Here is a 72,089-nt window from a genome sequence, read left to right as displayed (position 1 = left end):
AAAAGAGTGTCTTAGAGTTGACAAAATACACAGTTCTTGAGGGTTCAGTCCCTAGATCTGGAAGATCCCCTGGAGGAGGGCATGGCAACCACTCCAGTATTCTTGCCTGGAGAATCCCATGGACAGAGGAGCCTGGTGGGCTATGGTCCATGAGGTTTCAGAGTCAGACATGATTAAGCATCACACACACACACACACACACACACACACACACACACTGGTGAGGATTAAAAGGAAAGCACCTAGGAACTCAGAGAGATGAGCTTCAGCTGCTCACACACAGGCACAGAATCCACTAGAATCATCCCATGTCCCAGTTCCCACTGAAGCCTTGGCACAACATTTTGAGATGGAGCATCAACCACAAGTGAGAAGCAGAGCACCGCAAATTGACCTTGCAGAATGGCAACCCATGACTTTGCTCCCATCAGATTTGCTCTTTGGCTGAGCTCAGAGGTCACCTCTCCACTTCGGAAGGTGTCACACAGTCAGATATTGCTTTGTGATGAGCTCTTCTGGGAAAGTGAGCTTCAGGGCTCTCTCAGCCCCAGCAGGTAGGTACTCAGTACCCTCCGGCCTGCTGTGCAACAGATGGAGGGGCACGAGGTTAAAACCAGGCTTTCGCCCCTTTGTGGCAGAGAGGCTGTGGACCCAGGTTGAAGTCTGTGCACAGACGTGCTCTAGAAATGTCAGTTTCCTCCCTTGTCGCTGTTTAGTCTCTCAGTTGTCTCCTACTCTTTTGCAGCTCCATGGACAGCAGCCCTCCAGGCTCCTCTGTCCATGGGATCTCCCAGCCAGGAATACTGCAGTGGGTTGCCATTTCCTTCTCCAGGGGGTCTTCCTGACCCAGGGATCGCACCCACATCTCTGCATCTCCAGCATTGGCAGGTGGATTCTTTACCACCGAGCCCCCTGAGAAGTCCAGGTTCCTCCCTTGCTCTGTCCCAAATAGACCATGCCTCTAACAGCTCTGTGACCGCTGAGCAGGGACAGGGAAGGAGAACTGAGCACATGGGGGAGTTAGGAGTGTGAAATTGTCAAGCCAGGTGATCAGGAAGAACATTACCCCTCAGTTGCAAAACCTTGAGTATTTTTATATCCCTGAAAAAGATATTTTCCAATGTAAGAGGAAACTAAACTTCCTGGGACTACTTTGAGTTACTGACTTTATTTTTAGGACCGCGTGGAAAGGAGCTATGTGACCACTACAATCAGCCTCCATACAGATGTCATAGCGCTTCTGTCTCCTTAAACTTGTGTCTAGGCCAAAAGGTTAGCGCAGCATAGTGAGGGGGCGGGGAGGGGGGAAGAATTCCTTTATCCGGAGTCAACAGGAAGTGCAAGGCGGGAGGGAACTGGGAAGAACAGTCACCCAGATTGATTTGTCACTGCCAGACAGCTCTAATGGCGCAGCTAAAGAGAGAGGCTCAAAATAGCATAGAGATCTGTAAAATAAGGCATGGAGTTCTTACACCGTTATAGTGTGTGCATGAGTGCTCAGTCATGTCCAACTCAACTGAGTTGACAAATACAATCCTGTGGACTGTAGCCCACCAGGCTCTTCTGTCCATAGGATTCTCCAGGCAAGAATCTTGGAGTGGGTTGCCGTGCCCTCCTCCAGGGGATCTTCCCAACCCAGGGGCCGAACTCAGGTCTCCTGCATTGCAGGTGGATTCTTTACCACTGAGCAACCTTTGGAGTCCCCATTCTTATAGAATGAATGCTGAAAAGAACTGTCAATACCACCTGTTGCAGTATTGCTATTTTACATTTACGAGTCGAGGCCTAGAAAGATAAAATGGCCGGTCACATTCACTTGCCTTCGTTGTTGGCAGAGCTGAGCCTAGAACCCACATCCCTGATACTTAGTCAGTCCTGGATTCTTTCTGACATAGCCAGACCTAGGTTCTTTCCACTGTGTCAGGACCTTAGAGTATTCACTGCTTAGTTTCTCTGTCATGTCCAACTCTTTGCATCCCCATGGACTGATCCTCTGTCCGTGGGGATTCTCCAGGCCAGAACACTGGAGTGGGTTGCCATGACCTCCTGCAGGAAATCTTCCAAACCCAGGGATCGACCAGGTCTCCTGCTTTGCAGGCAGATTCTTTACCATCTGAGCTATCAGGGAAACCCTTAGAGTTTTTAATGTTCACTTAAATACCAGAATCGTAGCACATAAACACTCCTGTGAGTTCAGGAGCAGCATTTTGTATGTCAGATTCCTGCCTCTGTTCTTTTCCACACCCTCCCCCAGCTTGTGAAGTTGATTTGGAACACAGTAGATTCTAGATTTCCCAAGTCCTGAGCATTCTGTTCCTAGTCTTTGAGAGCCCCATGGACTTGAAAGGTGACCATGAATTTAAGGAAAGGATTGAAGCAGATGGTCTTCCCCTCTGTCAGATACCCGAGGGAGCAGTGGCCTGTCTAACTTTTGAGTGAATGAGGAGAATTAATTTAACCCAGTGATTTGGGGAGGCATATCATAACATAACATCACCACTTAAGGAGTTACATTGCTGCTGCTGCTAAGTCGCTTCAGTTGTGTGCAACTCTGTGCGACCCCATAGATGGCAGCCCACCAGGCTCCTCCGTCCCTGGGATTCTCCAGGCAAAAATACTGGAGTGGGTTGCCATTTCCTTCTCCAAGTTACACTGATAACTCTTCAATAAAGAAAGTTCTTGTTGCCCATCAGTTTAGCCCTGTTAAAATAAAATCTGAAATGAGTCCAGCAGGCACTAACAAGGAGTTTGCACATCTGCAAAGAAAGGCAGCTAATCTCTTCTGAGTGAGTCAGTGGTCACGAGAGTTTGTTAAAGTTCAGACAGTTCCTTCACTAGCCAGACATTTTTCTAGTGGGTTGGGCCGAGGAGGAAATATTTGCTCTATCGCACCCTCTGTCGGACACAGAGTGCATTTATCAGTGTTACATAATAAGGTGGAGTCACTTAAAAGCATAAGACATTCCCTATGCCTAATTTTATTATTCTCCTTCGCCCTAAGCAGAACAAGATAATGAAGTATAATATGTGTCTCTTACTACGGTCATTCTTTCATTCACCTATTTTTAAAAATAAGCAGATCAAACATTTAAAGTGTGTCCAACTTTGTGCATTTGTGTACATTTGGGATACAAAGATGATAAACACACCAGGTATCTCATGACAAAACAGGGTAGACAGATAAACACTCTGTGACCCAGTTGCAATATAGTGTTCTTAGTACAATATTAAAAATCTGTCCCAGGTTCTATGGGACCATGGAGGAAGAAATCAAAATTTAAGTAAGAGCTCAATTCACAATAAAAACCAATCCAGGTCAATACGCCTCATATTGCGTCTTCTGTGTCTATGGGACACAAGCTCTTTTCTTCATCAGCTAGTTGCTTTGGTTGGTTCTTTTAGGAGCTGGGATTATCGCAAAGCATTACCCTCCTCAAGAGGGCAGAATTTCAGAACCCCCCTTTCTCTTCTTCCTAGATGTATGTTTCCATCAAATGTCATGCCTACTTGGGGTGCAGACTACCTTTTTTTCTCATTCAGGTTGCTGGACATTTAACTATGGGGGGCACTGAGAAAGTTGGAACAGATTTTGAATTATTTTACCCAGGTTTTTAGCATTGTGAGGCTTCACCACCTGTCCAGAATTCTAGCTGAGGTTACCAATCCACTAGAAACAGCGGCAGGTTAAGAATGAGGGCAGGAAGGAAAAAATTACCCTGAACTCTTATATGTCATGTGGGATCCTCAATAGCGATAAATGTTTGGATAAAATGTTTGTTCAGAGTTTGCATTGTACTTTGCACTCATTAGCTCGTTAAATGCCCCCACAGTAACCACCTGAGGAAGATACTTTTTTTCTCCCCACTCTGCAAATGAGGAAGCTGAAGCTTTCGATAGATATGTGACTTCGCCAAAACTATACATACAAATGGCACAGGCAGTCTGGTTTCTGGTCCCCTGGTCTCACTGTGCCCACTTCTTTTTCTACCACGTTCTTGGGGACTAAAGTTAAACTCATTTAATAGAACCTGTGCTTATGACCCTAGCTCAGTACCTGGGCAGCTCTATCTCAGCTTTCCTTTCTCCTCAAATATGAAGTTATAATTGAGAACTAGCAGAGAACTGCAATTTAAATGCCCTGCTCTAATGCTCTAAGAGAAACATCTGCCGAAGTTGGTAATCAGATAAGAGGATTGGGAGACTTAATCACTAAAGACCTTATTTTCAGGGTTATATTTAGCAGAGAGTAATGGATCTTGACCTTTCAAGTATAAAGAAACACTTTCATGAGAAAGTCTTATTATTTTTATACTCTAGCCCAAATCCTGTGTTGATTATATGTTACTTCTAATGTATCATAAGTCAGTCAAACGTTCATTTGTTATAGCTTTTTTTGTTTGTTTGTTTGTTTGCTATAGCTTTATGTGGAAAAGTTTGGTGTCTTAAGTCACAAAAGAGGGGCAGCCTGCCATTTGGGGGCAGAAGGAGACACGAGCTGCAGTTTGAAAGGAGCCTGCAATGTGGGAGACCTGGGTTCGATCCCTAGGTTGGGAAGATCCCCTGGAGAAGGAAACGCTACCCACTCCAGTATTCTGGCCTGGAGAGTTCCATGGACTGTGTAGTCCATGGAGCCAGAAAGAGTCAGATATGACTGAGTGACTTTCATTTCACATACATCTCCTAGCACTCACAGTTTTGTTTTGTTTTTTCCCTGTTATTGACTGTTAGTGAGAGGAAAACTGAGCTGAATGGAAATGTTTGTACTAGAAGAGAACAGCGTACTAGTCTGGACTAGATATACTGAGCCAGTCAGAGAAGGGTGAGTTGTTCCTACTGGTCAACGGACTTTCCTGTATTCTCTGTCTTCCTTTCTCTTACAATAGAGGACATGCCCTGGTCCAGAGATCAACCTCTTAGCTGCTTCTCTGGGTCCTTTCTTCTCTTGCCTTTTCAAGGACTTCACTCACCCCTCTGTGACATCAGCTCTGACCCCTTTCTCATCCTTCAGCACAGACACTCAGGTTGTAAGTTTCCATTTGGAGTGCTCTATCTCTGATGTTTTTCATCCCAAACTTACAGTTCATATTTGACTCTATGGCCCTTTCCTATTAGGACCCCACTTCACCACTCCCTTGCCCAGCAAAACTTCTCAGAAATGTTATCTTCACTATCTGCTTCCACTTCCTTATCTCCCTTTTTTTCCCACATCCATTCCATAAGCTTTCACACTGAGAAGAGGAAGAAAAAGTGCTCTTGTCAAGGGCAACCCATTGCCACATCCTACTCGACCTCCCAATACATATGACAAAGCAGCTGGCTCTAAGGTCACCGGAGACCACATTTTCCCAACTATATTTTGTCTAACTTTTCAGCAGTAGCTAACAATTTCAAATCCTTCATCATTCTCGAGATGCCTTTTTTTTTCGTCATCACCGTACTATATTCTTTTGGATTTTCCCTACTTAATTGATTTAGTAAGACCTGCAAAGTAGGATCTCATAAATATCTGGGGAAGAAACAATTTTTTATTATTATCACTTTCCTACATCTTTTCAAGTGTCTTAGATAGCCAACTTGCTCAGTAGAAACAGAGAACTAGAGTTGCCCTGGGGAAGAAAGTGAGTTGTCATAGAATCTGTTTGGATGTCTAGACTCGTGCTTAGCTACAGGTTGAAAGAGATTGGTATGCAATTCGTGTAATAAAAATAGCAACAAATACAAAAGCAACTGGCTTTGAAAAACCAAATATGATAAAATGTGTGATCAACTTGATTAGATGGAAGAAAAAACCCCAAACACAAACTACCTTTTATGTGATAGGGAAAAAACTCTCAACAGAAAAAGAATGATTTATGAAAGGATGTAGTATAAACACAGTAAGAGATAAGAAGGTTGATTCTGACCTAGCAATCAAGAGCACCTGGTCCCTGGTAGTTAATAAATATTTGCTGAATAAATAAATGCTTCTTAGTAGCCATCATTTTACTGGCCCATGTAGAAAGAGAAAGAAGAATAGATACACAAATATAAAGGGATACCAATGGGTGTTCAACACAGTGTCTGACACATGGTAAATGCTTAGAAGTTATTAACTAATTAATCCTCATCACAACAAGCTCATTTTCCTTTATTAATTTCATCTCATCTCCTCACTTTAGAGGGCTTGGTGTTAATCCTTCATTCTCTTCTCTTTTCTGTTTTTTCCTGGCTCTCTCCTAAGCTCTGGCCTTTCCCATAAACTCCAGACTGCCTATTCAAATAAATGTGTAGCAAGCATTTTAAACATGGGATTTCCCTTCTCAAGTCTTCTCCATCTCAGGAAATGTTAGGTTGCTGCAAAAGTGATTGCAGTTTTGCATTGTTGAACTTTGCCACTTGATACTGGAATGCATTCTTAAATAAATGTGGTCATGTTATATATCATTTTAATGCACATTTCTTTCTTTATGGTTTTTGCTAATGAATTATTGATGTTTATTTCATATGTATTTTAGACTATGGAAAAATGATGTTAGACAGAAAGCAAATTCGAATGATTTTCTTATTTGAGTTCAAAATGGGTCATAAAGCAGCGGAGACAACTCAAAATATCAACAATGCCTTTGGTCCAGGAACGGCTAATGAACGTACAGTGCAATGGTGATTCAAGATGTTTTGCAAAGGACACAAGCACATTGAAGATGAGAAGTGCAGTGACCAGCCATCGGAAGTTGACAATGACCAACTGAGAGCATGATCAGAGCTTAATCCTCTTAAAACTACATGAGAAATTGCCCAAGAACTCAGCATCGACCATTCTATGGTCATTTGGCATTTGAAGCAAATTGGAGAGGTGAAAAAGTTCGATAAGTGGGTGCCTCACGAATTGACTGCATTTCAAAAAAAACCATCATTTTAAAGTGTCGTCTTCTGTTATTATATGCAACAAAAACCATTTCCCAATCAGATTGTGACATGTGATAAAAATGGGATTTTATATGACAACCAGTGACAACCAGCTCAGTGGTTGGAGCGAGAAGTTCCAAAGCATTTTCCAAAACCAAACTTGCACCAAAAAAGGGTCATGGTTACTGGTGGTCTGCTGCTGGTCTGATCCACTACAGCTTTCTGAATCCCTGTGAAACCATTATTTTTGAGAAGTACACATAGCAAATTGATGGAATGCACCGAAAACTGCAATGCCTGCAGCCTTGCAGCTGGCATTGGTCAACAGAAAATGCCCAGTTCTTCTCCACAACATTACTCGACCACATGTCACACAACCAGTGCTTCAAAACTTGAAGGAATTGGGCTACGAAGTTTTGCCTCATCTGCCATATTCACGCGACCTCTTGCCAACCAACCGCTGCTTCAAGCATCTTGACAACTCTTTGCAGGGAAAATGCTTCCATGATCAGACCAGCAGGAGGCAGAAAATGCTTTCCAAGAGTTCGTCGAATCCTGAAGCGCGGATTATAATTTTTTTTTTTTGCTACAGGAATACACAAACTGATTTAATTGTTCCTACTCTGATTAATAAATATGTGTTTGAGCTTAGTTATAAAGATTTAAAATTCAGGGTCCGAAACCGCTATTACTTTTGCACCAACTTAATAGCAGATTCCTTTTTCATTTGTTCAAACTCAAATCATTGGAGTTACCTTGACTTTTTCTTTCTTTTTATTCCTATATCTGATCTCTCAGCATGTCTTATTATTTCTACTTTCAAAATATATTTAGAATCTCATCATGTGTCCCCACCTCCACACATATTACTCTGATTTTAGTCACCATCGTGTCTCACCTTAATTACCAAAATTGCCTAATCTCTGCCTCTCCCCTTGTCCTCTATGTTCTAACCTCAAAATAGCTGCCAGAATCATGATGCTAAAACATATGACAGATAATATCACTCTATTACTCAAAACCCTCCTGTGTTCCCTGTCACTCATAATGAAGCCAGAGTCTTTACAATGGCCTGAAAGGCCCATGCGATCTCTGATAGCACGTGCTATTCTTCTCCCACGTTCACTTGACTCATCACTTTCAGACTGGCTCACTGCTACCCTTGCACTTACTGATCCCTGGAACCACCTTCTCTTAGATACATGCAGTGTTCTCTCAGATACACCATCATTCCTTCGGGTCTTCATTCAAATAGCGCTGTCTCAGAGAAGCCTGCTCCGGCCACTCTCTCAATGACTGAAGTAACTTCTCTTGACATTTCCTTTCCTTCCATGTTATATTTTTCCCCTTAACACTTTTCACAATATATTGCTACATTTAATTTCTTAGATCTTGTTTATTGTTTGTCTCCCTCATGAGAATGTTAAGTGTTCTAATTTTTTTTTTTCTCTGCTCTACCTTCAAGAATCCAGAATACTATATGGCACATAATAGAACTCAGTAAATACTTATTGAACAAATGAATAAAAATGTGAGATATTATTCTTTAACAGTCCCAAGTATAATGTCAAGATGAAAAAGAAAAGTATGGGAAGAGAAAGTTTATACCCATGATTACGAGTTTATTGTATGTAGCAGAGTGGATTTGTGTCTGAAAAATGTGTCAAACTGAATGTTTATGAATCAAGATGTTTGAAGTGTCCTAACAGCATTTCTATTTTGAAGAATCTGTGATTGATCCTCTGTACAAAATAAAGGACTTTTAAAAATTAATTGTAGTAATTTTCTCTGATATAGTCCTTATAAATTAACTGTTTTATTAGTTGAGTTTTCTTCAAAATACTCTATAATGTTTAAAAGTAAACAGAAGACAAGTAGCCTTTTAACTTTACAGTGTCCTTGTTGTTGTTTAGTCAGTAGGTCATGTCAGACTTCTTTATGACCCCATGAACTGTAGCCCACCAGGTTCCTCTGTCCGTGAGATTCTCCAGCCAAGAATACTGGAGTGGGTTGCCATTTCCTATACCAAGGGATCTTCCTTTAATTCTGAATAAATTGTCAAGAAACCTATGGAAACTCTGAAAGATATTAGTGAGACCCTAAGCTACTCTATTGAAAACTGTGGAAAATTCTTCAAGAGAGATGGGAATACCAGACCACCTAACCTGTCTCTTGAGAAGTCTGTATGCAGGTCAGGAAGCAACAGTTAGAACTGGACCTGGAACAACAGACTGGTTCCAAATAGAAAAAGGAGTATGTCAAGGTTGTATGTTGTCACCCTGCTTATTTAACTTATATGCAGAGTACATCATGAGAAATGCTGGGCTGGATGAAGCACAAGCTGAAATCAAGATTGCTGGGAGAAATATCAATAACCTCAGATATGCCGATGACACCACCCTTATGGCAGAAAGTGAAGAAGAACTAAAGAGTCTCTTGATGAAAGTGAAAGAGGAGAGTGAAAAAGTTGGCTTAAAGCTCAATATTCAGAAAACGAAGATCATAGCATCCTGTTCCATCACTTCATGGCAAAAAGATGGGGAAACAGTGGAAACAGTGGCTGACTTTATTTTGGGGGTCTTCAAAATCACTGCAGATGATGCCTGCAACCATGAAATTAAAGGATGCTTGCTCCTTGGAAGGAAAGTTATGACCAAACTGGAGAGCATATCAAAAAGCAGAGACATCGCTTTGCCAATGAAGGTCCATCTAGTCAAAATTATGGTTTTTTTCCAGTAGTCATGTATGGATGTGAGAGTTGGACTATAAAGAAAGCTGAGTGCAGAAGAATTGATGCTTTCGAACTGTGGTATTGGAGAAGACTTTTGAGAGTCCCTTGGACAGCAAGGAGATCCAACCTGTCCATCCTAAAGGAAGTCAGTCCTGAATATTCATTGGAAGAACTGATGTTGAATCTGAAACTCCAATACTTTGGCCACCTCATGCGAAGAGTTGACTCATTGGAAAAGATCCTGATGCTGGGAAGGATTGGGGGCAGGAGAAGAAGGAGATGACAGAAGATGAGATGGCTGGATGGCATCACCGACTCTATGGACATGAGTTTGGGAAAACTCCGGGAACTGGTGATGGACAGGGAGGCCTGGTGTGTTGCAATTCATGGGGTTGCAAAGAGTCAGACATGACTGAGTGACTGAACTGAACTACACTGAACTGATGCAAAGAACTGACTCATTTGAAAAGACCCTGATGCTGGGAATGATTAAAGGTGGGAGGAGAAGGGGGCAACAGTGGATGAGATGGTTGGATGGCATCACTGACTTAATGGACATGAGTTTGAGTAAACTCTGGGAGTTGGTGATGGACAGGGAGGCCTGGCATGCTGCGATTCATGGGGTCGCAAAGAGTTGGACACGACTGAGCGACTGAACTGAACTGAACTGAACTGAAGCTACTCTAATTCTATTGGGAAGCCCAATGGCTTAGTGTCAAAAAAAAAAAAAAAAAAATCCCATCTGCCAATGCAGGAGATGCCAGTTTGATCCCTGGGTTGGGAAGAATTCCTGGAAGACGGCATGGAAACCCACTCCAGTATTCTTCCCTGGGAAATCCCACAGACAGAGGAGGCTGGTGGGCTACAGCCTACAGGGCCACAAAAGGGTCAGACTTGGCTTAGCGAGTAAAACAACAAGCTACTCTACACAGTTCTGTCCTCAACATCCTTCACCCTTAGCTACAAACCCGGTGAACACCATAAACCATCTGGCAGTTTCCAAAGGCCCCCTAGGAGGCACTGTTGCTCCCACTGAGAACCGGCGCTCTATCTCCCCCTCCTCTGCTCCTCTTGGCTTTTTTGGACCTTAACTCCTCTGATGGCAGTGCAGGGTGGAGGAAGAGGTAAAAGGTGATGTATCTTCTCCCTGGTGGGAGAATCGTTCTTCCCTGAGTTTGCTGTACCTGCTACCTGGGCCTGTTGTTCTAGGAGTCTTCAGCCCTCCCTTTATATTCTGGTGAAGGTTGGGGTGGGGATACTTGGTAGCAGGTCCAGCAGTCTGATCTAGCACCTCTTAGGACTTTCCATGGAGGGCGGCCCAAACCTCCAAGTAGGTAGTACCTCTGGCCTAGGTAATGGAAAAACTGGGGGTGCAGGTGGCTCGTGCCCTTGGTTGTCAGCTCTGTGGTTTCTTTCTCTAAGTAGTTCTGGAGTGATGGAGTACACAAAAGCTAGTTTGATGAGGGTAACTGGGAGTAGTTTGCTCGAATGGAAATCATCCCAGACCAGAAAACAAACCAGAAAACCTGTGTTATAAGCCCAGTGCTACCCTTACCAACAGTGTGACTTTGGGCACTTCAGTTCTCGGGATCCCCTCTGCCTCATCTGCAAATGGGATAAATAGTAATGAGATGATAAGCTGACCAAAAAGCACATGAGAAGATGCTCAACATCACGAGTTATTAGAGAAATAAAAATCAACACTACAATGAGGTATCATTTCACACTGCTCAGAATGGCCATCATCAAAAAAATCTATGAACAATAAATGCTGGAGAGGCTATGGAGAGAAGGGAACTCACTTCCACTGATGGTGGGAATGTAAATTGGTACAGCCTCTATGGAGAACAGGTTTCTAAAAAAACTAAAAATAGAACTACCATATGCTCCAGCAGTCCTATTCCCAGGCATATACCTGGAGGGAACCATAATTCCAAAAGATATATGCACCCCAGTGGTCATTGCAGCGCTATTTACAATAGCCAAGACATGAAGCAACCTAATTCCATCAAAACATGAATGGATAAAAAGATGTGGTACAGATATATAATGCATATTACTCAGTCATAAGACAGAACGAGATAATGCTCCTTTTTGAGCAACGTGGACGGACCTAGAGATTGTGGTACTGAGTGAGGTAACTCAGACGCGGAAAGACACATACCGTATGGCATTGCTTATTTATAGAGTCAAAAAACAGGCACAAATGAACTTCTTTGCAAAACGGAAGTAGACTTACAGATGTAGAAAACAAACGTGGTTAGCAGGGGATAAGGTGGGGGGATAAATTGGGAGATTGGTGTTGAAAATTACACACTGCTATAAAAAATAGATAATAGGAACCATGCTGTATAACACACAGAACTCTAATCAGTACTCTATAATGACCTATGTGGGGAAAGAATATCAAAAAAAGAGTGGGTATATATGTGTGTGTAACTGGTTCACTTTGCTATACACCTGAAACTAACATGACGTTGTAAATCAACTGCACTCCAGTAAAACTTTTCAAAAAGTAATTCTATGATATTATATCTAAATGCTTTAAGTCTTTGACTTCAATACAACTCTGAGCATGGAGATGTGTATGTGTCTGTATGTGTGTGTGTGTATAAAGAGAGAGATGTTGATATATATTATTTGTACATATATATATATATATATATATCCATGCAGATAATATAGGCTGTGCTTTGCTATGTATCTAAGTGTCCTTGAGGGTGGTCAGAGTTTTGATCTTCACTGTTTGACTTTTTCCATAGTGGTATCAAATTTGGCAAGCATTCTCAAATTGTCGAAGATTCACCTTCTAAGATTCACATCAAATGAAGTGTGTTTTGCTTAAATTGTTATTAAATATGGTGGATCAGAGCATTTTAGAGCTAAGAAATCATTAGTTAATAATGTGAAGTTAGGTACTGGAAGGGAGAAGAAGATGCCACCTCACAATACGTCTCTCTGGCATAAGGGGTATTTTGAGCTGATTATTTTTAAGAAACAGCAGACAGAGGAGAAGCCACGGGAACCAAGTAGAAGTTGTTCTTTTATAAGAGACATTTATATTTCTAAGGGAAATCTCCATTTGTAATGGTGTCTCCCTCTCTGTACCAGAAAGAGGAGGATGAGTCTAAATCTCTAAAAACTCTTATCAGTGGAGAAGACAGCAACTCATATCCCATTGTTTACTGTGCTTTGCCTGAATACCTCCCATAACTGACTCCTCCCCCTCCACAACATCTTCTTTTGTTTTTAGCAGGAAGCAGTGTTTAAGGTTGTGGCTTAGGCCATTTGGGGAGTTACTCAGTCTTCCTGGGTCTCTCCCATGTATACAGGAGGTGTATGTGTTACTAAACTTCTGTTCATTTTTCTTCTATTAATCTTTTATTACAGGATGGTCTCAGCCAAGAACCTAGAAGGGTAGAGAGAAAATTATTTTTCCTCTTCTACAACATCTTTCACTTTTCTCAATGTCGAGGTAAATATTTCTGACATAGGTTGTAAGTGGCTTTATCAGTACTTCATGATTCTTTCTGTATCTGAACAATATACAAAACAATACACAGTGGTAAAGACATAGTTATGAAAGGTATGGATGCTGTTGTAAAGGTTCTTCTAATCTAATGTGTTTCAGTATGTCTCAGAAGCAGAGCCTAAGACAGAGACCCTTTTCCAAGTGATTTATTGAGGGTGAGTGCTCAGGAGAGATCTCTGATGAGGAAAGCAGGATGAAGAAGGAGAAGGTATGAAAAGATGTAGTTTCAGAAGTCTAGCTTCATCCTGAACCCATGAGATGCTCAGGAAGGCTCTCAGCTCAGTTATTTCAAGGCTTTTCAGCCCAGAGGCAGTGGTCTGGACTATCAGAACCCCACTTGAGGCAGCCACTTGCTACAGGACACCCACAGGGGCCAGGTGTCATCATCTGCCAGATACCATCAGTTGAAGGTTTTCATCAGCCAAGGAAAAACATAAGCAAAGGTTTGTGTCAATACCCACAGCTTCTAGAGGGATAAATAACCCACCCCCGAAAGAGAAAGAGGAGTCTGGAAGGGGCACCGACAGCATCTACTACACGTGGCGTTAAAGGACCTCAATCATGTCCACGTGATAGCCTTTAAGAGCACTTTTAAAGCAAGGGGCACCAACAGCATCTACTACACGCGGCGTTAAAGGACCTCAATCATGTCCATGTGATAGCCTTTAAGAGCACTTTTAAAGCCACATATTAGCAAATGACGGGTATAGCAGCACAATCTGAACATCTAGAGGCACAGAGTGAGTGAGTAACATCAGCTAACACATAGTGAGTGCTTGCTCCATGCTCCAAGTGTTATGCATCTTTATTCTTCTCAAACAAAGAAATCTACAATGTAGATACTATTATTGCTCCTATTTCCTAGTAAAATGAGTCACAGAGAGGTTATAGAGCTTGATCAGGACCACACAGCTAGCAAGTGCCAGTGAATGATCATTGTATTGCCAGTATATGGGGTAAGGCTTCTCCGCAATAGAGAAAATGAAATTCTAAGCCCTACCCTAAATCAAAACCTCTTAAGTTGGGCATCTGTTTCAACAAGTTCCTAAAGTGATTCTTCAAAGCCGTTGCCAAGTGGAAAACATTTTCCAAGATGGGGAAAAGTTGTACAAAGGACAATGTCACCAAATAAAAATGATCAGGAGAAACAGACGTGCTGGTGAATTTTTGCAGATGGCCTAAAGGAGCTGAGAAGGAAGGTAAAAATAAAATTGAGAATGGGCTTTCAGATACCAAACAATTGCACAGGGGGATTCGCAGAATATAACAAAAGAAAAAATACAAAATGAAAGTTAAAAGAATAGGAAATAATGCCTTTGGTTATCCACGGGGTGGGCTTCTCTGGTGGCTCAGATCGTAAAGAATCTGCCTGCAGTGCAGGAGACTGGAGTAGGATCCTGGGTCAGGAAGATCCCCTGGAGAAGGAAATGGCTACCCACTCCATTAGTCTTGCCTGGAGAATCCCGTGAACTGAGGAGCCTAACAGACTACAGTATATGAGGTTGCAAAGAGTCAGACAACGGCTGAGTGGTTCACACACAGACACGCGCACCCACTGGGTTTTCTCTTCTACCTCTCTGTTGGCATCAGTAGGCATTTATCCCTAAAAATAGGCTAAGCTACTCTTTTTTATTCAGAGAAGAACAGAGTCTTATAAAACTAAGAAGGAAAATAATATTTCCTCAAATGTTTTGGAAATGAAAATACTATATAAATGCAAGGAAATAAATTAATTGCTAACATATGATTAGCAGCATATTTTTATGTTTATATATGACTTTAAGCTCTTTTCTAAAATAACATATGACCCAAGTGTATCTAACTTTCATAAAAATATGTCATCATAGAAGTTGGATTAGAGACACAAAAGGAAAGACAAGACCGAAAGAGGACAGATCACAAAGCTTGATGCCACTTGGATACAACGAAGTATTTTCCAGACAGTTTCACAAAGTAATCACCAAAATACTATGCCATCTTTCCCATCGCCCACTGATCTAATTAAGAAGAAGAAGAAGATATTGCTACTGCCCTAATTCTTTTATAGTATATATCAGGAGATCAGACTCACCACGTCCCCTTTAGCCTGCTGCATTTGCTCATCATAGCTATCCAATTCATTGTGATAGTAATATACAAAAAGGAAAAAAAAATCATCCAGGTATAATCTAAGTAAGATACTAGTTTGATTCTAATTAGCAAGGTTATTTGTTTGCTGTATTTTCATTCTATTTGTTCATATGTCAATCCATGATTTATAAGGGACTTATAATGATACTTTTTGTGTGTTTCTCTGTTAATACAAGATTAAATACTCTAGTGATTTAGAGAATTAATGGGCAGTCCTCAGTGACCTCAAACTAACATAAGTGGCATAAATCATATAATGGAGGGTTTTGGAGTTGGAGATGAGGGTTGGAACCTCAAGTTTATACATTGTGCCAAGAAACAGGGAAAAAGAGGAGCATTGGATATTTAAGATTATATACTGACTAAACTGACCTCTCTCCACAAACCTACTAGCAGGTGTTTAGAGTTAAATACTTAATCATATTAGTGAAGATTATAAGAAAGCTTTAAAATCTCAGGGCTAGTGCGTAGGCTAGTATTGTTTGGAGAGCATTCAAGAGAAATTGGTTATCAAAGGAAGTGAAAACACACAGTTCACTTAGTAAGTTCACAGCTGAAGGGAAGTTTAGCTTTCATTAACTTGAAGTAAGTCTAACAATTCAGGTGTATAAAACTTTCTACTTTTTCAGCAGGCAAAAGATGCCAGTGATCAATATTGAGGACCTGACAGAAAAGGACAAATTGAAGATGGAAGTCGACCAGCTCAAGAAAGAAGTGACACTGGAAAGAATGATGGTAAACTGCTGTTCTCTTTTGAATTTTATTTGTAAGGGAAATCTCCATTGGTAAGGGTGTCTTCTTCTCTGTGGGGCTTCCCAGGTGGTACTAGTGGTAAAGAATCTGCCTGCCAATGCAGGAGACATAAGAGATGTGAGTTTGATCCCTGGGTCAGGAAGATCCCCTGAAGAAGAAAATGGCAACCCACTCCAGTATTCTTGCCTGGAGAATCCCATGGACAGGGGAGCCTGGTGAGCTTTGGTCCATAGGGTTGCAAAGAGTTGGACATGACTGAAGCGATTTAGCATGCATACAAGCACTCAATCCTCTGTATCAGGAGGAGGAGAATGACTCTTAAGTCTCTAGAAACTCATCAGTGGGGAACACAAGGATTTAAATCTCCTTAGCCACCATCCCCTTGTTTACTGTTGTTAAAAAACAAAATGTGACTGAGTAAATTTGAAGATATAATTGGCCTTATTAAATAATTCATGAGTTGAGCAGCATCCCATCTAGCAAGCAGAAAGGCTCACCAAGGAGCTGTGCAAAATGGAAGGTTTTTATAGGCACAAAGGGGCGGGACAAGGAAGTTATAAACAAAAGAATTATTTCAGGCAGGAGCGACTTCCTTTGGGGGAAGAGCAGGAGGTCTGTCATGCAGATTAGTTCATGCAGACTGGGAAATTCTGGTGTGTTAGGTTTACTCTTGGGAAACGGTGAAACTGAAGTTAAATTCGATATTAAGTTTTGGTTTGTTGATGTGGGGTTTAGCACAAGTGACTTCATTTGGGCCTGTTGTTTGGTTTTTTTTCTTTTTTTTTTTTTGACACTGTGCTTTTCTTTTATCCTTTTTTTTTTTTAATGAAAAAAGTTTATTTGGGGCTCTTAAATATTACAGTTCAGGAGACAGATTTGGGTAAAACTTGGAGTGTTCCAGGGAAGAGAAAGTCAGGGGCTTATAAGGGCATAGCCAAGAGGTTGCATTCTGACATAAGAAAGGGAAATATTTGTCCTTAAGGATAGGTTGTCATGAGTTACTTTAAGGTAATGAAAAGTGTTAGTTGCTTAGTTGTGTCCGACTCTGAGACCCCATGGACTATATAGCCTGCCAGGTTCCTCCGTCCATGGGATTTTCCAGGCAAGAATACTGGAGGGGGTGGGTAGCCATTTCCTTCTCCAGGGGATCCTCCCAACCCAGGGATTGAATGCAAGTCTCCTCCATTGCAAGCAGATTCTTTACCATATGAGCCTCCAGGGACTTTTTAGGGTAAGGGTCTGATGATTATCTTAAGCTCATAACTGGCTGTCCACACCCCTGTCATCCACACCCACCATCTTCTTTTGTCTTTCATTGTAGCAGTATTTAAGGTGGTGACTTGGACTAATTCAGGAAGCTCCTCAGTTTTCCTGAGTTTCTCCCTTGTATACAGAGGGTATACATGTTTTTAAACTTGTTTTTCTCCTGTTAATCTGCCTTTCTTATTACAGAGTAATCTCAGTTAAGAACCTAGAAGTGTAGAGGGAAAGTTATTTTTCCTCTTTCACTTCACTCATTGGAGAAGCTCAGTATAGTTGAAAAGAAGTTGTCCAGATAAAATTCATCAGAAATTAAGAAAATTAATAATCATAATTATCTTTTGATTTAGAGTTAAAATTAACAGTCTGGAAAACTATGTTCCATAAGCCAAGTCCAGCCCTTAGCCTGTTTTTGTTTTTGTATGGCCACTAAACTAAAAATGTTTTTACATTTTTATAGATTATTTTTTTAAAAGGGGGTGGAGAGAGAAAAATAAAATGAAGAATATGAGACATCATATTTTTTAGCTAAGCAATAAAGTAAAGCAATGCATATAGGCATTTTGTTTTTACTTTGCTAAATTGATGTTTCTCTTTATTTGATATTGTTCAAATACTCTTGGCCAAGACGTCATCCCCTCCAGCATTGTCATGGCCAGTAATGAATGAGTACATTCTATTCCTTCTTTGAAAATAAAAATGAGGTCAGGCACAAGAACTCGCTGGTTTCTCCTACAAACATTTGTCAGATCTTAAAAACCGTTACCCGAAGTCCTCTGCCATTAGGAGCAGAAATGGCAAAGAAATAAAGCTTTCTACCAAACAAGCAGTGACTGACACTTGGAAAATGTAGATATGTATTTCAGATCTCTTTGTTTTAGGAACATCAGTAGAACAAAAACTCCTCCACAAGTCATAAGAGTATATTTCATGTTTCTTAAAAGAACTCGTTTTATCAGGCCAAAGTGAAAAAAGAAGTTTGTATTATCTTCAAACTTTGCTCAAAACTCTCACTCCCAATGAAAGTTGGAATTTTGGTTTCTTTTGTGTTTATAATTGTCTCAAACTTCCCTGTTGCCCTTTGCATACTGGCAAAACATACTTTGTTGTAAAGAGAAAAATTAAATCTTTAAACAGCACAAAAGCTTGGAACATACACCAAAAAAGTTAAAATCCTCCTTTTGAGATAAAGGAGTTAATGTTTTTTTCTTTTACACTTGAAACATCCAAAAAGCTGTTTTGTTATTTATATAGCCAGGATTGTTTTATATGCAGTTTGGTCATCTTCATGTTTACTGTTCACTTTGTGACAGGTTCACCTGGGAATTATTGTTTTGGATAAACATCACATACATCCCCATTTTGTCAGGCTTTGTGGTTCCTTTTCCTATTACTCAATGTGTCTTTGCTCTTGGAAGTCAATTTAATTTAGTATCAGACTGACAAAACTACAAACACACACACACTCAGAACTTTCCAGGCCTGAACCCAGAACTCTGACATAGGATGGCATGGTGTCCATCATAGTATGGTGAAGTGGGTCTCCTCCGGAACCATATCTGACTCAGATTCCGGCTCCACAACTTTCTTCTTATGTAACATTCACTTAAGTTAGCTAACACACCTATGCCAATTTCTTCTTCTATAAGATAGGAATAGTGACAATAGATAATTACTATTACTTTAAAAATTATTATTGATATCTATGAACCAGACTGATCCATAATATGCCTCAACCTTGCTATCTAGGTGGTAGCATTGTGAGACTCCCTGGAGGAGGAAATAGCAACCCACTCCAGTATTCCTGCCTAGACTATCCCATGGACAGGGGAGCCTGGCAGCTTAAAGTCCATGGGTCGCATGGAACCAGACATGACCTAGCGACTAAACAGCAACATTGTCAAACTAAGACAACTCTAACTCTTGGCATCCAATTTCTAAAAAGATTTGTGATGACGTTAAGTGAATGTAATAGGCAAAAACGAAAGGCAGTCTTTGTAGTTAATAGCTACCATTTGCTTCACTATCTGTCTATGCCAGGTATTTAATGCAACCTGTGTTCCTTCTATTTCTTAGATGAAGTAGCTAAACCTTAGATAAACTGTTTCAAATAAGGACACAGCTGATAAGTGAGCAGAGCCAAAATCAAACCTGGGATCCCCTGAATCCAGTGTCCATGTTCTTTCCATCATGCTGTGTAAACTTGTATTAAACTGTATATACTTAGAGTTTTGAACCACATACACTCACATAGGATTGTAGGTAATTATTGCTCCTCAATATCCTCAGATCCTAACCAGACAGTGTCAAAACTAACCCTCACTGATTCCTATTGCTGACATCTGGTTGGGGCCCAAAGAGCTGGTGTTTGGAAGAAGGGGAAAAAGTGAATCTAAATCTCAAGTTTGAATTTTGAGGAGGAAAAAAGGTGATTCTAAATCATTGCATATTTCAAATTGATATTGCTCAAATGTGTGCACAAACTCCAAGTATCGTCCTATGAAGGAACCATCTGACCAGTGCCCTGCCCCCAGTTAGAAATGATTTGTTCTAATATGCAGATAATGAGTTTGCAGAGTTATAAGTCATTGTAAGTCTTCTGTCTGATGTTGCTTAGAAGTTCCATGAAAAAATGGCATGAAGATTTTATTAAAACAAAACAATAAATTCCTTAGATAACTTGCAGAATGGTTACTTCATGGACTGCCAACAATAAAACAGCTTTGTGTTAATGTCATGATGATATATTAAGTGAAAACAAAACAAGTTGACAATTAAAAGGAATGAATAACGTGGTCCCTTGTTTGTATATGCATATGTATACATATACACAACACACACACTTATATTTACACATGTATAGAACTTTGCCTCTCTCTGAACAGTATGTTATATGGTACATTAACAGGCTTTGACTCAGCCCATTAATTAAAATACTAAAGCCTGATTTTTCACGAAGTCATTACCATAATTTTGCAGATGACTAAGGAGCAAGCTCATAAACAAAACAAATGATTTGGTTCAGCCATTATTTTTTTTTACTGAACATCAGTAAAATGTAGGGGTCTTCCCAGGTCACATAGTGAACCTCCTGACAGTGCAGGAGATGTGGGGGAGAAGTGGCACCCCACTCCAGTATTCTTGCCTGGAAAATTCTATGGTCAGAGGAGCCCAGCAGGCTATAGTCCATGGGGTTGCAAAGAGTCAGCCATGACTGAACACACACCTACACACACACAAATAAATAGGTTCTGTTCTAGATGCCTGTGATACGTGTGAACAAGTCAGCCAGAGGTCCCTTTGGAGCTTACCTTCAAGTTCACAATCATGATCAAGCATTAGACAAGCTTAAAATAAAATTACAAGTGTATACTTCTGAGAATCCAGGAGTGGTTATAAGCCTGGAATTTAACAATTATTCATTCCCTTCCACCTTCACAGGTCACATTTTTGGAATGAGGAAAAACATTTAATCAATGCTTACTCTGGTAACATTCTTGACTTATGTTGTCAGCTGTGTTCTGATCCCTGGATCCTGTCTCCCTTAAAGAGGCTGGAGGCAGTATCTGCTGAGAACCCTTAGCTGGAGTTTGGCCAGCTGATTAGCCTTAGCTGGAAGATATCCACAAGGACAGAGGAGGGAGCCGCTGTCAACATTTCTTCTTCTCTCGTACAAAGTATGAGTGCACTGGCAGAAAGCACAAGCACATTAAAAAGATAGAACACACACACACAAAATGATTATTATAAATGCATTCTTGGATTCTGCAATATTCTCTATTAAACCAAATGAATCATCTCTTTCTTTTTTCCTTTAAGGTGTCCAAATGTTGTGAAGAAGTCAGGGATTATGTTGAAGAAAGATCTGGGGAGGATCCATTAGTAAAGGGTATACCAGAGGACAAAAATCCCTTCAAGGAGCTCAAAGGAGGCTGTGTGATCTCATAAGAAAAAAAATTTTTTTAATCCCGTGGAATATCTTGAGCTTTAATGATGTACTAATGTTTGGTCATATGTAATAATATGGTTAAGCATATACATAAATTTTAAAATTATAAGTGGTTAATAAAATTTGGAATGTGATAATGTGCAAGTCTATGGTTTTCTTAAAGTACTTACCACAGGGTTTAACACATAATTGACAACAAATATTGATTGATCCCTTTCTTTAACAATGATCTATTTTATAATTAGTTTATATTATTCTGGATGCCAGCATATACTAAATGTTTTTATGTTTCTCCATTACCCTTTCAACCTCCTTAATATTCCACCTAGAAATTTCCTGGTTAGACCTATATTTTCCTCAACCTTTCTCTTCCTTAGGGGATTAGAAAGTCTATTCTTTTGAGTCATGGAAGACCTATATTGGCAGAATATATGCTATGAAGATGTTTGTTGTTGATGCTATGGTTTTTGTATCCCTTTCTGAACCCCTCGTCAGCAGCAGTGGTTTTAATATAACCTCTTTCTACGTTATTACCCATTGTACTTGTCAGCAATAGCATGACTTTTCCCCAGAATCCCAGTTGGATTAAGTGTTCAGTCTGTGGTCATAGAGCACGGTGGATTTAAGCAGCACATGTATAAGGGTTATGAGAAGCCAGAAAGGTCTGGCTCTGGCACTTTACTGCCTACTTGACTTTGGATAAATTACTTAATCTTTCTAAATCTCAGTTTTTTCTACTGTAGAATAGATAATGAATTCCCTTTATAGTCAATCCTAAAGCAAATCAACCCTGAATATTCACTGGAAGGACTGTTGCTGAAGCTGAAGTTTCAATACCTTGGTCATCTGATATGAAGAGCCAACTCATTGGAAAAGACCCGGATGCTGGGAAAGATTGAGGGGAAATGGAGAAGGGGCCAGCAGAGGATGAGATGGTTAGATAGCATCACCGACTCAATGGACAGGAATTTGAGCAAACTCCAGGAGATGGTGGAGAACAGAGGAGCTTGGCGTGCTGCAGTCCATGGGGACTGAACAACAAAAATATATACCAGTTTAACTACAGTATTTAACATAATGTCTGGCATGTAATAAGATCCAATGTGTTAACCAGTATTACTACTGGAAGCAGAACTAGACAAAATATTCAGAATTCTTTAAGATACATGCTATTCCCTGCCCTCCCCATGAAGACTCACCACTATAGTCCTTTTTTTCTATGGCAGTGTAAAGACAATAGAATAATAGCTATCACCTGCACTATCTTCCTAATCAGTTTCTTCCTGGCATCTCGCTGAGTTTTCATAAAACAGATTTCACCATCTTTGTGCTGATGACTAAGAGATAACTTGCCCATGCTTCTGTAACAAATGACAAATGTTAACCTGAAAACTATTTTTACTCCAACTCGGAAACTATTTTTGTTGTTAGTGTTTTTTTTTCTTATTGTTGTTGCTAGCGCACATGTACAGTGCTGTTTTTGAATACATCAACATCAGAATACTTAGACATGCTAATTGACTGTCATCCTTTTAAAAACAAGGTAAAAGACCTTTGGGTCTGCAAGGGAATCTACAGGTTGTTTCCAGGGCTTTCCCAGGTGGCTCAGTGGTAAAGAATTCACCTGCCAATGTAGGAGACAAAAGAGACGCAGGTCAAGAAGATCCCCTAGAGGAAGAAATGGCAACCCACTCCAGTATACTTGCCTGGAAAATCCCATAGCAGAGGAACCTGGAGGGCTATAGTTCATGGGGTCAGAAATAGTCAGACACGACTGAGCATGCACGCACACAAAAGTTGTTTCAGGTTTGGCTCCTAGCACAGTGACCTCCTACTCTGACCAGAGTAAATGCTCAACAAAGATCTATTGACTCTTGTCCAGCCCCCTTTTCTTAACACATATCAACGAGTCCAAGCTCATACTGCTCACCGCAGAGCAGACCAGTAATCTAGAAATGAGTTATTGGGGCAAGGAATAGCAACTTTATTCAAAAAGCCAGTATACCAAGAAGATGGTGGACTTGTACCCCAAAGAACCATCTTGCCTGAGTTAGAATTCAGGCTTCTTTGATACTAAAGGGGAGTGAGTAAAGTCAAACGTTTCCTGGTTCCCGTCAGCCTCTGAAGAGGCTGTTAATGTCTTCCTTCCTGCAGTCATCCGCAGGTGGGCCTGGTCAGGATCCGTCCTGTAAGCAAAACAAAAGTATTTTTCCTAAATGCTCATTACCTAGGAGGCAGGGTTCCCAGAGATTGGCCATTTTGTGTAATATCAGCTCACAGGTAACATCCCCTTAGAGATTAACTCTTTTGTATTGATAGAATACAAAAGGTTCTTCCCTGTTACATAACGTTGTTGTTTGGTTGCCAAGTCGTGTTCAGCTCTTTTGTGACCCCGTGGACTGTAGCCCACCAGGTTCCTCTGTCCATGGGATTTCTCAGTCAAGAATACTGAAGTGGGTTGCCATTTCCTGCTCCAGGGGATCTTCCTGATTCAGGGACTGAACTCTGGTCTCCTGCATTGGCAGGCAGATTCTTTACCACTGAGCCACCTGGGAAGCCCAGTTATATAATATGCTTTTTATATTAAGGGATTCCAAGATAGACTACAGTAGTCTCATCTTTTTTTCCTCTGCAGAGGCTTTTCTCCCCACTGTGGAAAATAATAAAAACCCTCTCCAACACCCTCCCCGCTAGTACTGCCCATCTCCCTTTCCTATTCTAATTTTCCTCCATAGCACCCATCATCTTCTAGCATCCTACATATTTTATCTATTTGTTTAATTGTGGTCTATCTCTAGGGTCTTTTTCCGTGAGCCACTTAATGTTCGTTAAGTGTTCCATATATCTTTTTTTTTCCTGATTAAAAAAAAGCAAAGTCTTGGCTTTGGCATTTACTGACATGTATAGTTTTAACAACATCCTTACCGTTCATCTCTCAACTGGAAATAGATTTGGAAGCCTGATGATTTTAAATTAAAACCCTGACTAATCCACTTTCTAGTTGAGAACTTCAGGTAAGTAATTTCAGCATCTGAACTTTGTAAAATGGATTAAGATGGATCCTTATGTGACTATTTCAAGTCACTTAGATAGGAGATAAACATATAGGTAAAAGGTAATAAATCCTACTCCTCTTTTAAGGTCACTAAAAACTCTCTTCGTCTCTCACTCCATCCCCAGAGTATATCTCCTAATTCATTTAACATAACCTTGCTTTCTTTTACTATAATGTATATGGTTGTCTTAGTATTAATGCTATACTGTAAATTTCTTAAGCCAGAAGCTCTGTTCTTATTTGAAACTACCATGCCAACTAATAAATTGTCTCTACAGTTTAATTAATGTAATAAGTGTTTGATTCAATTAAAAGCAGGAAAGGGTGGTGCTTTTTATATTGGATAATTTTTCCTGTTGGCTTATCTAATGGATGAAACCAACCAGAGACTAAAAATTCCTGTTGCTTTAAAATACAGATTGTCAGCAGAAATTTGAATAAGATAAAAATTATAGGAAGGAAATACAGAGAAAGATGGTCCAGGAAGAGGGAAATAAGATCATGACTGTTTCTCAGCCTATATAGCTACATCTGGTGGTGAGTGACTCTGGGTTTGTTTCAGAAATTACTTCAGGGTCAGGGATTACGAAAGGAATGAACAAAAAAATGCTCCAGAGTCTTAGTATTTGGCTCTTCAACAGAACTTCCTAGTATTAGTGGAAATGGGTTAAGTACACATTCTTACTATGTCATTTGAGATACTTGAATTTTGATGTTTTGTACACATAAGAGAGTTTAAACTTTAGCCAGAAAAAGAAAAAGAAAAATCCTCAGTGTTCTTTTAATTTGGATTGATTTGATTTTAGCCAGATTTCCAAACAAGGCTAATTTCAAACTTCTTAAATTCTTCAAAGACTATATTGCCACAAGGAAAACAGTAAACTGAGTAATGAAAATGACCAATTATATGCAGTAGAAATTAAAGTCTTCTATAGAAAAGATTGATAAATCATTCTGATACCATGAATCATAAGTAACTGTGAATGAAAATTGGAGCATCAGACCTTGTCATCTTGTGATTTCCTATTCTTTTTATTTAGAAGAGGAATCTTATGTTATAATAAATTGAACCAATATCAAATGAACCGAGTGCATCAAATGTGGGTTAAATATTTTCCTGAAAGAAACAATCACTTTAATGACCTAAAGAGTCACCATTTACTTCATAAATTTTAGAAGGGCAGAATTTGGGAGATAACCTAATTTTATCTATACCTAAAAAATAGATGCAGAGAGGATCCACGTCTTATAAAAATTACAAGGCAAAACAAGAACCCTGCTTTTTTTGAGCTCAAGTTAGTATTAAATCACTTCCCTGGTGGCTCAGATGGTGAAGAGTGTGCCTGCAATGCAGGAGACCTGGGTTCGATCCCTGGGTTGGGAAGATCCCCTGGAGAAGGAAATGGCAACCCACTCCAGTACTTTTAACTGGAAAATTCCGTGGATGGAGGAACCTGGTAGGCTACAGTCCATGGGGTCGCAAAGAGTCGGACAGGACTGAGCGACTTCATTTTCTTTAGTATTAAATCAACTCTAATAAAACTAACTTCAATATTTTCTTATAGACTTTTCTTTATATGGATTTTTAACAGCATACATTAGAAAAATAGTCAAAGAACTTTTTTCCTTTTCTTTGTATGTCAAGGTACATATGTCATAGTCTTTGCTCTTTTATTCTTTAAAAGTGAAAATAACGACATGGTTAATTTTTTTTTTTTTTTTGTCATTCTTTAAAACATTTGTCAGGAGACAGTGGGCTGATGATAGAGGTTTGTTTCTGATTATGTCTGTCATCTTCACTGAAGAATGATTTCTACACATACTATTTTGCAAAACAACTTCTATTAGATGTAACATATATAAGTAAAAATCAACACTACAGTTGGATACAATTAATAATGGACTTTAACATTTGTCTATTCAAAATCTTTGCTTGATAAAATATGTTTTTGAGAATTCATGAGAAATTGCTTACCATGGTTGCTCTCTGGGAGATGAATGCCATGCTTAGGAATAGGGAGCTACCTGCTCTTTTTTTTTTTAAGTACCCATCATTTTACCATTTAAAATCAAACTACAACAACAAAACATTTTTCAGAATGCTGTGTGATCATGAGATTTCAGCATTTCTCAACTCATTTTAGTGTAATCAATTTACTTAATATGATTTTTAGAATGTGAATTTTATTAAAACTATGAATTTTTAAGTATACTAATATGCACTTCATCTCTAATTTAAGTCTGATAATACTGTGGAAAAAGTTAAAGAACCATTATGGTTTTATAACTATCACTGCAGGCAACTAGATGATTTCACAGGGAAGAAATTTCCAGGCCAAAACAACCCTACTTTTATGATTTGGAACAGGCATACATTAATTTACTTAACCAACCTATTTAGTTTGGGTGCTGAGCTTATTTAATTCAGGCCACATTAACTTACTTTCACTAACTAATTTAAGCTATTTTTAACCAAGCTTTTAAATTTAAGCAATGGGGAAAATAAAAAGAAAAGAATCAGTTCTCAATACAGATTCGGTTTTTTTGTCTTGGCTCATTGCTTGCTAACAGGGAAAACTCCCGCAGTTCTTCTCATTTTGAGCCTGGGAGCTCCTAGAATGTGTGGTATTTCAAATACAGAAAATGAAGCTCCTAAATATTTTTCTCTGTGAAACTGGTTTATCAGATGTAGATACATAAAAATAGTTAGAAATGAAACGCACTTTAGCTAGTTCACCCCTCCCTTACTTCATCACATATCTCACAAATTGGAAAACCAAATTCCAGAAGAAAATAAATGACTTTTCCTAGTGATGGCCAGTGGCAAAGCAAGGACTGGAACTCATGCTGGTGCCCCTGCTGCTAAGTCGCTTCAGTCGTGTCCGACTCTGTGCGACCCCATAGACGGCAGCCCACCAGGCTCCCCCGTCCCTGGGATTCTCCAGGCAAGAACACTGGAGTGGGTTGCCATTTCCTTCTTCAATGCATGAAAGTGAAAAGTGAAAGTGAAGTCGCTCAGTTGTGTCCAACTCTTAGCGACCCCATGGGCTGCAGCCCACCAGGCTCCATCCATGGGATTTTCCAGACAAGAGTACTGGAGAGGGTTGCCATTGCCTTCTCCCCTGGAACTCGTGAGTACTCATCAAAGATTCTTTTCATTCTGATATATTCAATGAGGATAAATGGGTGGAGCCTAGTGAGGAATTATGAACAAAAAAACCTTTGCTTACAAAACAGAGAATGACTATGGGGTCTAAGGCCAAGTACCCTACGATACTCAGTTAATGCCTCCACTCAACTTTGAATTTTTTTAAATTTAATTTTTATTGAAGGATAATTGCTTTACAGAATTTTGCTGTTTTCCATTAAACCCCAACATGAATCAACCATAGGTATGCATATATCCTCCCTTTTGAAACTCCCTCCCATCTCCCTCCCCATCCCATGGCTCTCGATTGATACAGAGCCCCTGTTTGAGTTTCCTGAGTCATAAGGCAAATTCCCGTTAGCTATCTATTTTACATATGGTAATATAAATTTCCATGTTACTCTTTCCATACATCTCACCCTCTCCTCCCCTCTCCCCAATTCCATTCAACTTGAATTTGACTCCACAGGCAGGAGGTCGAGAAGGAAATATGCATCCCACCACTTGAGATACTTTATTTTCCTTTCTTCATGCTTCGTTTTTCTTCTAGTCTTTTGAGCATCATTAACAAGGTTTTAGATAGTTAAAGGGAAACTTTGTATGGCAGGCAAACATTTGACACATCATTCTTCCTGGCTTTACAAAGTAGCAGCTAGATGCATATGGCTTTCCAGAAGTGGAACAACCAAAACGAAGTGGATCCACTGCAAACATACAGGAATGTGCTTGAGCCAGAAATTCAAAACCCTTGGTGTCAAGTGTCATCCAAACCTTGACAGATAGGGAATGGAGAAATACTTTCTGGTAGGGCTTTATTTTCTAATTTTTTTAACTTTTGATTTTTTTCATTTATTTTTATTAGTTGGAGGCTAACTACTATACAATATTGTAGTGGTTTTTGCCATACATTGACATGAATCAGCCATGGATTTACATGTGTTCCCCATCCCGATCCCCACTTCTGCCTCCCTCTCCATCCCATCCCTCTGGGTCTTCCCAGTGCACCAGCCCTGAGCACTTGTCTCATGCATCCAACCTGGGCTGGTGATCTGTTTCACCCTTGATAGTATACTTGTTTCAATGCTGTTCTCTCAGAACATCCCACCCTCGCCTTCTCCCACAGAGTCCAAAAGTCTGTTCTGTACATCTGTGTCTTTCTGTTTTGCATATAGGGTTGTCGTTACCATCTTTTTAAATTCCATATATATGCGTTAGTATACTGTATTGGTCTTTATCTTTCTGGCTTACTTCACTCTGGTAGGGCTTTAAAATTTCTACTTTTGTCTTCTCCAGGACCATCCGCTTATACTTCAAACACTACAATTATTCCCCTGAAAAAAGAGTAAAATCCCTGCTGTTGAGGATGCCAATTTATTAACGTCAGAGCTATAAACAATATTGACATCCCCAAACCCCTTTTTATCCCAAATTTGTAAATGCATTTCAAGCATTTAGCAGACTGGTTGTGTTCACATCAACAGATGTGTTGCGCATTTCTGAGATGATAGCTCAGTTTCGTTTTCCTCTGGGGCCTTTTCTTAAGCGTCCGCATTTCCCCACAGTAAACATGTGTGTAGCTGGGGGGAAAGTTACATGCTGCGTATTTCTGAAACTCTTGGAGAAGTGAAGGGCCGTTATTTCCTGCCGGGTAGCGTCCTCCTTTTCTTGCTTCAAGAACAAAACCCGGATGTGACTTGGGAAAAGAGGGGGTGGGGAAGGAACAAAAAGTAAAACTTTTGTTGTTTCTCCAGGAAAGTGGACTAGCTCAACTACCGCGGGCGTGGCAGGGTCGGGAGCCCGGGCGGGTCGGGCCAGCATCCCCGCGGGAGCCCGCTCAGCGCGCAGCCTCTCTGCGACTTCGGGCCGCCTTTGCAAACTCAACCCTCCGCGGGCTCCCAGGGGCAGATCTCCTGGTGTTGTGGGGACCTGAGCAAAAGGGCAGGAGCTTTAAGATCCTGGGACGCTCGGGTGGGCTGGCGTGAGGGGATCTCGTCGGGGCGCTGGGGACCGCCGCTGGGAGAGGCGGTCACCTTCTGAGCGGGCGGGGCGCGCAGGCAGCACGGTTAGTTCGGGACGCGCCCTGGTTTGCCGCACTTGCAGCCGCTCCACTTCCAGAGCTGACCCTCAGTCCAGCCTCTGGCGAAGATGCCGGCCCTTCACATCGAAGATCTGCCAGAAAAGGAAAAGCTGAAGATGGAAGTTGAGCAACTTCGCAAAGAGGTTAAGTTGCAGAGACAGCAGGCAAGTTGGATGTCCCAGGATATTTCCTTCTGTGAAATGAACCAAGATCGGTGTTGTCTAGTTTGTTGCAGTAAAACAAATAGTTTCTTGGTTCTTGGGTGGGTGGGGGGAGTTGTTTGTTTCTTTTCTTGCTTTTTCTGCAGCTTCTTTTGAAGGGGGCTTTGGTGGTGCTTGAGAATTGCCTGTTGATGTGGGGAGATCATAGGAGGTTAAGGAGAGAGCAAGGATCTCATGAGTAATTTAAAGCCAAATGTTTGAGAATGAGGGGAACAAACGAGAAATTCTGCCAGCTATTAGACAGTTGATTTTAAAAACCCAAGCTGTAGGGAAAAGCAGATGGCTACTTAGTTCCTTGATCTTTTTCATAATGGGAAAGAATAGCTTTTAAAAGTTGGAGGAGTTTTTGTTTGTTTTGGTTTGGGCTTTCTTAATCATAATGTGTCTTGAGTTATCTAGTTTTGAATCTTTATCAGGGGTCTCCAAGAAGTGTGTGATGAGCAGTCTGCTGGGGCTTGGGTGCAAAATGTTACAGTATCCATCTTTGTTTATAAACTTCTTCCCTTTGTCGTTTCCACTTTATGCTTTGTAAATATGCACAGTGAACTAATACCTACACAGTACTATCTGTGTTTATTTAGAAATAAACAACATTAATAAATAATTAATACTGCATTCAAACATTCTTTTTTTGTGATTATAATTAGAAATTTTAGAGACCACTGAAGTGATCACAGATTTTGTGAGAATGTATGCACCAGTGTTCAGAAGTCTCCCCTGAAATTTGTTGGAGACTTTGTCATTTTTATTTCAAGTTTTTACTGGTTATACAGGCCTTCATTCCTTCCCTTTTTCCTCAATCAGGCAACCTGTAGTCCAGGAAAAGGTTTTTGGATAGATATTTTTTTAAGATAAATGATGTAGTTCTTTCTCCCCAGCAAGAAGAAGTTAAACTGACTTTATATCTCTGTGGTTTAATACTAGAAAAAGTCAAGAAAAACAGTGGAAAGGAAGTAGGTACGGTGAATATGTTCACTTATCTTCCTACTTTAGTTATGATAACTCTATTCGTGACAAGAGTCATTTTACTCAGAAGGCACATTTTGAGTGATATTTGGAAGATGCAGACTTTTGAGGGAGTTATTTTTTATACATTTCTTTTCTCAAATGTAATCTGTAACTTCCAAATCCCTAGTCTTCCAGAATTTTGAAGTTCAAAGTCCTTTCTGTACATGTTGAAAGTTTTTGTAGCTTTAAAAATACTGCTGTGTTTAAAGGAAAAAACAAAGTTATAGGACAAAGTGAATAGGCTTATTTCTTGAAACTTTTAAGAGACCCATTTTGTGTATGGCAAAGCCCATCTGTTAGCCACTTAGATCTTCTTGACACAACGAATCTTAGAGGTTACATATTAAACAGAGTTGCATGGATTGAAGTAAAGCGTTGTCTGTGCCTGGGTTGGAATATTTTAATATTTTGTATCACAATGCAGAACTTAATAGGGGGGAAAAAAGAGATGTGTCCTCCACTTACCTAAAGCTTCAAATTAGAAATTGGGCAAGGGTCTAGATACAGTTAGGGCTTCCCTGGTAGCTCAGCTGATAAAGAATCTGCCTGTAATGCGGGAGACCTGGGTCTGGCCACACTTCTAATAACAACTACCAGTTAAGAGGACAATGAATTATATAGTTATAAATCATTCCGATGTAGGACAGTCTCTTAAACCACTTAGGAAATAAAGTCTTGCTCAGTTCTGTGCCCCTTCACTGGCACCAGAAACGCAGGAAGTAATTTCCGCATCATTACTGCTACCCTAGTCGTCCGGGATTTCTCATCTCTCCTATCGTTGGACTTCCCGGGAGCACAGTGGTAAAGAACTTGCCTGCCAACACAGGAGATTCAAGAGATGCAGGTTCAGTCCCTGGGTGGGGAAGATCCCTTGGAGAAGGGAATGGCAACCCACTGTAATATTCTTGCCTGGAGAATCCCATGGACAGAGGAGTCCATGGGGGTTGCAAAGAGTTGGACACGACTGAGCGACTTAACACTTGCGCACTTCACTAGATGCAGCAGACTGTGTGGAAGTTAGAGGGATCATTCATTAGCAATCGCCCCCTTCCAGCTCTCCACCTCCACTCTGTAGGGACACATCCTGCTGGAGTGACTTTCTTGGGGAGAAGGAGCAGAGGGGAGAAAACTTTCAGGGAAACCTCAGAGGACAGAAGGAGAAAGATCTAAGACCTAATAGTAAGATTCCACCATTTTATTATGCACTTTGAATTATAACATGTTCATGCTAGAAAAGCATTATGGCTCTTAGAGATAATTCAACCCTCTCACTCTGAAGGATTAAAAAACCAACCTGAATTCCAAGGAGGCTAACTAGCCCCTTATTTAAGGCCCCAGAGATAATGGCAGAAATATTATTAAAACACCAAGACACACATCTTCTGATGCCCAGTCAATAAACTGTTAATATCTGAGCTGTGTGTTCTGCTCAGGCCAAAGATACAGAATTCACAGGCTGAGTTCTGGCTTGTAGCTAATTGTTGTTCAAAAATATTCTCTTGATCATGGAAGGAAATACATTAGAGAAGCCATTGTTCACTCTTGGAGATTACACAGCTTTTTGGACACTTAATGAAGAAGGCTCTGTAACAGATAGCATTTAGGGAAACATGAGTCTAATTTTTTTCTAACTATGTTTTAGCCTTTCTTTTTTCATGTGGGCCATTTTTTAAAGTCTTAATTAAATTTGTTACAGTATTGCTTCTGTTTTGTGTTTTGGTTTTTTGGCCAGGAGGCATGTGAGCTCTTGGCTCCCCAACCAGGGATCAAACCTGTACTCCCTGCGTTGGAAGGCAGTCTTTACCACTGCACTGCCAGGGAAGTCCCAACATGAGTCTTATCTGCAAATTTCTCTGTGGTCACAGAGCCCAGCTTATGGATACTTATGTCATCACCTCTGAGAATTCACTTAAAATGCCTGCGCAATGATTGTCCTCAAAGGTTACCCCAGAGAATGATACTTGTAAAGATTTTATTTTGCCACATTTTAACTGTGTTGCCTAGTTTTAAATTTTATTTTCAGAGGCCTCCACACTGATGTACCAAGAAATCTTTGAGGTGTGGGAGTAAAACATTTTTTTTTTTAATTTTAATGCATTGCAATAGACATGAAAAATTGTGTTAATAATTTTAGGCATATAACATAGTGATTTGATATGTGTGTATATTACAAAATGATGTATTTTTGGTTACCTTAAAGTCTGATCTTTTAATAATTTCTAGTTTATGTTTTATGGTTATACATGATATATTAACACAGTAACTTCACTTAAGTGTAATTGAATAATTATGTACATTCTAGGATGCATATGCAGACATTTTTTAGTGATCAATATTGAAACAGTTTGGAGGTTACTAATCTAGATAACAGAATCAGTGGAAACATTGCCTAGTTTTAAGAGGACTCTATTAGAATTTTCTGGAACTTCTATAATTTTTACTTCTTATTTCTTACTAGTTAATGCAGATCTTCATTAAGCAGTAATCTTTTTTTCCCCTCCTTTCCTTTTTTCTCCCCTCCTATTTTTTATATCACTCTTATAAATTGTCTCTTAAGGATAGACTTTTTGAAGAAACTGTTCAACCCTTTCTCCACTCAGAAAAAGTTTACACTACTTACATAAACACAAACCTCAGATAAGCCTTTTCTTATGATCAGTTCTGCACAGAAACACAGGTGGAGGGTTGGGGGGAGATGAAGGGGCATGGGGGTGTCACCAGTGGGGTGGGGAAACTTTGGGGCAACTTTCGCTTTTCCAGATCAGACTTTCTCCAATGCTTCTATCATTCTGTGAAATTGAAGAACCTGACACATACTCAGTAAAGTGAGAATTTTTGCAGGAAACACCCCAAAACTTTTGGGGAGTAGCTGCATTGCAACAATTCATTAGCATGGAACATTGAAAGCGGAGTGTGTTTCAGTTCCTCAAATATTATGGAGCTGTCATCATTGTATTTTAGCAGAGGAAGGAAATCATATGAGACATAGTGGATAGAAATGGCTGGGGATAATATTTTTAATACAGTGACTCTCAAACTTTCTTAATGCTACTATAGTAAGAAATCTATTTCACATAGACTGTATCATTCATATATATTATATAGGCTCTGTGCTACACTCTAATATTTTCATCAATTCTATTTGATTTTTAAAATGCTGGTTGTACCCAATTATGTTAATTTCACTAAAGCGTGGTGACAAAGTTTGAACAATGCCCTGATTCTTTCTTTCTTCTTTTCTTTCCTCCTTTCTCCTTAAGGTGTCTAAATGTTCAGAAGAAATAAAGAACTATATTGAAGAACGTTCTAGAGAGGATCCTCTGGTGAAAGGAATTCCAGAAGACAAGAATCCCTTTAAAGAAAAAGGCAGCTGCATTATTTCATGAATAACTGGGGAGACACTTGCCCCTCAGTGGAAGAGGTCCTTTGTTGTCGTTTTTCGAAATAAAACCAACAGCCTTTTAAGGGAGTAACAGTGAAATTTAAAGGAGACTTTCTTAAGCGCTCACCTAGATGCGGTCTTGTCTGCAAGCTGCATGCTTCGCATCCCTGTGCACCACACACCCCTTTTAAGAGGACAGAGAGCATCTGATGTGTGATTATGGGAGTAAGGACACCACTTATGCATGACTCAGCTCCTTCAGTATATTGCTTCATGCCTCAAATAAAGTTTTATCTCTGCAGATTGAGTGTTGGCAACTTCAGAAGGCTTTCTCTCTCTCTCTTTTTTTGCATTACCTTTGATACTTCTCCCCGTAATCTTTCAGCTGTTTGGGACCTGTCTCTAAAGATGAGGTGGTTTGACAGGCAAGGTCTCAGATCCAGCTCTCGCTGCTTCAAATCTCAGGAGGTTTACAGCACTGAGTTCTGACTCCTGGAATGTTTTTATCTAACATTAACTAGTAGGGAACTGAGTGAGTCTGGGGGCTCTAGTGGTAAAGAATCTCCTGCCAATGTAGGAGACGCAGGAGACGCGGGTTTGACTCCTGCGTCAGGAAGATGCCCTGGAGAAGGAAATAGCAACCCACTCCAGTATTCTTGACTGGAAAATTCCATGAACAGAGAAGCCTGGTGGGCTGCAGTCCATGGGGTCATAAAGAGACGTGACTGAGCGTGCACACTCACACACACAACTGAATGAGTAGCATTCCTAATGTTGACTGAGTCAAGTAACTGAATCCGGAACTAGACCAAGCCTCATCTAGTTCAACCACTTCCCAGCTTGTCGTTGGACAGATTTTGCTCAGAATGCTGCTATGATGATGGCGGCTGGAAATGCAGGGGCTGGGGGTCTGGAGGAGCCCTTTGGGGCCAGCCCTGCTCTGCCTCCCACGGGGCGGTACATCTCATGTGTGATCGCCAGGTCTTTCCGTGGCGGCCGTCCAGTTCTGTGGCATTGAGCACTGGCACAGATGCTTGGCTCTGTGCCCATGCCAACCAGCCTTTTCCAGCAGGCCTGTGCCAAGCTTACCTCTTTTCTTTCTCCAAAGGAACAAATCAATCTTTTGCCAACTTCTAAAATTAGCTTGCCTTGACTCTCATTTGCTTGGTTGGAATTCTTCCTTTATTCTGGCCACTCAATCCTTTGCTGGTGACAGGTGTTGTGAATATTTTCTCCCAGTCCACAGCTTAACTTTTCAGCATGGGATCCTGGCTCTCCTAGCGAGCCTAAGGGTGCAGCGCGCCAAAGAAGACCCCCTGGCCCCAAGGAGATCTCAGAAAAGCTGCGCTGTGCTCAGTCACTCAGTTCTGTCTGAGTCTTTATGACCCTGTGAACTGTAGCCTGTCAGGCTCCTCTGTCCATGGGATTCTCCAGGCAAGAATACTGGAGTGGGTTGCCATGCCCTCCTCCAGGGGATCTTCCCAACCCAGGGATCCAACCTGGTCTCCCACATTGCAGGCAGATTCTTTACCTTCTGAGCCACTGGGGAAGCCCATGAATACTGGAGTGGGTAGCCTAACCCTTCTCCAGGGAATCTTCCTGACCCAGGAATCGAACCAGGGTCTCCTGCATTGCAGGTGGGTTCTTTACCAGCTGAGCTACAATGGAAGCCATCTCGGAAAAGGGGCAGACCATGACTGTAAAACAATCAAAAACAAGAAAAACTCTAAAGCAATGTATGAATAGAGGTGAAAGGATATTATTAAAGCATCAAACAATAGGAAATATGAGGAAATAATGTCCACAAAAGGAGAAATACAATATTTTTCTAGATGAAGTAATACCATTAAAATGTTTGTTAAATTGCTGTTCACAGCAGGGTCCCAGTAGGATATGTTTGCTCTGACAGTTTTAGTGGAAAACACAGAAGGATGATTTGTCAAACATAGCAGGACATTTAAGACATGATTTGGTTTATAATCAGATTGGCCTCCCTGGGTGTAAACAATCCACCTGCCAATGCAGGAGATGCAGGTTCAAACCCTGAGTGGGAAAGATCCCCTGGAGAAGGAAATGGCAACCCACTCCAGTATCCTTGCCTGGAGAATCCCACGGACAGAGGAGCCTGGCTACTACAGTCCATGGGGTCCCAAAGAGTTAGATGCAACTTAGCGACTAAACAACAATCTATAATTAAGATTAGGTTTTCATCATTGGGGAGATGATGTTTTAACAATCAGCTATCCACTCTCCAAAACAACATACCTAGACCTTACAAAGAAATATGAGACAATTGTATTTAGCAGTTCTAATTATGACATAAATGGCAACCCACTCCAGTATTCTTGCCTGGAGAATCCCAGGGACAGAGGAGCCTGGCAGGCTACAGTCCACAGGGTCATAAAGAGTCGACATGGCTTAGCGACTAAACCACCATGATTGTAAGCGTCCTACAGAGTATATGGGGGTGGAGTGTAGGATCGGGCCACTCAGGATGGCAGTTCTCTTGCTCTCGGTACATCCGCTGCCCAACTGGTACTTGCTTCGCCTATACGCTACCCACCCCGCTGACCTTCCCACGACCTTGACCTGGGCCCCAGCTAGTGCTTGCTCTCAGCAAAGGGGGCTGTGAGAGGCACACCCCTCTACTGGTTTCCCTGGTAACTAATGGACCCACCTTATATCAATTCCCCTATAACTGGCAACCTCTTTCCTTCCCCCTCCTGCTTCAGCAAAGGCTGCTGCTGTGTGCTGCCCGCCCTTCCTTGCACACTATGGGTTGTTGCTTCAGGACCTTGTTTCAGACTTGTAAGTCCTTCCATTCTTTAAACCATCGATGTCTCTGATGTTGGAAACAAATGAACGAAAAACTCAACAGCAAAGTATACAGCTGCCTCCCATCTTTCATAAAGGCACGAAGAACACAGCCCCAAAGAAAGGAAACTTCCTTTCTTTGAGCATATTCTCCTTTCCCCCTGTTTTTGGATGCAAACTGCTCCAGGTTGAAGTCAAATGGAAGAGAAGCAAAACCCTGACAGGTTAGCTCCGACTCAAATGGGTTTAGTTACTAATTTGCAGTTTTAAATGTGGCATAGAAGCCCAGGCTTCTTCTCGGTGAGATCTTTCCTCCTGCTTAGATGCTTGCTCATCCTCAGTCATGTCTGACTCTTTTTCGATCCCATGGACTGTAGCCTGCCAGGTTCCTCTGTTCACAGAATTTTCAGGCAAGAATATTGGAGTGGGTTGCCATTTCCTTCTCCAGGGGATCTTCCTGACCCAGGAATTCAACCCACATCTCCTGTGTCTCCTCATTGTAGGCAAATTTGTTAGCACAGAGCCTTTGGGGAAGCTCCTACTTAGATGCCTGTTGTTGTTCAGTTGCTAAGTCATGTCCAACTCTTTGCGACCCCATGGACTGCAACACACCAAGGCTCCCTGTCCCTCACTATCTCCCAGAGTTTGCCCAACTTCATATTCATCGAATTGCTTAGATGCATGCTGCTGCTGCTGCTGCTAAGTCGCTTCAGTCGTGTCCGACTCTGAGCGACCCCATAGACGGCAGCCCACCAGGCTCCGCCGCCCCTGGGTTTCTCCAGGCAAGAACACTGGAGTGGGTTGCCATTTCCTTCTCCAATGCATGAAAGTGAAAAGTGAAAGTGAAGTTGCTCAGTGGTGTCAGACTCTTAGGGACCCATGGACTGCAGCCAACCAGGCTCCTCCATCCATGGGATTTTCCAGGCAAGAGTACTGGAGTGGGGTGCCGTTGCCTTCTCCGGCTTAGATGCATAGGTGTACCTAATTAAACCAGAGATGTGCCAGTGAACTCTACTAGCTTCCTGGAGTATGTCAGCATCCTCACTCCAAAATTACTTTCTTTCCTCTCTCAGAGAAGGAATAGGATACCCAGGCCTTTGAAAGAGTAGGTTACAGCAAACCAAGAGCAGGAAATATTTCCTTCAGTTTCCTGCCTTTCTCTGAGTTGACGTCAGTTGGAATTACTGAGACCCCTGGGATATTTTTATCCCAAAGCATGATCTACTCCACAGTGAAGTTAAAAAATGTAATGATATATTTTTTCCAACAACCATGGAACAACCAGTATTTGGGATGTATTGCTACTATTAACATTTAAGGTGGCATGGAATTAGTACACTTGGTGCTTGACAAGTTTTACTTTAATGAGCTGTTTCATTTCTTTCAAGTCATAAGGTTTTCTTCTGTTGTTGAGGGAAGCAAACATCTGTTCTGGTTATTGGGAAGGGGTATGTGTGTGTGATGTGTTAGTTGCTCAGTCCTGTCTTTCTGCATGTCTCTCTGCGTGACTCTCTGCGGCTCCATGGCCTGTACCCAGACAAGCTCCTCTGTTCATGGACTTCTCCAGGCAAGAATACTGGAGTGAGTAGCCATTCCCTTCTCCAGGGGATCCTTCTGACCCAGGGATAAAACCCAGGTCTCCAGCATTGCCGGCAGATTCTTTACCATCTGAGCCACTAGATCAAATCACTTGCTTCTTCCATGGAGTGCCAAGACGGCATCTGTATCCTCTAACTTCTTGAGAGTTGTGGATTACAAGGCTGACCCCGGATTTCTATGCAACATTCACCTATTCAGTCATGCATGCTTCTGAGTCCCAGCGCTTCTCTTCATCTACTTTCAGCCATATGACAAATTAGTCAGTCCACTTTTGTTTTTTTCCTTAATAAGAATCCAATATCACGGATGTTTCTCCTAAATATTAATTATGTTCTTTTTGTCCTCACTGTTTCATCTTAGTAACTCAGCAAACCTATAGAATTGCAATAAAATCCTCTTGATTTTAGAGTGTTAAGCTGCTAAAAATATATTAGCATGTATTAGGAAGAAAATAAAAAAATATGATAACCATATATTCAGATATATTATAAAAGTAACCTTCAGTAAGTAGGAATTTGTTAGGATTTAAATCATGTGTTCAATTTCTTCCAAGAATCTAGTTCTGTAATCATTTGGTATCTGATTAAATAGTTACTGGGCTTTGTGTTTTGAGAGTTAAGAGTCTATGAACTCATATTAGCAAAATTGACTTCTCTATTTCTAAGCACGATTAACATTGCAAAGCTCACCCAGTCTTGCTATGTCAAGTCAGTTTATTTTGTATGTTGGATGCAAACTGGTATTTCATTATTATCTAAATTTGAACTCCCCTGATTTCCAGTGAGTTTTACAGTCAGATTTCCATGTCCCTGTTGACCATCTTCCTCTATTTCACCTCCCTTGACCCTCCACCTCTGGCAATCGCAACTCAGTTTTCTGTATTTATGAGTTTGGTTTTCTTTTCTCTTTTTTTTTCTTTTTAGATTACACATATAAATAAGATCATATAATATTTGTCTTTGTCTGATATATCACTTAACACAATACACTCAAGGTCCATCCATATTGTTACATGGTAAGATTTCCTTTTTTTGTTATGGCTGAATAATAATTTCATTGTGTTTCTATAAAATAATTTCTTTATCCATTCACCCATCAATGGACACAGATTATTTCCATATCTTTCCTACTGTAAATAATAATGCAATGAATATGGTAATGCTTATATTTTTATAAGCTTGTATTTTCATTTTCTTTGGATAAACACCCAGAAGTGGAATTGCGAGATTGTATGGCAATTCTGTTTTTAATTACTGATGAAATGCTATACTGTCTCTGTACCAGTTTACTTTCCCATCAACTGTGCAGAAGAGTTCCTTTTCTCCACATCCTTACCAACACTGTTGTTGTTGGTCTTTTTGAGAATAGCCATTCTAACAGGTGTGAGATGATATCTGCTTGTGGTTTTGATTTGCAGTTTCCTAATGATTAGTCATGTTGAGCACATTTTATTATACTGTCTGTTTCTGTTTTGTTTAAATAAACTTTGGAAGGTTAAACTGGGAACTAATAAAAATTGCTACCTATTAGAGCCAATGTTGGGTGTGCCAGGTGGGAAAGCTTGAGGTTGAGTTTTCTCATTGTATATTTTTCTCTAAATTTTTGATTTGGGGACCTGGCAAACATATTATCTAGTTTAAGAGGCAAAAGTAATTTTAAAATTAAGCAAGATTCATATTTATATGTGTAGGCTTTTAAAAGTAAATGTTGTTGTTTAGTCACTCAATTTGTGCCTGACTCCTTGTGACCCCATGGACTGTAGCCCACCAGGCTCCTCGGTCCACAGGATTTCCCAGGCGAGAATATTGGAGTGGGTTGCCATTTCCTTCTCCAGGGGATCTTCCTGACACAAGGGTTGAACCCATGACTCCTTCATTGGCAGGTGGATTCTTTACCTCTGAGCCACAAGGGAAGCCCCGAAGTAAGTATATGTGGGTATTAATGCTGTTTGAATCAGGAATAAGTTTGTACAGTCAACATGATATGAATAACCATCATACATTTTGATCTATTAAGCTTATCCCACTAAGTAAGACAAAGATATTGAGTCAGTAACAGTTATACTTCACAGTTATCCCTTCTACTTTTAGTCTTAGAAGGATGATAACCAGTGAGAAGTGAGTCCCTATTTCTAGTAGAACAGTCTGGAAGAGCAGGGACCAATGAGAAGTTGTCTTTTATTTGATAGAAGTAGTGGGATGGTCACAGAAGGAAGGTGCTGGGGGCTATCTCCTGTTAGGACAAGATCTTATACCCTACTCTATGCATTGAGCTGTCCCATCTAAGGAAGACTCAGGGCATCATTTTCCACTCAAGCTACACTCTGTCTGAAACAACGAATCCACGGACTGTTAAAAACTATTCACTGAGAGACACTGGGAGAACCTCGAGACTCACTGATGCCATTGCTTTCTTTCCCTTTTGGTTCACACATTAAATGATGACTTCTTTTTCTTTAAAAAAAAATATAAAAATCTAACATTAAAGAGTGCATAATTTCACTGAACATGAAAATGAACCGGGAGGGATGAAACTAGGTGGATTATAAACTCCAGAAATTGGTTCCAAAGTTCTTGTGCAAAAGTTCCTCTTAAAATGAAGGAAATAGATCCTTGTATAATTCAACAGTCATGAAAAAGAATCCATATTGACATACATGTAAATGTATGTATGCATTTATTTATTCGACAACAAAAATTTGGAAGTCCCTTTATGTACTGGGCACTGGTTTAGGCCTAAAGAATGCAGCAGTGAATTAGATAAAGCCCTTAGGAACATGGAATTTACAGAAATTATACTTACATATAGTGGAAATTACAGAGTATATTATGATGTATGTATGTGTGTGTTAGTTGCTCAGTCGTGTCCTACTTTTTGTGATCCAGTGGACTGTAACCCACCAGGCTCCTCTGTCCTTGGAATTCTCCAGGCAAAAATACTGGAGCAGGTTGCCATTTCCTTCTCTAGGGGATCTCCCCGATCAACAGACTATAAAGAATCTGCCTGCAGTGTAGGAGGGTTCGATCCCCTGAAGAAGGGAATGGTAACTCCAGTATTCTTGCCTGGAGACTTCCATGGACAGAGGAGTCTGGCAGGCAACAGTCCATGGTGTCCCAAAGAGTCAGACATGACTGAGCAGCTAACACATATACACATACATCATGATGATGTGGTGATGACTGCTTATACGTATGAAGTGCTTAATATTTGTCTGGCACCGGAGGAAGCTTTTTACATAGATTATGCCTGCTAATTCTCACAAGTGCCTATGTATTGGGTAAATAATTCATACAACCATATAGCTAGTGTAACTAGCAAAACAGACTGTTCCTTAAGCATTGTGCAACAGTTATTTAGTGAACACTTACTATATTCCAAGTACTTTGTAGTTCATGGACAGAGAGCAATATATAAAATAATAAAATTCTTGCAATTAGTACCTCTCTTATAGAGTGAAAAGAACTATTAGCTCAGCAACTATCTGATGTAACTTTTGGCATAGGTGTGGCCAGCTACTATAGCCCCAGAAATTTTAGCCCTGGTGTCTGAAACAGAGTTCTAAGAATGGAAACAGTGTCAGAGTTTATTTTTGGGGGCTCCAAAATCACTGCAGATGGTGATTGCAGCCATGAAATCAAAAGATGCTTACTCCTTGGAAGGAAAGTTATCACCAACCTAGATAGACTATTAAAAAGAAGAGACATTACTTTGCCAACAAAAGTCTGTCTACTCAAGGCTATGGTTTTTCCAGTGGTCCTGTATGGATATGAGAGTTGGACTGTGAAGAAAGCTGAGCGTTGAAGAATTGATGCTTTTGAACAGTGGTGTTAGAGAAGACTCTTGAGAGTCCCTTGGACTGCAAGGAGATCCAACCAGTCCATCCTAAAGCAGATCAGTCCGGGGTGTTCATTGGAAGGACTGATGCTGAAGCTGAAACTCCAATACCTTTGTCACCTCATGCGAAGAGTTGACTCATTGGAAAAGACCCTGATGCTTGGGGATTGGGGGCAGGAGGAGAAGGGGATGACAGAGGATGAGATGGCTGGATGGCATCACCGACTCGATGGACATATGTTTGAGTGAACTCTGGGAGTTTGTGATGGACAGGGAGGCCTGGCATGCTGCGATTCATGGGGTCGCAAAGAGTCTGACACGACTCAGCGACTGAACTGAACTGAAGATAGAATAATTAATATTTATTAATATTTGGACTTTTCAATTTGAAGCAGGGAGTAATTCAAATATTTTAAAACCATTCATTTTAATTTAATTTGATGGATTAAGGGCCTGTAGGCATGACACTACATGGGAAAATTTGGCCAATATTTTCCTGCATTCTAGGAACTGGAAGTCAAGACAAAAGGTGGTGATACTTAACAATTTCAATTAATTAAATCAATTTTATGTGCAAAGTGTAAGTGGATTAACTGTCAGAGAAAAGGAGGGGGTAATAAGTGAATAATGAAAGTAAATCTAGGACATTTTCTACCTTTTCTTCTTGGAACACTTCATGGAAAGAGACATGGTAGCGTAAGTGAAGGAAAATAAACTAAGAGGAATTCCACTTATTGAGTTCAATTTGGCAGACCAAGAAAGCATTTATCAATATGATATATTGTTAATATATCACAAGAGCAGAAGGAACTTAATTAATTGGCTACACTGTCTTTAATAAAAAGTCTTTAAAATGCTTTTTCAGTTATTGTGGACCCGAGCAAATCCAATGACTTAAAACAATGCATTTATTAATGCTTCTGAGTTCACCAGTCAGTCTCTGTGGGCCTGGCTCTGCTGATCTTGGTGGGTATCACTGATTCATCTGTAGTCAGCTGATGGATCAACTCTGGACTGACTAGTTATTGGGTGTTGTCTAGGAGTTGGCTGGGGTAGTCAGTGACTAGGTTATAAGTCTTCCATCCTTTGACAGACTTGCCTGGGCTTGTTGACATAGTTGGGAGGGCTCTAAGAGTGTGGAAGTGAAAATGGAATCTTAAGGCCTAGGAGAAGAACAAACACACCACCACTTCCACTGTGTTCAATTGTGCAGAGCAAGACACCAGACCAATCCAGATTCAAAGGGAAGGACAATAAATGCCCCCTTCTGCATGCTGGAGCTGCAAAGTCACAGGGCAAAGAGCATAGAGAGAAAGAAGGGCGGAAAGCTGGGGATATTTTACCATCTACCTGTGTCGCTGGGTGAGGATCTTGGGCCTCAACCTTGGGCAGTAGAAGCCAGTAGGAACAACCTAGGGATATGGGGTGGAGAAGGAAATGGCAGCCCACTCCAGCATGCTTGCCTGGAGAATCTCAGGGACAGGGGAGCCTGGTGGGCTGCTGTCTATGGGGTCATACCGAGCCAGACACGACTGAAGTGACTTAGCAGCAGCAGCAGGGGTGTGAGGAAAAGAAGCTCCAATAGAATAAACCTGAAGGTTCTGGTGCTAAGAGCAAAACATGGGATGGTTAGTGCACAACTCAGGCAGTAATCTAACATGGTGGGACGTGTATATGTGTCGACGCCACTCCCGCTGTTGGAAAGCTGCTGTATATGGGCAGCATAGGGAGCTCAGCTTGGCGTTCTGTGATGACCCATGGAGTGGGGTGGTCGGGGTGGGAGGGAGGTTCCAGAGGGAGAGGACGTATGTATACATACAGGTGACTCACTTTGTTGTATAGCAGAAACTAGCAACATTGTAAAGCAATTATATTCCAGTTTTTTTTAAAAATGTATAAACTGAAAAAGATAAAAAGATAGGAGAGAGAGGATTAGAAATCTGTATCAAAATGAATTTGAGACTCTCAGTAACTTGACAAACCCTCACAGCTAGTGTGGCAAAGCTGGATTGCACCGAGAAGAAAATGAGCAGCCTCTTGAAAATTAGCTTTACTAAATCCGTTTATGGACATATCAATTTTTCAAAAGCAGAAGATTACAGGTTCTGATTATGTCCCTTTTCATGTCTTATGTTAGAGACAGAAAGGACCCCTGCAACTTGATCAGCTCTTTAAGCCGAGGGGCTCATTTTCAGCACTGTGGAAGCAAACCCCATGAAGTCATAAGCTTTTGTTTCTGTTCCCGACATCGGTCAGTCAGTCTGGTGAGGGTAAAAGCCAGTCCCACTATTATTTCGGAAAATGATAATATCGTACCACTCCTGGCTCACCCTCTAGAGAAGCTTGCATTTCTTTATATGCTGTATTCCCACTCAGTCATATCTGCCTCTCTGCTACCCTGCGGACTGCAGGCTGCCAGGCTCCTCTGTCCTCGGGATTCTTCAAGCGAGAATACTGGAGCCCGTTGCCATTTCCTACTCCAGGGGATCTTTCTGACCCAGGCGCTGGACTCGCATCTCTTGCGTCTCAGACATTGGCAGGTGGTTTCTTTACCACTGGCCACCTGGGCTTCCCTGTTTGTCAGACTTTTTCTGTAAAGGGCCAAATGGTAAATATTTTAGCCTCTGCATGCAGTACTTTCTCTGTGGCAACTAGTCCTACGTGAAAGTAGCTACTGACAATAAAATACACAAGCGAATGGGTGTGGCTGTGTTCCACTCAAATCATTTTTACAAAAGTAAGCAGCAGGCTGAATTTGACCAACGGGTCCCTGTTCTGGTTCAATGTCTTTCAAATTGCATGTGAGGACCCATTAGCAACCAATTTTGTGGAATGTTACCAATATTATTAATATATGTGTGTGTGTGCACACACGTGCTAAGTCGCTTCAATTGTGTGCGACTCTTTGTGACCCTATGGACCATAGCCCACCACGCTCCTCTGTCCCTGGGATTCTCCAGGCAAGAATACTGGAGTGGGCTGCCATTCCCTTCTCCAGGGGATCTTCCTGACCCAGTGGTTGAATCCGCATCTCTTCTGTCTCCTGCATACCACAAGCACTACTCCCTATCAGCACACATTCCGTATAGTAAAAAAGGGTATTTGTCTTATGAAACATGTGTAAGTTGAAATCAGCATGTAAAATTCATTTCTTTTTGTAGATTCAAGTCAAAAAAATTTTGAAGGTGGCTGGTCTAGAGTGTTGGAACTGGAAGCCCAGCTTTTGACAGTATAAAGAATTCAACCTCATCCAAAGAGAAAATGTTAGTCCCTCAGTCGTGTCTGATTCTTTGCAACTTCATGGACTATAACCCACCGGGCTCCTCTGTCCATGGGATTCTCCAGACAAGAATCCTGGAGTGGGTTATCCTGCCCTCCTCCAGGGGATCTTCCCAACCCTGGCATTGAACCTGGGTCTCTCTTTACTGTCTGAACCACCAGCGGCATCCAAATAGAGGTCTGGCCTATCTCTGGGAGGTGATCTCTAAGCCCTCTGAACATCCTGCCTGATGAGTATCTATTTTCTGTGGACTTTGGCTCATGCCAGAGAGTCTAACAGTGTGATTTCTGGTGAGTCTTTGTGTCATGTGGTATCAGCATGATCTCTGGAGAGGCTGGAGAGAGGCCAGCCCTGGGGACAGTTGACCATGACGCCCCAATGAAGATTCTGGATCCCAAGGCGTTGGTGCATCCTCCTGCCTGGCAGCAAGTCCCCCATGTATGCTCCACGCTGTTTCTGAGAGAGCCATGTTGGCCATGATTCCCCTGGGGGAAGATGATTGGAAGGGTGGAACTCTCCCGAACTCTGCCCCATGCATCACTTCCCTTGGCTGACTTTAATCTGTCTCTTCCAGTTGCAATAAACTGTCACTGTGAGTATAACAGCTTTCAGTGAATTTCGTGGGTCCTTCTAGCAAATTACTCACTCTAAGGGTGGTCTGAGGGACTCCTGAACTCGTAATTAGCGTCCGAAGGGAGGGAGATTTTGTGGACTGTTTCCTAATTTCTCCGATGAGGAAATCGTGAGCCAAGGACATGTGTAAAGACTCTGCAAGGCCGCCGTGAGAGGATCAGCTCTCACCCCTGTGTCATTCCTGCTGACAAATGCTAACATGTGCTGAGTTTTTCTGACTTTCTGCCAAGGGCTTGATACACATTAACTCATTGTATCCTCACCAAAACCCTACAACATTTGTAATATTAGAGTGAGCCCCATTTTAGGTGACAAAACTAAGGCTTGGAGTGTATAGGTAAATTCCTCGGGGTCACAGAGCTTTTAAATGGTGAAACCAGTACTCAAAGCCAGAGAGTCTGATTCCACCTGAATCTCCTTTGCTCACTGCTTAGTATTGTTTCCTCGGATGTTGTACATTCCATTCCCTAGAGCAGCGGTCCCCAATATTTTTGGCACCAGGGACCGGTTTTGTGGAAGACAATTTTTCCATGGACCAGGGTGGGAAGGAAGGATGGTTTTAGGATGACTCAAGCACATTCCATTTATTGTGCACTTTATTTCTATTATGGTTAGATCAACTTCACCTCAGATCATCAGGCATTAGATCCCAAGTGGTTGGGGATCCCTGCTCTAGAGATGCTGATTTTAATATATTTCACAAGAAACCACCTGGTTACCAGGTATAGATGTATATAACAAAGAACTGAATCATATACATCTTCAGGATTCTCTTTAGTATAGGGCGCAATCAACTCTTAATAAATAGAGGTTGATAATGAATGAGGATAAAAGATATGGGGTTTTGGGTTAAAAGTGCATATATTTTCTTGGTCCCCCATGTTATTGGGATGTTGGTTGTTGGCATATTGGTTTTCTTCCTCTCCATCTTTCCCTCCTTTTCTTCCTCTCTCTTTTCTTGCCTCTCTCTTCCTAGTAACTTGTGATATACATAAGCGTGATTGAATGAGTTTTAGGAGTCAGTCAACCCTCTGAAATTTAAAGTAAAATGTTGTTGTAAATGTTTCTCCCACCTCCTCCCCACTCTGGTGAGACAATCAGCTGTTTTCATCTCAAAAGTGTCAAGAAGCTCAAAACGATTAGGCTTCTTTACCTCGGGAGGGAGGTTGCATGTATAACCCCTTATGAAAGGGACTGACTTCAGTTTAGATCCTGTTACTGTTTCAGTGTATTGAAGGCTTGGAACTGAGTCCCGGGTCCCCTCTGCTGATTCCTGCCTGCCTTCCAGCCCAGAGTAATCAAACTGACCCATCTTCTGAATGGTTTCCTTCCCGTGGCATTTCCATGACCACAGTCAGTCGGAGAGACTGCTCCTCCTTCCACCAATTTTCCTTCCTAGGTGGAGGGATCCCCTCGGTCACTTCCTGACCACCACCCGACTGCCTTCACTTTGTCGCGTTTTGAGTTCACACTGCTCTTTTTCCCCAGCCTCCCTTCCTTGGACACACTCACCTGCCAGCCTTGCTTTTTCCTTGATGACATCGGAGACCTTGCCTCCACCCTTCCCGAGTTTCCTGCCAACCTCAGATGACTTTTAGATGCCCCCCACCTTAGAATTTCTCTGTCTCCTTAACCCTGGTGATTATAGCACTAGCCTTGCCTTTCACACCCTTTCTTTACCCTGGCCTTCTTTGTGACATGCCAATTAAAGTATCAAAGTACTAGCATTTTTGTTGACATATTACCACCTGGGAGTATGTCTATCTTGAACTATGCCTAGAGAGTATTAAAAATATGAGCCAAATGACTGGACTTTCTGATGCAGAATCGACCTGTGATGTTAAAAGTCAAGATTGTGATTGCTCTTGCAGGTCTGGCATGACTCAAAGGGGGACAGGAAGGAGAGGCTGCATCTGGGGCAGTGGGTGTAGAGTAAGGTCCCTACTGACACAATTGTGTTCACTTTGTGAAAGTTTTCTGTGCTGTATATTCTTAGGATAGGTACGCTTTTTCTCATCACTGAGCAGATATACTGACCTAGTTGCTCCCCTTTAGAGCTATCTAAAAGATACTGATAATGTCTTCATTCTAGTTTCTCAGGTTACTAGTGAGTTGAGAATCTGATGATTTAGTCATTTGTGGTGCCCCAAAAGACAGTTTGTCCCACCCACGCCTCCTGAAGCCTGGGAGAGGATCTTATGGCCGTGGAAGGAGGGATGCAAAAGAAGAGGAGTGTGGCGGAGGGACTGTGGGAGGTGAAGAAAGCAGAGAAGGGTGAGAGGGGATTACCACATCCAGCTCCCAGACCGCCTTTCAAGCTAATTACTGATGCACTTCACTCTCCTCCTCTTCTTATTCTAAGCCCGATGCATTGGAAGGGGCCTGACCCCTGTTGCTCTTAGATGGTTTATATAAACCAGGACTTTATTCCTCAGCTGCCTAAGCCACAAGGTCAAAGACACTTCAGGCCTGAACCCTGACCCTCTTTCAGGGACAGCGGCACCTCGGGCAGAATGTGCAATATATTGACAACCACATCCTGCTTTATGATGAATTACCAACTTAAGTATCAAAACTCCAGCATTGCTCTTTTTTTGCATCAGTGTTGCAACCATTACTTTGTTTTGTTCATCCTCCCCCCCACCCCACCCCGCCCCCCGCCCCACCCCGACTTTACTTCTGCTGGCACTGGCTCATCTTAAAATTCTTCTATTTTCAATCCTAAAGTTGTGAATTTTCTAGGCCTTCACCTTTTCCTCTCTCCCTTATATAGATGCTGGTATTCTTTCATATCCTCCTTTATAGTTCCTCTACGAGTGTGTGCTCAGTCGTGTCTGACTATTTTCTGACTCCTCTGTCCATGGGATTCTCCAGGCAAGAATCCTGGAGTGGGCTGTCATGCCCTCCTCCAGGGGATCTTCCTGACCCAGGGTTGGAAACCTCATCTCCTGTGTCTCCTGCATCGGTAGATGGATTCTTTACCACTGAGACACCTGGGAAGCCCCATGGCCCCTCTACCCTTCTCAATTATTTCCCCCATGTTCTGAGCTTCTTTGCCCTATCCAGCCTGGCCCCAGTGGCACTAATGATGAAGAACCTGCCTGCCAGTGCAGGAGACATAAGAGACGTGGTTCCATCCCTGGGTTGGAAAGATCTACTGGAGGAGGACATGGCAACCCACTCCAGTGTTCTTGCCTGGAGAATCCCATGGACAGAGGAGCCTGGCAGGCTACAGTCCATAGGGTCACAAAGAGTCGGACACAACTGAAGCAAAATATCCTTCTGGTCCAAGTAGTCCCCATTTTAGCACATACTTGTATCGTTTGATGTTAGATAATTTCACACGGTCCTTTAAGAGATGGACAAAAATCCTCATTTCTCCTGTTGTATGCCCAGAGAATCCCCTGGCCCCATTGATCCCCTGGAGGAGGGCATGGCAGCCCACTCCAGTATTCTTGTCTGCAGAATCCCCATGGACAGAGGAGCCTGGCGGGCTACAGTCCATGGGGTCAAGAAGAGTCTGACACGACTGAGTGACTAAGCACACATGCCCCGAGGAAAGTTGAGACCCACGTGCGTGAAATCCTGAGGCTTCATTTCTCAAGGTCACCTCTGGTTCTGTATTCTACCAAAGTATCCGTCCAGCCCCCTCACATTCCACCTCTGGCCACCATTCTCCTCGTTGTCTTTTCTCCACATCCCCAAAAGTGTTCTCCCAAGGCATCTCTGAACGTAGCAAGTATTAGCCGTGACTTGAGTGAAGAGGAGTTTCGATGATGAAAGAGGAAACAACCTCAAGTGGCACATCAGGCATCTCTGGTGCTGTCTTTCCATCATCTTCTGTATCCGGTTTCCAGGATGATAGGCGTGGAGAAATCCTGACCAATGATGGTGTAGCCCTTTGCTATGGTGAGGTTCTTTGACTTCTCTCTTGGATTCTCTACTACATCGGTTATCAGCTTTCTTTTTTAAGAGCCCAGCCTTGTTTCAACCAGCCGCCTTGCTGGCAAACATCCTACCCTTTCATTCAGTAGAAGAGTTTGAGAACAGTGGATGCAAACTCCCCTGTGTTTTCTCCTTTCTACATGAGAACGTGTCAAATCAATCTTTCTTGGTTCCTCTCTTTTCTGATGGAGAAGCAAGTATATTCCTTTTTTTTTTTTTTTAACTAAGCCTATATTGAACTCCTGTATCTCTGGATCGCCTATGACCAAAGTCTATAGAGAATGGCATATCTTGGATTTCTCTATCTCTCCCCTAATTGGCTTTCTCTTTTCTACCTAAAAGTGTGACTTGGATTCTCTACCCAAATTAATAGTAAAAATTATAGCAGTAAAACAAAAGGAGAAAATTTCCCTCGTTCCTGCCCCCATCAGAGCAATATTCTGCATGCCGCTTGTATTCAATTTCCCACTTTTTAGAGCACTGCCTGTATCACTTGCCTGACTCCGTTCCTTACTAATCAATCATCCTTTGAAATCTTGCAATTCCAACTCCATTGTTACTGACCCCTTTCTCCGCATGACTCTCCCATGACCAAAGCCAGGGCACTTACTTTCTCATCCCTTTTACACATCCCCGTGACACATCACAAGGTCACATCCCTTGTGACCTTCTCTATCATTGGAATCTGCTCTCCTCTCAAAGTCCTTTCCTCCTTTGGTCTTGAAATCTCACCCTCCATGCTCCTCCACCTGCCTCTGCCTCTTGGAGCTTTATCGGCTTTTTTATTAGCAACTCCCTCCAGGCTCTTAATCACAGACATGCCACGACCCCTGCCTCTTACACTTCTCTCTCTAGCCCTCTTCATGAGAAATCTCATTTGTGATCCAATAATACACTTCTCCTTTTCAGAAACCCTCAATGACCTTATCCTGTCTGCCGATAGACGTAGAAACTTCTCAGCTTGGCTTCATGGTTCCACCCAAAACCACCATGCTGGGTATTTCTCCCATTGTTTGCTGGCTGATAGCTAAGTAAGTCTTAAGCTTTTCTGTCTCCCAGTCAGTATATATACCATTTCCTCTGTCTGGAACTGTCTTCCCTTCCCATCTCAAGCCCTGCCCAGGTGGCCGCAAGACTAAAAGCAGGCTAAGCAACGGTTCAGTATGGGTTATTCAAAAAGGGAACTTGCTTAGCTAGCAATTGCCTTTTAAAATATTGATATATTCTTCTTAAAGAACAAGGTATCCTTTTTTTCCCTCTCTAATCTCTAAAAAAATTCTCCAATTTCAGAAAAAAAAATTCTATTTTTAGGAGATATCAGAAAAGAAGTCTATTTCTTACATGGATTAAAATTTGAATAGAAAAAACATTTTTTTTTTGTAAGAAAGGTAAAATAATATTAGAATGATGCTCTTCTCTTTTTTGTTTTATTTTGTTTTATAACTATTTAAATTACATGTTTTGCTGTGTGCTAAAGCATTGGACTCTGTTACGGGGAGGCTGTGGGTGGTATAGAGTTCATGACTATGTCAGTGAGAGCATGATCACTCTGCTGACGGGTTTGGCTTAGACAGTAGGAAACATCTGGTAGTTTCCTGATATTTATCAAGACAGAACTGGGTTTCCTTTAAAAACAGCTTCCCATGAACAATGCACTACATAATAGCAGAGGAATTTTACAACACAAGTATAGAAAACAAGAATGCAACTATTAAATATAGAACTTAGTTTCAACAATGCTCACCAAAAAGTTAATTATACTCAAGAAATATATCAGTGTTTATATTCTTAGTGTTATATCTTTAATAAAATGATGGTCTTTCTGATTTTCTTTCATCTAGCTAATTTCTCCCTCCAGTTAAATCTAGGCTTTGAAGCAAATGAAGAGGTCTATGCAGCACCAACCACACCCTGCCTTCTTCCCTGGGCTCTCACCAATGCTTGCATCCCCGGCAGGGGCTGGCAGTCTAGAAGGTGTTTTGCCATGTGATCCCAACCACCCTGTCTTGTCTGCAGACTTCTCTCCACATAGAGATGCTTCTGCTTTCTTCTCTCTCTGCCATTTTCTCTTTGTTTCACTAAAAACAGTGTATTTTGAAAACTTCCTGATCAAGGTTAGTTTTCTTTCTACTGAAAAGAACATCAGACAATCAATCTTGGATAGTGCTGCAAATTTTGGTTATATATATATATATTATATATATAATATATATATATATATTTTTTAATATAAAGTTCACATGGGTTACAAGTCAATCCCAGATGAACTTGGAAGGAAGAAACAGATATCTGGATATCTGAAAACAGAAAAATGAGTGAGGTCTGGTATTTCTGCTAGGTTTCAAAACCTGGGTTCCAAAGCTCAGATCTTTCAGCCAAGGAATCTTAAAGTGGGATAACTTTGCTGACATTTCTACTTTCATATAAACCTGTGATGAATATCTAAATGCTGTCTTGCTTCTGATCTGTACATCAGAAAATTGGACTAAATATCTAATAGTTACAGTTCCAGAATTAGCAAATATATCAACCCTCTATCTTGGCCCGAAGTAGACATTGCTAATCAATCACAGGGTACTCTCCTGCTGAGCTAGAACTGGCTTCATAATGCTTTCCAATAGCACTGCAGGTTTACTAATCAATTGGAATTGACATGACAGATTAAACCTATTTGCCTTCTCAGGTTGAGACTTTTCTAAATATAACAGATACAACAATCATTTGGGCACAGCTCATTCATCGCTTTTCAAAAGAAATGTTAAAAAAACTATATTGGCAGCCCCTCTTTTCTGTTTTGTTTGTGGCCATTTAAGGCGATGAATAACTACCAGTGATCTGATTTCTCCCTTATCTTAACAGTGCCCGAAAACTTTATCTCATCCATCTTGAATAGACTTCTGAGCACATCCTTCTTGGGTCCTGGCAACTGAGCTATTTTCAGCAATGGTTGGAAGGACAGGGTGTCCTTCTGTTTTTCTGTCCTTATTTTTCCCCTCCTCCTTAAATTCCTTTAGTTCCTTCCATCCTCCAAAATGTGTATCACTTAATCATTTCTTTACCAGATTGTGTCTGCTTTCTCCAATAACTGCCCTTCTACACTGTGTAGATATGCTTCATGTTTTCCTTAGCCTAAAGTAAGCAAGCAAAAACATCAACTTTTCACAAATTCTTCTCCCTCCTTAAACTAATATAACTCTTTTTCCTTTTTTTCCCTTTAACACAATATTTCTTCAAAGACCAAGGTGCTTTCATCAAACTCTTCCTAATCCCTTGCATGTGTGCACGCTTAGTTGCTCAGTCGTGTCTGACTCTTGGACCCTGTGGACTGTAGCCCACCAGGCTCCTCTGTCCATGGGATTCTCCAGGCAAGAATACTGGAGTGGGTTGCCATTTCCTCCAACATGGATCTTTCTGACCCATGAACTCGCATCTCCTGTATCTCTTGTGTTGGCAACCAGATTCTTTACCACTGAGCTACCTGGGAAGCCCTTCCTAATTCCTTTTAAGGGTTTAAAACACTCAGAATTTGCCATGTGCTTTCTCCGCCTTGGCTCCTCCAAAGCATTCCTTTTTAAAAAGTTATTTTAATTGGAGGAAAATTGCTTTACAGTGTTGCGTTGTTTTCTGCCATACAACAAAGCAAATCAGTCATAATTTAATCTCCTCCCTTTGGAGCCTCCCTCTCCTCCCTCCAGAGCATTCTGTTCCTTGGCTTCTCTGGCCCTCAAAAAATTACATTTCTCCTTCCTTGACATTTTATATACCTCCTACGATCTTAGCCTTGAGTTTCTTCTCTTCCCTTTTTCTACTTATCCTTCTCTTTGGAAAGCACAGCTTTGAAATTTTCAGCTCCCATCTCTTTGAGTATGACTTTTAATAACAAATTAATATGAACACCCCAGGCCTCTTCCCAAGAGGCTAGATTCATGCTTTTCAAATCGTTTAACATTAAATAATGACTCCCTTTTTGCAATTACTTTCAACTTCAAAAGACGTTTTATCCTGACTGTCACGTCCTGCATATCAAATTTAGTTGCTGTTTTTCAAGATGTTTTCTGGGTCTAGTCTTCCAGTGATCACTGTCATCTTCATTGAGGCCTTTATCAGTCACAAACAGAAAACCTGAAATAGTTATATCCAAACTTCATGTTCCAGGTTCTACAGTCTTCTTCCATAAAGCCACCCTGCGCAAGGCCCTGAAGGCTGTCATCTTAACCACTGTTTTGATACCATATGGCCCTCACTGAAAACCATCATGGTTTCACTCATTTTCTGAATGGGGACTGGGTTCCTTATCTGAAGAGTCAACCAATTTTTAAGGCTTGTGGTCAGATCAAGCAGGTTGCTTGCTGATTCCAAAATTCATCTTGATCTTATTTTCTTATGAATTTGTGCTTTGTTTTTGCTATTTTTTCAATATCTTGAATAATTTCTTCTACTTCTATATTCTACCTTGTAAAATACTAAAATTCTTCTCAACCTTTAATACCAAATTGAACAACCTCAGCATTCACCTTGAAGAGGAAATGTGGTGGGTCTAGGTGGAGTGATGACCAAGAAAAAACAAGGATACAATTGGGGGACATCTTACCGAGTGCCTAAGATCGATGTCTAGTCAAGACATGTGGACGGTGACTAAATCGTGGGATTGCTTAGGGAGAGACATGAAAAGCAGAAAAGACACTGACTGTGATCTGGAGGAAAGCCAAGAATCACTTCCAGGATAGAAGAGAAAGAGCATATAAAGAACAGCAAGAAGCCACAGTCAAATATATGGGGAAAGTCAGGAGAATGTGTTATAACACGTCAAAAGAAGAAAGTGTCTTAAGAAGATGATATATTTATCATCGCCTAATACTGCTGAGAAATGAAATCTGATGAAAACCTGCAAAGATAATTGCATTTAGTAGCATGGAAGTTGCTAGGTACTTTGATGAACGCTGTTTTGATGGAAGTGGTGGGGTTCAAGCTAGATAAGAGTGCTGACTAATGATGATGAAATGAGAATTGGAAACAGTGAAATATGCAATGTTGTTGACAAGTTTGTTGTAGCTGAAGGGAATGAAAAATGAAAGTGTTGGTCACTCGGTCATGTCCGACTCTGCAAACCCATGGACTGTAGCCTGCCAGGCTCCTCTGTCCATGGGATTCTCCAGGCAAGAATACTGGAGTGGGTTGCCATTTCTTTCTCCAGGGCATCTTCCTGCCGCAAGGATTGAATCCAGGTCTTTTGCATTGCTGGCAGATTCTTTACTATCTAAGCCAACAGGGAAGCCCATGAAGGGGAACAAGGGATCAGGTAAAGGTTTTAGTTTTTTCTCAAAGAGAGGCTTTAGAGAGCTGGAAAGTGAAAATACTCAGGCTTAAGAGAAAATTAGAAAATATTTCAAAGAAAAAAATTTTTGATTGTCTCAAAGTTCCTGAGAAGGTGGGAGAGGATAGCCCCCACTCACAACTGGGAGATTTTGAATTTTACGGTGGGGAGGACCACATTCTCTTTTGCTAAAAGGCAGTTGAATGAAGAGAGAAGGGATGTCTGGTGATTTAAAGGTGGAGGGAATGTCACCTCTTGGCACCTTCTTTCCCTCTAAGACACTAGCTAGTATGAACTGCTGACACCAAGGATGACGTGGAAAGCAGCAGGGATAAAATTTTAGAAAAAGGACTTCCCTGGCAGTCCAGTGGCTAAGACTCCACGCTCTCAATGTAGGGGACCTAGGTTTGATCCCTGGTCAGGGAACTAGATCCCACATGCCTAAACTAAGAGTCCCCATGCCCCCACTAAAAGACCCCACGAGCTGCATCTAAGAGTCTGCACAACCAAATAAATAAATGTGATTTTTTTTTTTTTTAGTTTTAGGAAAATGGAAAAGGTTTAAAATAGTCACTGCTGAATAATGTGACTGAAGAACTATATGGGAAAAAAAGAGGTTTTGGAATGCCAACCATGAATACAAGTAAGGAGAGAATCAGTAAGCAAGTTTACCCAGGACCAGTATTTTTCAAGACCAATCAGATCTAAATATAAGGACATATGTAGATTTGAAATGTGACCAAGAGTGATATTGAGATGTTGGCTAATGGAATCCCTCCATTTATAAAGAGACACAGAAGACTAGTGTATTTTTTAAAAGAGGAATTGTAAATGGATTGGTGGTCCTGAGGAAGGCAAGAAGGGTCTCAGACACCTTATCTGATGATCCAACCAGAAATTCTCTTCAAGCAGCCCCACTTATCACAGTTGTTAAGTTGAACATAAGTGGAAAGAATGTTGCACACTCTTTCTAACGTCATCCACTGTGCACCACCATATTTCAATATGGTGTCCTAGTTTTCTGATGTGTTACGGGAGCGAAGAAGACAGAGACACACAATTGGCCTTGCTCATGATAAGTCCTCAAAAAAAAGTTTTTTTGAGTTTTTTTCTTGATTGATTTTTAATATTTTGATTTATGTATTTGGCTGTGCCAGGTGGGATCTAGTTCCCCAAGCAGGGATTGAACCCAGGCCCCCTGCATTGGGAGGACAGAGTCTTAGCCACTGGACCACCAGGGAAGTCCCTCAAAAAACATTTGTTGAGTGAGTGGATAAAAGAAGCAAGACAACTTCCCTGGTGACACAGTGGTAAAGATTCCGCCTGTCAGTGCAGGAGACACAGGTTCAGTTCCTGGTCCGGGATGATCCCACATGCCACAGAGCCACTAAGCTGGTATGCCACAAGTATTGAGCCCACGCTCTGGAGCCCAGGAACTGCAACTACTGAGTCCATCTGCCCTAGCGCCTGCGCTCTCCAACAGGAGAAGCCCCCTCAATGAGAAGCCCCCATTCTGCAATGAAAAGTAGTCTGTGCTCACTGCAGCTAAAGAAAAAGCAGCGCAGCAACAAAGACCTAAAACAGCCAAAAATAAATACAAGAAGCTATATTTTTTAAAAAAGAAAGCAAGGAAGGAAGGAAGAGAAACTAAGGACCATGTACCTTAGTTTGGCCTTGAGTCACAGGTGGTTTTGTGAACACATATCTTACTGATGCCTCTTTCTTTTCTTGCCACTTTAAGAAGCTAATGGAAGGTATTTTAGTCTTTTATTGATCAAAAGATTGAAGCACTAGATTGAGTCACTCAAACTAGCGAAACAAATGTTTTATTTGTTCATTAAACATACATTTGTGCTTTCTTAGTATTCACAACAGGAGACAGAAAATTGTGAAATTTTCCAGTAATTATGATTCTATCTAGAGGGCAAGTCTGAGAATGAGTCACCAGCCTGTCTGGACAGCATCAGACCATTATTTACGTGCATAGACTTTGCGGCTATGCCTGCAGCTGACTCTGAATGGTAACTGCTTTTCCAATTCTTTTTTAGTTTCCTTCTTAAAGAAGAAAACAATTGAATGTAACATCACTGTTCAGAGAATGCCTTTCTGACTTTGTTGCTGATGACATGAATGCTCTTCTTATTAGATCAATGATTAGCCATCTGCTGAAATATAGATTTTTCCTTTTTTACATCTGATCTGTAAAGAATACAAGTAAATCTGATTTACTTCCTTTATATATTTTGATTGTAGTGATATCTTTCAGTCCAGCCTGTCTATCTTAAATTTATTTTACTTTTTAAGAATATTTCATATAGTGTCAAAGATACCATTAGTGAAAAGGTTGAAACTTTTAAAAAATAAACATCTGTAAACTAGATTGTGTAGTGCTATTTTAATGACAGGACAGAGTCAATATCTGATGTTTTATTACTGAATTGAATGAATTTTTCACTTGCCCAGATAATGTCTGACCATTAAAATAGCAAATATATTTTATGGAACGTATCAAAGTTTGTATACACGATGCATAATTGTCTAACTGAAGTTAAAATATTATGTCCTAGGGGCAGAACTTTGCTCTCTCCCCCCAACCCCATACTAAGACTGATTCCTCCTCCTCATCATGTACCTCAAGCCACTGCCATCACCAGTAGCTGATGTTGAGTGCCTTCTTTTATAAACCCTTCAAGACGAAAGGGATGTAATACACAACCCCTCAAAAGGACATATTCTTCCCAGGGCTTGTTTGCTGTCTACTAAGCTTCTGGAGGCTTCCAGAGTTCTAAAGAAGAGTTAGTGCTGTGTGCTATAAAGGGAATAAGAAAGAATTTGAAGTCAGAGTGTTCTAGGGACAGATCTTGGATGTCCTGTCTATCTGCTTGATTTTCAGTTTGGCTTCTTGGATCTCAGTTTCCTCATCTGTAAGTCAAGGATCAGAATAGCTGCATTATATTATTCATTCATTCATCTGTGTCTTAGATACCTACTCTGTGCCCTGGGAGCCAGGTAAATAGTTGGTAGCTTTGTGAAACCTACAATTTAATTAAGGCTTTAAGCAAATGATTTCAATTTGAGTGGCAATACACACATTGTTTAAGAGCTAGAAGTCTGGAGCCAGTCTATCTGGATTCAAAACTTTGTTACTTACTAGTGATGGTGCTTTAAATTGCCTAACCTCATTTTGACTCAGTCTGCTTATCTATAAAATGGGGGTAATATTCGTATCAAATCACAAAGCTATAGTGAGAATAGGAATTATGGATAAAGATGTTTCTTTTTCCTTCCGATGAGAGAACTAAAGTTCATAGAGTTTGAAATGAGTTAGGAGTAATTCTTGACCCTTTTGATGGTTTTATAAGAAAGAAAATCTCTTAACCATCAAACACCTAAAGAGAAGCAGAGAAACTTTTCACTTTTTAAATTGGTTTTTTATTTTTAAGGTCTGTATTTGGAAACATTACTAGGATGTTAAGGTCCAGTCGAAATAACTGAGCCATCACTAAATGCATGTCCTTTCGTGATGACTGTTGCCGTAGGTGAAGTTCCAGCTACATTCAGGCAGACACAAAAAGTAGGAGAAGATCAAGAGAGAGCCTGATGTGAGCAGATAAGATGCATACAGGCCCACACTCAGAGACACACAGTCACACCATCAGAAACTTGTATTTTCACTCTAAAGCTTTTCAGTCAATGAAAATAGGAAGGCATTATTCATTCTTTAGAAAGGAAAATAGTAAAAGTGTTTAAAAATTAATTTTATAACAGAATGTCTCTCTTTTCCTGTACTAAATTGTTTAGAACATGAATAAATGTCAAAACCACATATAACGAGAATTTAAAGGGAAAAAAGGGGGATCGAAGAATAGCAATAACAAAAGAGTATCTATTGAACATCTAATTTTTGCCAGGATGAAACTTAATATTATGTCATAAATTTTCACGACGTGTAGTTCCTTGTAGGAGAAGGAAATGGCAACCCACTCCAGTATTCTTGCCTAGAGAATCCCATGGACAGAGGAGCCTGGTGGGCTGCTGTCCCTGGGGTCGCACAGAGTCGGACACGACTGATGCGACTTATCAGCAGCAGCAGCAGTTACTTGTAGCATTTCTGACAAGTTGTGATTAAAAACTGGTGTAATTATTTGTTTTTGTAAACTGATTTTTTTGCACTTAGTTTGTACAAAGTGCTGTTCTAAAAGTTTTTATGCCTAATTTCCACAATTAGGTAGTAAGTTAGCATTGCTGTTGTTGTTGTAGTTGTTTGTAGATTCCTTTGATTAAATTTCTAATTTTCTTTTCTACTTTGATGGGAAATCCTTAACTAATGTTAAGGGTTTAAATATAATGGGTATAAATTTTTGTCAAATGCTTTGTCTGCATCATTTAATGGATCATGCACTATTTCATTTTGTGAATATCATGAATTGCACAGTTGATTTTATATTGTCAACCCAACTTAGCTTTCCTGGGACAAATCTCATTGGTTATGATGTTTTACTTTTTTACATATAGAATTAGGTTAAATTACCTATTATTTTGCTAGCATTTGAGCTCATGAAGGATAGGGATCTATGGATGTTGGCCCCTAGTTTTCTTCTCTTATGGTATCTCTAACACTTTGTATCAGGTTTTGCTGGTGTCCTGAAATGAGTTCAAAACTGTTGCTCTTTCCTTTATTTTCTGAAACTGTCCATATTGCATGGCTATGTATTTCATTCTCAGTGTTTAATGGAGTTGATGAGTAGAGATATTTTGACCTTGTGTTATCTTTATGGCAGTGAATTCAGATTTTTTGGTATACCGGTTCTTAACATTTTGGCGTGTACACAATCACCTGGCAGGCTTGTTAACCCGCAGTTGCTGAGCTCCCTTCCAAGATTCTGTGGATATGGGGTGAGGCCCCAGATCTGCACCTCCTGTAAGTTCCCAGGGCTTTGGCCACCCCTTCTTCCTAGCACACTTTGAGAACTGCCGCTTGAATAACAAGAAGGCTCGTGATACTGCTCTGCTGCTGCTGGCCAAGAGGAATGGTTACTTTAAAGTCTCAGAATGATCATTTTCCATCTGTTCCACTCCTGGGTTTTCATCAATTGACTGTTGATTCTTGACAATGCATTTTCTTGCTTTCTCATACATCTCATAATATTTTTTATTGAATGCTGGTCGTGTGTAAAAGACATACTGTGGGGTATGGAGTGTTGGAGAATTGCTATCAGTTCTCCTCATCCTCAGGTACAAAGGGCCTGAGTTTCCCTGCACCTCACTGGGGGTCCCTCTCAGCACCCCTGCCCCTTCCTCTGGAGTAGACCCTTACCATCTTGTGTTTGGAGCAAGGCCCAGGCTGCAGGAGGCTTTTTCCTGGCTCTCCTGCTCGGCCCTCAGGCTGAACCCGCCTGCCTCCCCGTGGCTCTCTCAATGGTCTCTCAGTCTTTTATGTCTTTATGTGGCCTTCACTGGCCCCAGTGGTGATCTGTGTGGGGACCAAGATGGTTGCTCAAGACTAGGATGTGACTTAGTGACTAAATAACACCAACCAGATGCCTGGCTTCATTCACAGGAAGGATCTCAGTCAATACTAAAGAGTGAATGTATGCATATCATGTATGCACATAGAGGAATTTTCCCCCTAAATATAGCTTTATTGTAAAACCATAAATAGAACCCTGACATGAAATCATTTAAGGAACTGATTCTCTCTAATCATTCAAAACATATTTTTGCCTGGGGAACAACCAGCTGGGCAATAATGTTGCAAGAATCCCGGGGATAGGGGGCCTGGGCTATATTGCCATATTGGGAAACTAAACTCATTTGACAAGAACCACACCCCCACTCCCCCACCCCCCGCGCCCATGGGAGGAGTAAGTAAGTGTTAGTCGCTTAGTCGTGTCCGACTCTTTGCAACCCCATGGACTGTAGCCCACCAGGCTCCTCTGTCCACGGAATTCTCCAGGCAAGAATACTGGAGTGGGTTGCCATTTCCTTCTCCAGGGGATCTTTCCAGCTCAGGGACTGAGCCCGGGTCTCCTGCCTTGCAGGCAGATTCTTTACAGTCTGAGCTACCTGGGAAGAATAGGAAAAGAGGAAAAGAGTTTCCCAGTTGCGTCTAGAATTGAGACACTTAAACCCAGGAGGGAGGGGCTTTAGTGGGTTATAGAAGCCTGACATCGGCACTGTCCAAATGAGGTAAATCCTAAAATCTCACTCAGGAGAGAAAGGACAATTGGCTAGAGACAGAAGGGGCAAGACTTGGGGGGAGAGTGTGTCTTTAAAACACACAGGGCTGTTGGGCCAGGTAAAACTTCTGTTCTTTAATTTAGTACATGTGAGTCATGGCCAGAGCCTCAGACACACAGCAGCATGCTCCCTAGAGACGTCACATCACAGAGTAGTATTGTGCTTGAACTGATACAGGAACTCTGAACTAACCAGGGGGTGCCCCACGTCCCCGCAAGGCAGCGCCAGCTCTAACATGGTGCTCCTGACCGAAACTGCTTCCAGAGGTTAAAAAGTGCCTCCCGCTGGTTCACAAGTTATGATCGTCATAACAGCCTATAAAAGAGTGACTAGTCACATTTCACACATTAAAACAAACACATTCCAACAAAAATGGAGCATCTGCAGTATCCATGCCATGATGGGGATTTAGGGTCTAAGTTCTATCTGACTCACTGCGACCCCTTGGACTGTAACCCACCAGGCTCCTCTGTCCATGGGACTTTTCAGGAAAGAATACTGGAGTGGGTTGCTATTTCCTTCTCCAAGGGATCTTCCTGACCCAGGGATTGAACCTGTGTCTCCTGCATTGGCAAGGGGATTCTTTACCACTGAGCCACCAGGGAAGCCCATGCATACCACATCCAAGCGCAAATATCCGCATGAGGCAAAAACTAAAGAAAGACGGTGTCACAAGATGAGTGAGCCTAACTTACATGTTTTTACTCCTTGCTGTTTCTTTGTAGTCTTTAGATGTCCTAGATCGGATGCTTCCGCTCTACAATGTATTTTATCTTTAGCATTTTGCATTTCCTTTGCTTATTTTTGCTGTCTCTTATCAGGGTTCATTTTGGAAGTTGCCTCCTGGCTTGTCTGCACTGAGGAGAGAAAAGAGAGGGAGCTGAGCCGACTCGCCCACGTTGTGCCCACGGGCACCTAAAAGTGTGTGAGACTGGGTCTCTGAGATGCCACAGCCCTCTGGGGCCAAGCATTCATTAAGAGATTCTGCCTGGAGACAGGACGGGACCAAAAAACCTGCTTTCTTCCCTTCCCCAGGGCATGTCTCTTGCAAGAAGCACAGGTGAAAATGGCTGAAAAAGATCCAGTGCCGTTGAAGTGTGCCGGATATTAACACTTCCAGTGTATCTCCCAGTTCAGTCTAAAAGTAACAGCAGTTTACACACAACACAGAGTTCCTTAAAAACAAAAGAAAAGTGGACCGTAGCAGAGGGAACCTAAATGCCGTGCACTGAGGGCGGTTTCAGGCCCTGGATGATGCACTTTTAGGCTCTCAGCAAATGGAAGCAAGTTGGTTTTTATTGTGATGACATCGAAATACATAGATCTATGAAAGAAAGCAAAGTAGAAAGTTTTATTCTCTCCCAAGTATGTATATATCCCGAACAAACCGTTCCTACTCCTAAACTTGCAGTCGTTATTAACCCTTCGATGGTTACAGACTTCCCCTGCAAAATTAGCATTACCTTTCGAAAAGCTGTTAGCATTCACCTCGGTTTTACTGATTGTTTGACACCTTATAATTTCCTCGAGACTAACAGTTTTTGATTCTTCATTCAAATGAGTTTTGCCACTGTTCTCCGCTTACTGATAAGATGATTATACATTCTGCATCTTTAGTGTGCTTTCTGGTGATAAATTATATTATAATTGTCCCTGCTAGGGCTGCCAGAGTTCAGCGCCTGGTAGCATTTTCATTACACAAGTCATTTTCCTCGCCAAGGGTTTGTAACTTCACCCCTCTCAAATATGTTTTCGTTGTTCATTTATTAATAGAGTATGCATATTGGCGCGGGGCAGAAACAAATATCCCTGATATTTATTACTTAGACCTCGTCTCAGTGGAACACTTCTTTGATGAGAACTTTTATCGAGGAAAGAGCGAACTTCGCCCCACTCCTTGTCACGGGGGTTTAGGGCACCACCCCCATTGTTGGTGTGAAACACATGGAGGAAGGCAGCGTTTACTCTGGGCCAGAGGTTTCTCTGCCTCCTACACATGCAAAAAAAAATGTGTCACCAGGAACCTGCTATTGGTTGTGTTCACAGAGGCTCAGTAGTGTTCCATAAATGCTAAAGAGGACTGATGAGATGTAAAAGATGGGCTGCTCATCAAAACAAGTTATTTTCTGGACTGTCACCATTGCATGCTGAGTACGCGACACAACTTCTGTTGGAAACAAGATTGAGTGCACTCAGCGGAACGCAGAGGGGCAGAAGGAGTTCCTGGCATAATAATAGAGTGATAGGAAATCACAGAGAGATGCTCTCAGGAATCTCTGTGTATTTTATGCAGCACATTGTAGCAAATTCCTAAAAAGAGTTGCAGGGGGAGAATTTATACAGACGTGTGTGTTAATACATGAACATGATATAAAACCATTGGTTTAGAAAAACGGCAACAGAATTGAAATATACATATTTAGGTATGAATGTGTATATGTACATAAGTTTCTGTATAGGTTGGATATTCAATATAAATGGCCTGCAAATTAAGTCTTTCCTTCCTTTCTTATTCCTTTTTTTCCTTCTTTCCATCTCTCCCTCTATCTTTCTATTTGCCTATCAAGTCTATCTTTTTATTTAGACAAGGATTACACAATACTAACATCTGTGGACTAAGATGCTTCCATTGTCAGAATAGTGGTGCTAGTAGTAAGGAACCCTCACGCCAATGCAGGAGAGACCTGGGTTCGATCCCTAGGTTGGGAAGATCCCCTGGAGAAGGGCCCGGCACCCCACTCCAGTCTTCTTGCCTGGAGAATCCCACGGACAGAGGAGCCTGGTGGGCTGCAGTCCGTGGGGTCACAAAGAGTCAGACACGACTGAGCAACTGACACGATTATTCTTTGGTGACATAAATACTTCAGTGTATCAGAATGATTACAGAATCCAGAATTATACAAACTTGTGTTTGAATCTTGATTTTCTGTATAAGAGGGATTATTTCTCTCCTTAGCATTTTAGTTTTCTCATCTGTAAAATGAGTGTAATAATATCTACCATGTGAGGTGGCTATAACAATGAAATGTCATGTAAAATACTTCACCTATGTCTACCATGTAGTAGGTGTATAAGAAATACTGTATTCCTTCCATGCATTGCCTAAGAAGAATTTTAAATGAGGGAGAGGACATGTTTTAAGTAAAACCAATTATGTACTGTTTCAAGACCTATATAAATATTATTTAGAATGGAGAAGGGCAGCTGAGCATTAGGTAGTATTTGCAACGGTTCTTGGCATGGAGGTGGAGAATGTGGGCATGGAGTGCCTAAGCTTCCCTGGGATCAAGATTGCAAAGTGCTTGACTTTATCTTGAGGTTATTGCAACTTGTCAGATTATCAAACTTATTTTTTATTAAAAGATTAAGTGCTAACATATATTTTAAAGTCATACATAATAATTGGGAGATCGCTGATGCTATAATCAAGTGGGTAACAAGCTTGCAGGAAGACAGATGTGTTGGCAAACAACCCATTGTGAACCACGTGGCATTATGTGGTTGGTAGAAGCCTTGCTGTGGGACCAGCAGTTGGGCGGGTCATCCAAAAAGCTGATTAAAAACTGTGAGTCCTAAAAAGTAATCATATATAGTCTAAATATTTTGTTTAAGTTTAAAACTTACAAAGGCATGTTCATTTGATGTAGCACCAACTCATTTCCTGTGAATGTGTATCTGCTCATTGCAGTGCCTACTTTTTTCCTCATAAACCATAAATAAGTCATGAGGGCGTAATGTACAGCATGTTGATTGTAGTTAATAATACTGTACTGCATATTTGAAAGTTGCTAAGAGAATAGATCTTAAAGGTCCCTATCATAAGAAAAAAAAAACTATAACTGTTATGGGGATGGAGTTACTTTAACTTAGTTATGTTAACAATAAGTCTATGTCAACTAGACTTACTATGGCAAACATTTCACAGTACGTACCAACACCGAATAACTGTATTGTACACCTGAAAATAATATAATGTATATGTCAGTTATACCTCAATTTTAAAAAAGAAAAAACTGTGGAACAAGAGTTGGGAGACTTGAAAAGCAACTTGAATACTGAATAAAGTTTTAGTTTTATTGTCTTGCCTATACCTAATTCAACAGCAGTGTTAAGCAATCCATCTTTACAATGTTGTTTGTAAATTCATTCAACTTTGCTTCATCAAACAATACCCTTTCTTTAACCCTTCTATATCACTTATTCACATAATAATGAACTCACATACTTAGAATAACCTGTATGAATGGCATAAACAAGTTTGAGAAATACAAACATAAACCAACTATAACATGAACATAACCATCACCGTAGTTGTTATGGTTAGGGGCTCTTGGATTATATTTATGTATGATTACTATTGCAGGTATTTAACAAGTGTGTGATCTCAAGTAGCTTGTAAGATCCAGTACATCCAAATAATTAAATATTTTTTAAAATGTTCTTAAAATGTTAGGGATGATGATGATGATGATGATATAGATATCAAAGGCTTCAAAGCCAGGAAGATGTAACCATACTTGAGGAAATAGCTTATTTTCTCCCCCCTCCATAATCCCTTCTTACATTTATTTTCTGTGACAGTTGCTATTGCTCTTAGCTTGTGAAAATTCTCAGCAGATGTATAGCCATACTTTCAACAGGCATTCAAGGCTCCAGGTACTTCTAGGATTTCTTTCCTTTACAAAAATATGTTATGAGTTTTTTCTAAAAAATCTTTTTTTGGCCTGTGCTGGATCTTCGTTGCTGCATGGACTTTCTCTAGTTGCGGCAAGCGAGGGGCTCCTCTCCAGCTGTGGAGGACAGGCTTCTCTTCCTATGGAGCAAGAGTGCGGGCTCAGTAGCTGTGGTTCGAGGGATCAGTTCCCCCGAGGCATGTGGAGTCTCCCCGGGTCAGTGATCAAAACCACCCCCTGCACTGGCAGGTGGATTCTTAGCTTCTGGACCACCAGGGAGGTCCTCCTAGGATTTCTAAGGACAGGACCAAATATTATGGAAAATACTAGCTTCTTCTGGAATAGAGACCTTCATTACAGGCAGAGTTACAAGCAAAGGTTCTGAGTGGGAGTGAGGCAGGAAAACAGAAAAACCTAGAGTTCATGAAGAACACAGCTCCTGACTTTGTTTCCTTTCATGATTCAACAGTGCTCTGTTCTGTGTATAAAATAAACACAATGAAAGTTGCCATCTATCTCTATGATAAGAAGTATTTACAAGTGTTTGATTTTGTCCATTAAATAAGTTTTAGCTAAATAGAAAGCCGGGATCTCTCCCTTTGTCTTAGTCTCGAATACTGGTGTCTGCAGGCTTAAGTCCTTAACCACTTCTCACTCTGAATGCTTTCGCTAGAGAAACAATTTACTTCCATGGCCTCAACACCAGCAAAACTTTACGTGTTTATCTCACTTATGAGTCTGTATAGCTCTCAGGCATTTTGCATACTGCATGCTCTAAAATGCATTAATTTCCATTTCTCACTCCTTTCACATTTTCCTTTTCAAAGGGTGCTTGCTCAAACCAGACACTCAGAACCAACTTGACCCTTATGCCTTTCTTACTCTTCACATCCAAGTAGACCTCCCAGACATGTATCCAGATAAAAACATGATCCAAAAGGATACATGCACCCCAGTGATCATTGCAGCACTTTTTACAATAGGCAAGACATGGAAGCAACTTAAATGTCCATCAACAGAGGAATGGATTAAGAAGATGTGGAGTGTGTGTGTGTGTGTGTATACATATACAATGGAATATTACTCAGCCATCAAAAAATAAATAATGCTGTTTGCAGCAACATGGATGCACCTGGACATGATCATACTGAATGAATTCAGAAAGAGAAGAAGAAATATTGTATGACATCCCTGATAGGTGGAATCTAAAAAAGAATGCTACAAATGAACGTTCAGTCACTCAGTCGTGTCTGACTCTTTGCGACCCCATGGACTGTAGCCCTCCAGGCTCCTCTGTCCATGGGATTCTCCAGGCAAGAATACTGGAGTGGGTAGCCATTTGTTTTTCCAGGGGATCTTCCCAATCCAGGGTTTCATTCCAGTTCTCCTACATCATAGGCAGATTCGTTACCATCTGAGCCCCCAGGGAATCCGGATACAAATAAAGTTACTCACAACAAAAAGAGACTCACAGACTTAGAGAATGAACTTACGGTTGCTAGGGGGAAAGATGAGGGGAAGGGGTATTTAGGGAGTTTGGGATGGACCTGTACACACTGCTGTATTTAAAATGGATAACCAACAGGGACCTACTATGGAGCGCATGGGACTCTGATCAATGTTATACAGCAGCCTGGATGGGAGGGGAATTTGGGGGAGAATGGATACATGGATATGAATAGCTGAGTCTCTTTGCTATCCACTTAAAAATTGTCACAACATTGTTAATCGGCTATACTCCAATATAAGATAAAAAGTTAAAAAAAAGTAGACCTCCAAGAATTGTTAGTATTTCTTTATGGAAAAAAAGTGTGAGTTTTATTACAAAAAAATAGATAGCAGCTTTTCTAAGGTGGCACTTAAAGCATCTAAAATGATTAATTATAAAGGGGGAGCATTACTGTTAATAGCGTTAATAGCTATAGAGACTGATTCTATGATATGAAGATTCTAAGACATAAAAGCTTTATGGATGATGGAAAATTTGAAATGAGATTTAAAAGAGGGATACGACTTTGGGGGACTGACAGAGGGAGGCAGACAGATCGTCTTAGCCAAAGTCAGGAGAGATTGGGCAGCACATTGCAAGGACAAGAGAAGCCTAGTGCAGGAAGATTGGGTTGAATGAGGCCCAAGACAAGTCAGAGGGTCTGAGCACCAGAGAGTCACCTTTAGTCTCTGGGAGGGCAGTGCCCCTGGAGTTGACTGCTGAAAACCACAGTGAAACAGGAAACACGAAGGCAGTATCTAAGACTGTGGGAAGAGGAAATCAGATAGTGAAGATAATAAAGAAGAATTGATACCAGGAGAAGAAGTTGGGAAAAGAGAAGTTTTTCTTACTGAGAAGTTGTTGGGGGCGGTTTTTAGGTTAAGAAGAGAGACTTTGGAACGAGAAAGAGAAGTGACAATCCATCAGGTTAATATAGCAAAGAGTAGGTGGTGGACACACACAGGGGCATTATCCCAGAAAGGACAGCAGTTTTCCTCTGAGGTCATAGGGAAGGAAGGACATAGGAGAGACAATAGCTGAAGAAATTTGAGACAAAGGAAATACATATTCAGGCAGTTTTTACTGTGTAGTTTTGGATGCAGGAAGCAGGAAGTGAGCAGCGGGGTAGCATTTTAAAATATCAGTGCTGTCAGACACAGAAAACACATTTATGTTTACCAAAGGGATAAATCAGGAATATGGGATTAACAGATACAAACTGCCTTATATAAAATAGATAAACAAGAAGGTCCTAGTGTTTAGCACAGGGAACTATATTCAGTATCTTCTAATAATCTGTAATGAAAAAGGATCTGAAAAAGAATATATAAGTATAACTGAATCACTTGGCTGTACACCGGAAACTAACCTAACACAACATTGTAAATCAACCATATTCTAATAAAAAATAATGTAATGAGACACCAGTGCTGGGTCACAATTCCAGAGATGCTGATATATGTGGTCTGATGGGGAGCCCAGGTGTCAGCATTTTAAAATATTACCCAAGTGATTCTAATGTCCAGCAAGGTCGAGAGGAAGGCTGGGGTGCCCGTAGTTAGAGCAGGCAGAGAAGGTTTGAACACCTGTCCAGATATAAGAGTCATTAATAAATAATATCTTTTGACTGAAAAGTCAGGCCAAAGTGAGGCCGGAAGAGGAAAGAAGATGGAGATGCAGGTTTTCTCTGCATCCAGTGGATTCTGCGTCCTCCCTTGTTTAGTTCCCGTTTGCGCGTTACTTCCACCTGTCGGCCTTTATTTCTGACCCACCCCACGGCCTCGCCCTCGGCTCTCCCACACTTCCTTTTTCATCGTCTGCTTCCCTTGCCTCTTCCGTTCCTCACAGTTTTCAACTTTTCCTAATCTTCTGCCCATTAGTTCCTTTCCAAGTTGCTGTAGCCAAAGGAGCCAAACTCAGTCTGGCCAGGCAAGGAAGGGAAACCAGACAGTTCTGATGAAAGAGCCAAGCCTGAGCTGCCTGCAGAATCCAGCAAGCCTAGGAGGACCCAGCACAGAAGAGCGATGGCTTAGAGGGCTGAAGCAGCAGGAGGCTAAGGGCAGAGCCGCTGCCCGCCTCGTCACCTACATTTACCTGCAAAGCTGTCGCCTCAGGTTCTTCGGGAAGGCTACAGCTGCATAGGTCAGTCTCAGAGTGCGAATGTAATACTAGCAACCAACCCATGCTTTCTTGTGACAGTGGGTAGGACCGGGGGATTATACTACTTGGGACTCTTTTAATGACAAGTGAGAGAGGAATTTGAAATCCTTTGAGCTAAAGAGAACCATTTAATCAGACCTGTCTGCAGGATGCCAAAGGCAGATAAGGACTAAAACCAAGAGCTAAAATTTTCCAGTGTTTCTCCTGCATTTTCCCCACATTCTGCTGCTTGTGGTTTCCTTTTTCTTTCCGTCTTGCATGCCAGCGCTCCCCGCTGCTTTTCCATCCAAGTGGTGGAAATTGTTGTAGGAATAAAAATTATGACCAAAGAAAGAGACAGAGTGTGTGTGTGTGTGGAGGTGGCGGGGGTGGTGAGAGAGAGAGAGACACGGGGTGAGAGGCTGCCCCGATTTTAGCATACTTGAGAAACAATCTGGAAATTCATGGTTCATGAACTGTTGAAGGCTGGCTTGGAGAATTTTGAGCATTACTTTGCTAGCATGTGAGATGAGTGCAACTGTGTGGTAGTTTGAGCATTCTTTGGCATCGCCTTTCTTAGGGATTGAAATGAAAACCGACCTCTTCCAGTCCTGTGGCCACTGCTGAGTTTCCCAAATTTGCTGACATATTGAGTGCAGCACTTTCACAGCATCATCTTTTAGGATTTGAAATAGCTCAACTGGAATTCCATCACCTCCACTAGCTTTGTTTGTAGTGACGCTCCCTAAGGCCCACTTGACTTCGCATTTCAGGCTCTTGAGAGTCCCTTGGACTGCAAGGAGATCCAACCAGTCCATCCTAAAGGAAATCAGTCCTGAATATTCATTAGAGGGACTGATGCTGAAGCTGAAACTCCAATACTCTGGCCACCTGATGCAAGGAACTGACTTTTGGAAAATACTGTGATGCTGGAAAAGATTGAAGGTGGGAGGAGAAGGGGACTGTAGAGGATGAGATGGTTGGATGGCATCACCGACTCAATAGACATGAATTTGAGTAAACTCCGGGAGTTGCTGATGGACAGGGAGGCCTGGCATGCTGCGGTCCATGGGTTCGCAAAGAGTTGTACACGACTGAGTGACTGAACTGAGAAATAATCTAGTTGGTTTATTGGGGTTACTTGTTGACTTTAGTCCTGGTTATCTACAGCAAGACATTCACCTCTTCAGTACCAACTTGGCTGCTAGGTATGCATCCCTCTAAATGGGAGGAGGGAGAAACATGAAGAATCAGAGCCACTCAAAGGCAATTGCTGCAGATTGAATCTTGTTTGGTAACTGATGTTAATTCCCCCTAAAGTTCTAAGGTAGATAATTAAGAATAAATATATCTTAACCTTCCTTTGGATCTGTTTAGTAGTTCAATACATAAAATCATGATTTTGAAACAAAATAACTAATGTAGTTCTTAAGTCAGGATTCAATCTAGAAAACTGCTGTGAAAAGTGAAAGTGAAACTTTATATCATATGGCTTCATTTACATTTAAAACATGTGTGTGTGCAAAAATCTGAGTCACAGTGATACTAGCAATACAGTAAGAGAAGTGTTTCTTTTCCTGTATTTCCAGATTGGGTTTTATGTCGCTGGATGAGAGGTCTGAGAATTATGGTTTACAAGAATTTCACTGATGATTTCACTGCATGTTTGTTTTTTTTTTTTAGCCTAGCACTAATAAAACTGATGGTGGGAACTTATTGGCAATGAGAAAACAGCAATTTGCATAAACTAACAATTAGAGTTGAGGGCAAATTTTAGGAATTTTTGCTTTAAGCCACAAGTTAGTGGTCATGTGAGGTGATGCCTGGGGTATGGCCTGAGGCAAACTCTCTTACTTATTTTGACTTAGTCTTTCATTTTATAAAAAATGCTTTTAATTTTGTATTGGGCTTCCCTGGTGGCTCAGTGGTAAAGAATCCGCCTGCCAATGCAGTAGACTTCGGTTCGATCCCTGGATTGGGAAGATCCCCTGGGGGATG

General features: G+C 41.2%; 2 protein-coding genes across 5 annotated transcripts; both read left to right on the top strand.

The window, feature by feature from the left end:
- Positions 1-13,004: 13,004 nt before the first annotated feature.
- GNGT1 (G protein subunit gamma transducin 1) lies at positions 13,005-21,384 on the top strand. Of its 4 annotated transcripts, none has more exons than XM_020913788.2 (3): positions 13,005-13,091; positions 15,908-16,013; positions 21,111-21,384. In XM_020913788.2, the coding sequence occupies exons 1-3, from the start codon at positions 13,084-13,086 to the stop codon at positions 21,237-21,239; spliced, it is 243 nt and encodes an 80-aa protein (XP_020769447.1). In that variant the 5' UTR covers positions 13,005-13,083; the 3' UTR covers positions 21,240-21,384. The 4 variants fall into 4 exon arrangements, with proteins under 4 accessions (XP_020769447.1, XP_020769448.1, XP_070330694.1 ...); XM_020913789.2 differs by having other exon boundaries at positions 13,011-13,091; positions 15,911-16,013; XM_070474593.1 differs by lacking the exon at positions 13,005-13,091 and adding an exon at positions 15,755-15,819.
- A 7,708-nt stretch (positions 21,385-29,092) lies between these two features.
- On the top strand, positions 29,093-34,432 carry GNG11 (G protein subunit gamma 11). Its single transcript, XM_020913773.2, has 2 exons — positions 29,093-29,684; positions 34,010-34,432. The coding sequence occupies exons 1-2, from the start codon at positions 29,589-29,591 to the stop codon at positions 34,133-34,135; spliced, it is 222 nt and encodes a 73-aa protein (XP_020769432.1). The 5' UTR covers positions 29,093-29,588; the 3' UTR covers positions 34,136-34,432.
- The last annotated feature ends 37,657 nt before the right edge of the window (positions 34,433-72,089 follow it).

This window comes from Odocoileus virginianus, chromosome 1, assembly GCF_023699985.2.
Source record: "Odocoileus virginianus isolate 20LAN1187 ecotype Illinois chromosome 1, Ovbor_1.2, whole genome shotgun sequence".
Lineage (NCBI taxonomy): Eukaryota > Metazoa > Chordata > Mammalia > Artiodactyla > Cervidae > Odocoileus > Odocoileus virginianus.
The sequence above is the reverse complement of the archived record's forward strand: the minus strand, read 5'-3'. Positions and strand labels throughout refer to the sequence as shown.

Excerpts from the sequence above, each read along its gene's own strand:
- GNGT1 (XM_020913788.2), top strand. Across the intron at positions 16,014-21,110 it reads TGACACTGGAAAGAATGATG|GTGTCCAAATGTTGTGAAGA; the intron begins GTAAACTGCTGT and ends TTTTCCTTTAAG.
- GNG11 (XM_020913773.2), top strand. The coding sequence starts at position 29,589 with ATGCCGGCCCTTCACATCGAAGATCTGCCAGAAAAGGAAAAGCTGAAG. Across the intron at positions 29,685-34,009 it reads TTAAGTTGCAGAGACAGCAG|GTGTCTAAATGTTCAGAAGA; the intron begins GCAAGTTGGATG and ends TTTCTCCTTAAG.